This window comes from Triticum aestivum, chromosome 5D (assembly GCF_018294505.1).
Source record: "Triticum aestivum cultivar Chinese Spring chromosome 5D, IWGSC CS RefSeq v2.1, whole genome shotgun sequence".
Taxonomy (NCBI): domain Eukaryota; kingdom Viridiplantae; phylum Streptophyta; class Magnoliopsida; order Poales; family Poaceae; genus Triticum; species Triticum aestivum.
The window spans coordinates 422,984,869-423,056,957 of record NC_057808.1 but is presented as its reverse complement, the minus strand read 5'-3'; the positions used below and the strand labels follow the sequence as shown (position 1 = coordinate 423,056,957).

The following is a 72,089-nucleotide window of genomic DNA, read 5'->3' as shown; positions in this document are numbered from 1 at the left end:
TTCTTTTGTCTACCGGAGCCGGCTTGACCTCGTCAATGACTGTCTTCATGCACGTGCCCCGGAGGCGCAGTTGTCCTCATTTTGATCTAAAGCACTGGATTATAACATATAACACGAAAAAATGCCACATGACAAGAAACCATAACCTCAGTGCCCAAAGGAGACAACATGAATCCCGACGGACAAACTAGACGAGGATCAAAGCTCAAATTAAAGATAAACTTGTAGAAAAGGGGTCCATCGATAGATGCCCTAATTAACATAGCCGGCTTGACATAGATGGCAGCCGAGTAGTCTTCGTGCATGTGGCCCCCATGACCAGCGCCTTGGAGGAACTCAGTTGTCGCTGTTTAACCCTCGCAGTGATCCGAAGCACATGACACCTAATTTTACGAGATGACAAGAAACCTTTTTTTAGATTTCTCACCAGAACTACAGCCCTGTACAACACAGCCTGCACGATATGTAGACGATAGCCAATCCAGGCGTGTCTGCGGGAGTCTGGTCACATGCTTGGACGAGCTGATCTTCCGTGTCATGCAGGGATCGTCCAGGCACCAACGTCTATACAACACTTCTCTAGTACTATCGCTCGTCTCTCTCTTCTATTAACTCACCTGACTTGCGGGGCCGGGGAGTGTGCCTATGGTCGGTTCTCAATTGCGGTCCCGCATGTGTGTGCAAACGCAATATGACGCGCGTTCCTTCGGAGAGCGGTGTGCCAGACCGACCAACCGTCTGGGGTGCGACGCGAATGCGACGGGCGTGCTGTATACTATACTCCGTAAATGTGTACCGCCGTTTTCTTGAGGCTTTGCTCCATGGCGCAATCCATGGATACAAAATTAGTATACTGTACTATTTAAAAATTGAGGGCGGGGCTTTTCCCGCGCGGTAGTCGGGGCAGTTCCGCCTAGTCGGTTCGACAGAGACGCGAGAAGATGAGGGAGTAGGCTGCTGCAAACGTAGGGCTGTGTGATTTGACAGTGAGTTACTGCTGGACAGGTGGGCCCTGGTGATTTGACTTGCCATTATCATTTTAACTGCGGCGCTACGACCGGCGTGAGTCTCCCGATTCCTGACCACCTCCATACAGGTGCCTCTCCCGATGCTCCACCATGTAGAGGCAGGCTCTTGCTTGAGAGCCCACTCCTCCACTTTTTCCTTGCCTCTTTCCCCCACATATGCAAAAATGCCATGTAAAGCGGGCTTATAGCCCACTATTGTACTTGATCCTACAGGTGCTAAACCTGCCACATAGGCATAAAGTCCGATGTGGCAAGTTAATTAAGAAGAGAGAGACTAGTTTGGTGACCCCAGGAAGAAACGGTGCTAAGCGCGTGTACCTAGATGAAGCAAACTTAGCAATAAAAAACTAAGCACCTATGCATTGGGGACTTGAGTTGCTAAGCCATTTAATGCCCATAGCACCTCATCTAAGCACCATTTCATTGGAAGAGGTCACTCCTTGGCAAATGCAATAAATACTGCGAAGAAAGAGATAGAGAGAAGTAAACAAAAAATACTCTTATAGCCAACCTTATAGCTAACCTTGTTGTAGTATGAGTGACTAAGTGATGGCTATGTATGACATGCCAACATCAGATAGCCTAACGCACTATGTTAAATCTCCAAGGGCGCGACCGCGCGAGCGAGGCGACGGTCGTGGTAGGCGCGACCATGATACGGGCTGCTGGCAGCCCTTGGATCTGAGATCGAACGGTCGCATGCTAAGTTGCTGAAAATTTGCAGAATAACCCTTCAGGATAGGATATTCACCCATAGGTCTAGAATCACGCCATGCAACCATTCGATCTCAGATCCAAGGGCTCTCGGAAGCTTCGTATCACCTGTAATTTTCTCGACGCTTGACATGACATCGAAAGCCATCTAATTGGCTGTCAAGTAGACATGACATGTAATTGGGCCCCCATAGTAATGTGCATGAATCCGTTTATCCACCAGGCAAGCCACTACCCTGCCGTTCGCATGCGCCCCCCCCCACTCGGCATTTTTACAATCGATAAACCGCTCCTAGTCGTCCCATCCTTTCACATTACCGCAGTTCCACTAATCCTAACCCTCCTCCCAAATCCATGGCGTCCCAAATCTTCATGGTCGGCGGTGAGTACAAGGTTAGAACCATCACCGGGGATGAGTTCGACGTCATCTACACCCGTTCTTCCACGACGGTGAAAGGATGCCTTGATCGCTTCAGACGCATGTTCGAAAACTCAAATGATGAGTGGGTCGCTGGGCTAGATGTTTAGTACACCACAGTCCTGGGAAAAGAGAAGAATCTAAAGGAGGAAGAGAGGAAGAAGCCCGCCGTGATCCAGGTTTGCGTGCATGACTTATGCTTGGTCTACCACATATGCCATGCCAACGTTGAGTACGAGGAATTTAAGAAGTTCCTCACGTGCAGCCGAGTCAAATTCTTTACTGTAGACTTTACGAACGACATAAGAGTCCTGGAACGGATAGGCCTCATTGTAGGAAAACCCTATGACCTCCAGAATAATGGGCTGGTGTCCTCCCGTGATAAGCCTTCAATGCTGACCCTGGCAGGAGCCATGGTTCATCCTTCGTGCGGTAAACTGAAGAAACCTCCGCACATGTTTCATCGTGCATGGGAGTGGAATGTACTAGATATAGACCACATCCACTAAGCTGCAATGGATGGCTACCTTTGTTTCAATATCTACAAGGGTTGGATGAAGAGCAAGAGCCAAGTGTGCGGTTCAAGCAAAGAATTATCGGCCAAGAGGAAGAAGGAGAAGGTCGAAGTCGAGGACGTGGACGAGGACTCCGAGTAAGGTGGCAGTGCCGTTGCTCATGGTGGTTCTAATGCAGTGTCTACCGGATTAGTTGCTTAGTTTAATTTCTGGTGTGCTTAGTTTTATTTGAGGGGTGTGTTGTGCTGAGCCCCCAGTAGAACTATGTTATGTTTCTTCTTGTTACTTTAACTCCTCAGTACGTACATACTAGTATTTCTTACAGTTCATCTTTTAGTTGGTATAGTACTACGACTACCACTCGTTTCTTCACATTATATACCTACAATATATATGGTCAACATCATATAGCCAGCAGTTTAGTTGTCAAAGAATTTCAGGGGGCTTAGTTTTGTCAAAGAATTTCAGGGTGCTTAGTTTTATTTGAGGGGTGTGTTGTGATGGACACCATTATTGTGTCAAATCTCTTTTGCCATGTTATAACGACATAAATACCGATGGACCAACATGCCAGCTCTCCCTCTATCTCACTATAGTAAAATAAAGTGTGGGGCCTACTTGATCCCAACAGCGTTCTTATTTTCGTGTAAAATTGTTCGCTTGGTTACTCCTGACAAGCGGGGTCACACTTATCATTGTGAGAATCGTCTTATTTTTGTCATGTAACATGGTCAACGGTTTTGACGTGAAAATCACAATGTCTAATGGCATTTTTGAGCAAACATCTAACTTAACGATGACACTTTTGAGATATCTAATTGCATTTTTGAGCAGGCATCTCACGGATCGATGGCATTTTTGAGTAGTTGTAACTTCTAATGGCAAAACTAAGTAGTGATACACAAACTAGTGGCATAAATAATAAGAACCCAAGAATTAAATAGGTATGCTAATTTCTTTAATAGAATTTAGCACCCCATTTAAGCATGTACTAGCTTTTTTAATAGTACTATATGCATAATTTGGCGACGAGCACTCTCTATATGTACCACCTGTCGGGGATATACCCCGCGGTATAAACCGCCGGATGTATGACCCGGCTAGAGTTTGGCGACCCACTTGGACCTGGCGGTTTAAGATTCATTGGTAATCCGGCAGGCGGGTCAGAGGAGCGACAAGACCCGGTGGCCCAACGAGCGGTTTATGAAAGGCCGGATCACGCTATGGTGGGCCGGTTTATGAGGAAAGCACAAGGAATGTTTTTCTACAAAAGAAGCAAGACTAGGACTCCACTTGTAATAGAGTAATCTTAATCCTACTAGGACTAGTCATGTAACCCGCCCCTTCAACATATATAAGGAGGGGCAGGGCTCCCCAAAGAGGAGAAGCAAGAAACAATCTCTAGGGCTAGACACAACTAGAGGAGAGCCGGTTTACGGCGACTCCCTCGTGATGATAATGAGATCTAGCCTTTTTTCTTTAATTTCATCTTGTTAGTTTTGCTCCATGGCGCAATCCATCGATCCTACTACTGTACAAAAGTATACATTTTTTTTAAAGGCTAGAGGGCGGGGCAGTCTAGCTAGGTCGGTTTCAAGAGAGGCGAGGGCCTTTGTGATTTGACGGCTCATTACTGCTGGAAGGCGGGGCATTGTGATTTGACTGCTCGTATAAATGTGCCAACGACCTGAGGAGGAGCAAAAAACCGTGCGGTATACTCAAGTTTTCCACTGGAGTACGACGGAGGAGCACAAAACACGGTAGCCCAGTGCCATACACTACTAGGAAAAAGGCTACTAGCAGCGCGGGTAAAATGGCTACTAGCAGCGCGGGGACCCGCGCTACTAGTATCGCGCTACAGCTAATAGTTAGTAGTAGCGTGGGTTAAACCCGTGCTACTACTAACTTTGTTAGCAGTAGCGTGTGCCACCCACGCTACTGCTATTACATACACGCGCTACTACTAATGAAATAGTAGTAGCGTGGGTAAACAACCAACGCTACTAGTATCCTATATACTAGTAGCGCTCAGTTTCCTCCCCCACGCTACTACTAACAATTTAGGAATTAAAAAAATAAAAATTAGATGTAGTATTCATGAATAGTAATACGTCCAATGCAAAACAAACGAATGTCACTGAACCATCTCAATATTCCATTTAACATGTCACAGAACCATCTCAAGATTCCATTTAACATCAGACACACACAACCATCATCGTAAGGTGGGTACCATCCCTAGTGGTCTACCACCAACCTAAATAGACCACTTCTCTAGATGTATCTACCTAGGCTCGGAGTTCAGACGTCGATGGACTCGAATTCTCCCTCCCCCGGACGGTGGCGTCAAGGTCCCCACCTCGGCGACCTCCCGGTGTCGAAATCACCTAGACGATCATCTATGCGACGTGGCAACCAGGCTTCACGACGAAGTCCGTCTCCGAGTGGTTGAAGAGCACAGCGCCACCGGGCCGTGCTAGTCAGCGTCGATCACCTCTGCGCCCACGTCGGGAAAGTGAAAACTTGTTAGTACGCAAATTGCATCAGTTCAACCAAATAGTACTAGCAAACATGCACGAATAGGGAAAAGAAATTTTCTCGTTCACCTAGTTAGGTATCAACTATTTAAATAAAGAACTCAGCAACTTTTCCTTAAATAAAAGCGGTGCTTGGTAACTGCACTTGAAAAGCTTGATAGCATATGAGATTAAGATATATAAATTTGTGTGGTCACGTCCTTGCATGTTGGAAACAATCATTGGTTAAGATTACACTCTTTTGTAGACGAAAGAACTTTGGGACAATCAACAGCCTTTCACTTGATCTCCGCTAGCTACTTTGGATTCAATAAGAAAAGGAACATTTATTTGAACTGAAAAGAACAAGCAGGCAAGCATGCTATCAATCTTTTGGCTAGAATTTCACAAAATGCACCTGTCAAGTGTACTGTAACAATCGACGTGTCCCATCTCCTCATGATTAAGGACTTTAGCTGAGCCGACAACATGGAGCAAGATGTAGTCGTTTCCGAGCATGAACCCTTGGCTATCATCAATGAACCTACAACATCCATCATGCCCATTGTAAAATATGTTAGTTTCATATAAGAAAAGAACTGAACTCTGAACATATGATGTTATCTAAATCCTTACTTTATGGAGATGTCATCGGCAGCAAAGAAAGGAAATATATTTCACTAATTTTGGTGTTGCAACAACGTATATACTTTATCACATTATAAGTCCTCACACCATCAACTATGACAAAATCTGAGAGTATAAGTCTGGTTACATTCACCCAAGTCCAAACATAAAATTTTGTCCAACATAGTACAGCCCACTTTGATAATTTCATAGGATTTAATATACCGAACGAAACCTGACAAGTGATATGCGTTTAAGTATCTACAGAACAGCCTCTAAAATTTTCATGTTGTTACTTTATTTTAATACCACCTCTAACAGGGCCTAATCTCCCATATCAAAATACTGTACCCAGGAACATATATTTCAGGACAGCAAACTAAACTGATGGCTGCTCTCAAACCGTACATCCAAACGACACAAATAAATACTCTAAAGAAACCTTGGAACTTTATCTAAAACTTATGTAAAGAGGCCAACTCAAAATTCTGAGCCTAGCTAACTCATTTTTCAGATATAAGCTTGTTGTCCAGATTTGACAGTGCAGTTTTTAACTGAACCAAGTTCAGTTTACAGCCATGATGCAGAACTAGATGCTAAAACTGACACCTTGTAGGGAGAGGCGATGCACCATTTTTACCTCGAATCAAAGGCTTCGCATATGCTCTTTGGCCGGATAAATAGATGCTATCTCCCTTAACAGTATCCATGCCATGATGCAGAACTAGTATTTCCAAATTTCGCCAAATCACCACTCGAGCATTTCTAGAGGAAATTAATTGATTCTCTACATAGCATCTGCCCTACAATAGCTAATCCTTAAACAGAAAATTGGGCAAAGCGAGCACCACACATGTTCAATTGGGGTACATGTACATCCAACAGGGACACAAAACTAAGTAAAACCGAATGAAGCAACTAAAGAGTACCTCTTCCACGCTAGCCTTAGCCGCCGTCTCACTGCTCACGCACAGACACTCCGTCCGCCAGCTTGAATATCTGCAGAACCAGAAACATTACTCCTCCAAACCCATAGCAAAGAATTCGAGCCCGACTGCACTTGGGCCACTACCCCAAATCACAGAGACCACGGCGCGTACCTACGCGCCGGAGAGGTCGATCAGCTTGGCCCCCTCAGCATGCTCGTTCAAGCTCCGCCACTACTCCGCACATAAACATAACTAGGCTAAGTTGTTGATACACCCGTTCAACGTGGCAAGGTTGCTATGTGCAGTCACCCGTTTAGTTTAGCGTAGTGATCCAGATGTGCAAATTAAAGGGATGGTGGCATATTTGACACAATAGTTCAGTGTGCTGAATGACCTAGAGCGAAATCCGCAATTTAATTCAAGCCGAGGGGCTGACTCCTCTGGTGCCGCGATCCCTGCCCCTCCCCGTGCAATTCTTCCCACGGTGGCTCCCCAAATCTACAATCATCTTATAACTAGTATAGTAGTACTACAAAATGCCTATCGTTAGTACCGGCAAAACAGAGGAGAAGCGCATTGCCCTCTACTCCTGACCCGTTCCATTGCCCACCCATCCCATCCCATCCCCTACGGGCATAGCGACAGATCGGGGCGAAACAGGCCACAGACGACCCCGGTTCCCGCCATGGCGTTTCGTCGAGCGGGCGAGGTCCACCCTCGAACGCGTCCCGGCGAGGACAGCCGCCGCGCGCGGAGATCCTGAAGCAGCGCGGGCTCGCTGGGAGGGATGCGGGGATGGCCGGAGGGTGGCGGAACCGAGGAACGCACCTGGCGCGACGGCGGCGGGGCGGATGGGGCCGTGGCCTGTTGGGTCTCGCGGCGCGCGGTGGTGGGCGCGGCGGAGGCGGAGTCCAAGCCGAACACGGCCTTGCCAGCGGCCTCCTGCGACTGCGAGGCAGCGGCGTTGACGTCGGAGGAGGAGACGTTGGGGAACATGTCGGCCGACGCCATCGGGCCGGAGAGTCTCGCTCGGGATCGCGGCGCGGCCTGAGGCTGCCACGGCGGGGAGGGGCAGGCAGCGGTCGGAGGGGGTCAGAGGAGGGAGGGGGAGGCCGGCCGGCTGCAGTGGATTGGGAGAGGAGAGGAGGTGGAAGGAGGCCGGGGTGGAGGGATCTGGATCGGGGCTTGGATGGAATTTTTTTTAGATAAACGGGGCGGTTGGCCCGTGAGGTGGGACGGTTGGTGGGGTGGGAGTATACTAGTAGCGCGGCTGCCTCACCTGCACTACAGCTATCCACATAGTAGTAGCGCAGGTTTTAGAACCCGCGCTCCTACTATGGTCTGTTCGCGGGGCATGGTTGGAGATATTTACTAGTAGCGTGTTTTTTGGGTCACGCGTTACCAGTAAATATTACTAGTAGCGCGGGTCAATATAGCACGCTACTACTAAGTAGCAGTAGCGCGTGGCAATATAGAGCGCTACTAGTAAGCGTCTGTCTATAAGCTTTTCCCTAGTAGTGATATCCTCTACTCTCTATTCTTATTATATATTACTAGCAAGAGGCATTATTCTATTGGCGATAAAGAATGATCTAATTTGCTAGTCATCTCATTTTTAGCATTGTTCTATTCATGCCTCGCAGAGAAGGTGACACATGCGGCGAAACACCTGAAGCAAAAGAAGAAACATAGGAGCAAAAGAAGAAGAAGTTTATCACCCCCAAAAAAGAAGGAAGACGCACACACAAGTCTGGGGCGCTGCTCTCACTACATGAAGGGTTGCTGGCCGCAGAGTTGTAACTGCTTCTTCATCGCCTCCACGACCACCATCTCCTTGCGCGTCTCCTCCACCATCTTCTTCATTGTGTCCATGACACAGGATTTCTCGATGCGAGCCTTCATCATCTGTTCCACGGCCGCATTACGTACCTTGACAGCAGCCGGGTGCTCGATGCGAAGCTTCGCCAACTCCTCCTTCTGTTCCATGGCGAGGGCATGTAGCATCTTCATCGAGGAACTACTATTCTCATGCAGCTTCTTCCAGTCGGCGTTCTCCTCCTTCAGCAGGTCGAGCTCGTGGCAGAGCTTCGCCTTGTCCTCCTGAAGTTGCAGGATTTTGCCGGTCGCCTTCTTCTCCGAGGCAATGCTCTTCTTCAGCAGCATCACCGCTGGCGGTCAACTCCCCTTGCTCATTGAGCTCAGCGGGCATGTCGTCGAGGCTCTCCTTCAGCAGCTCCACCAAGCCATGGATGAACTCCTTCTGCTTATTGAGGTGCTTATTGAGCTGATCGGGCATGCCGTCGAGGGATAACGACTCCAGCGCCGCCAGCTCGGCATGTTTGCCTCCGCGGCTAGGGCGCTCCTGGGAGCCATCGCCTGCCCGTGAGAGATCTTTCGAGGTCTCTGCGTGGCGGCGAGCCCTCTTTTTTTTGCAGCCTTGGTTGTCGCTCCCTTGTTACGAGTAGTTCTCAACCTAGAGCTCTACACACCGGCCATGGCAAGGACGGACGAAGGAGGAGGACTTATGAGGAGGAAGGTAGAGTAATTTTCGGTTAGGTAATTCCCCTTTTTATAACCTAAGTACTAGCACTAGTACTAAAACCTGCATAGTGGGAACACGTTCAGGTTAGGTACGTACTGGTAGGTGTGAGCAGGCTTGCACTTAATTGTAGCACTAGTACTTTGGAATGTGATGGCAACAAGGTAAAGATTAATTGGTGGTTTTGGTTTCGAGGCCCGAAACGGCTCCCGATGAGTTTAGTGGAACATAAATTTCAAGTACTCCCGATGAGTTTAGTAGAACATAAATTGTTTAACATAAAAAATATATCATTAAAAAATAGAATATTTGAAGTTTGTAATGATATATTTTTCGTAATGTATGGCTCTTATTAAGTTGGTCAAATTAACGACCTAGGTACACGTGCAAGACTTGTAAACTGAGATAGAGGGAGTACTACACTGCTCAAATGCGGTCACACAAGTCAGTGATGTAACTGGTCGTACATGTCAGACCAAGCCGATGCGTGTCCCTTCGGTGAGACGCGGGTCCGAACGACCATCTGTTGGTGCGACTGTTGGTGTCAAAACCGGCGGATGGTAACAGGAGGCGGGGGACATGATGTTTACCCAGGTTCGGGCCCTCTCGATGGAGGTAATACCCTACTTCCTGCTTGATTGATCTTGATGATATGAATATTACAAGAGTTGATCTACCACGAGATCGTAGAGGCTAAACCCTAGAAGCTAGCCTATGGTATGATTGTTGTTATATATCCTCTATCGACTAGCCTGGCCTCGGTTTATATAATGCACCAGAGGCCTAGGATAACAAGAGTCCTAGCCGAATACGCCGGTGGGGAGGAGTCCTTGTCTTGATCGCCAAGTCTTGTGGAATCTTCCTTGTATGCGGCAGCTGTCCGAACTGGCCCATGAGTATACGGCCATGGGGGTCCTCGGCCCAATCTAACAGATCGGGAGATGGTGAGTACCCCCTAGTCCAGGACACCGTCAGTAGCCCCCTGAACCGGTCTTCAAGTTAGGGACGTTCCTCGATTCTTCCGAACTGTTCTTCATCTTCAGTCGTCGGTCTTGAAAACTGGTTCATCAAATCTTCTCATCTTCGATCTTGAGGATCTCCAAAGTGAATCCGAAGAGTTTACACGTCGGGTATCCGAGGAGCCCCCTTAAGCTTCCGGCCTTTATCAATGCCTTGTTATTTTTATGCCACACCTCGTGTTTGAAGTTGTTCCCGGGAGGCAGTGTCCTCTTGCGTCCAAGCTCTAACGCCGGACTACATTTGAGGTATCTTTTGCAGCCGAGCACCAATGCCGGACTGCTTTCGAGCTCCAACGCCGAAAAGTATCCGAGCTCCAACGCCGGACTGTGTCCAAGCTCCAACGCCGGACTATATCCAAGATGTCATAGATCATCTTGGTCCAAAAAATTTGAAGGAGTTTAGCCGAGCTTAATGCCGGAAATGCCCTCTATGGAGCTCGCCGCTAGCGCCCGAGCTTTATGCCGGACTGCTTCCAAGGTGGTGCACCACCCCGACCGCGGGCTGATTTTTTGTGAATATTTTTAACTGGTGCAGTTTATTCTCTACCGATGTATATCCAGTAGCCCTCAAGGTGTGTATCAGTCTAAAACCCGAGATGCACGTGAAGGCAAGCATAAAACCGCTGTTCCCAGTAGCCCCTGAGACTCGGGTCGATGCGCGAAATCGGCCTGAGGATCAACTCCTAGCTCGGCAGCATACATAGGAATAAAAACGTAGTGTAATATATTAGAGATAATAGTGATCGGCGAATGGGCCCTTGATAGAGGGTCGTGAGAAGTCGCCATGATATATTAGCTTGATGCCAGATAGGTCCAGATGGTACTTATTGTTGTCCGAAGACGCACTTTCCCATAGTTCGATCAAGCCGAACACTGAGCCCTTTGAATTTTCTGCATTGAATAGGCAATGTAGTTGCCCCCGAGACACTGGTCGGGTGGCAACACCAGATCAGGGGATCGATGTGCCCCTTTAATATTTGTAAATAATGAGCGCAAAGCCCAGTAGCCCCCGAACCTTAATGTGGGCACGGGTGGCCGAATTAAGGATCGATATCCAGAGTAAAATCACAGATTATGTGTAATGATTCTATGTATCCAAGTACTTTACATCATTATTTTGACTCCATTGCGACCGTTTATCAGTTGAAAGTGGCCCATCGTCGACCTCTACCCCTTGGTAGATACTACGCAGGGTGTTTCCGCAATAACAAAACAACCCTTAGCCGACGTCTCGGTGCCCTAAGGCGGTTGTGTTAGCGGAAACGAGGCAATCAGATATGCGGGGTTTATAACTTTCGCTTAGTCATAGGAGATTCAAACCGGGGAAGCTAGCTATGAGCCCCCGGTTAGTGTTCGGCGACATCCGAGGTCAAGCCGTGAACACTTCGGCCAATGTTATGAACGGCCCGTCATTTAACATAGTCATCGGATCGCTGACCAGTTTACGCCTATTGTGACAGTCAGTTTTCGGCTTTCTCCACTGAGGTGCTTAACCATGCGAGATGGAAGCACAATCGCAGTGGTTCTCCCTTTGCACACCTAGCCGAACAAAGCGGAACGTAGGAGGCAAGCACAGGGGCCAGGCAACCCAACTATTGACCGAAGACACAATTCGAAACCGATGCATATATGGCAATATCCGAAAGTGTTTTTGCCGAATCTCTAAAGGTGTCCGGCGTTGCACTATGAGACTAATGCTGGAAACACACAAATAGTTTAAAAGTGCCATAGGCTTGGAAAACCAAAAAACGTCAGTGAAAACCTGACGTCCGAATAAGATCAAGTGTTCGGTGCCAATCTGAAAATTGGACTTTAGAAAAAAAAGTGCTTCTGTCGTGCTTTAACATGACACATCCTATCTCAAGACTTCAAGCGGGTCAGCCTACGGCTTCAACCTCCTATCCCGAAGGCGGAGTACTTCTCGTTAGGCCAGTTTAGCAAACTAAACTCTAGCGGCTTTGAGAGAGAAATTAGGCTCCCCGGCTAGTGACCACACACTCGTGTCGAAAAAAGGAGTGATAAATAATAATAATAATAATAAACTTTGCAACGGCTAAGAAGAAGAACACTTATTATAAAATGGCTCATATAAATTTAAGAGCCCCCAAGTGACTTGGGTAAAAGAATTTTATGTATAATGATTCTATGTACCGAAGTACTTATATCATATCTGTGTTCACCCGAACTTTAAACGCGTCTTAACCGACCGCCGACTTCTCCCTCTTCGGTCAAGGGCCGAAAAGTGTTATGTACTCCACCTGTCGAGAATATCGACGGTGTTTCCGATAACCAGGCAATCAGGCCATAAGGCTGTAACAGACAAAGCGTGCTTAGGGAACTTATGCTATATTACTGACGAAGTGTAAGAAGCATCTTCGAAGAAAATAGTACCCCCACCGATACCTTTCTTCGGCTGCTCATTGCTACTATGAGACTTGTGCAATAGATTTTTTGTACTCATGAGTTCCGTTGTGTGCCGACCATAATTGAAAACAATAAGAGCGCTAGCTTTCGGCTTCACCCAGTCTAAGGTCTGGCTCGGATGACCCGATCATGACAATCACAGAGGTGCTCCCTTTACTCCCTAGCCGAACAATCGGGAACGTAGGGGTAAACACAGAAGCGAGGCAACCCAGCTTGCAAATCGATTAAGTCAACATGGTGCATATTGTGGCATAATACACGAACAAGGAACGAAGCCGTACAAGTGTAATCATTTGTAAGAGGAAAGGCTTCATAAAGGAAGCCCCCAAGTAAACGGGGTATTTGAATTTGTGTGTCATAAACAAAGTTTTGACAAAGGAAATTTTTTACAAGCAACTTTTTTCCAAAAAAGTATAATGCTTGGTCGAACCGAACACAAGTTAAAAATTTAAAACTTTGAGCATGAAGGCAACTTAGCTGGTTAATGTGTTTGGTATTGATGACGCGGTCCGAACTTGATGCGGGACAAGGTTCCATCCCCCAAGCCGGTCCCAAGGTGGCGGAGCAAAGAGCTCGGCACTCTGAAGTGGTGACATAGCACGGTCAATGCAGGGCGGCAGAGTGATGCCGAAGTCCCCGGCATGGGGTGATGAAGTGTTGACGAAGCCCCCCGTCCAGCCGAGGTGACGTGGTATGTCAGTACGCCGAGTTGACGATACTGCCCAACCCGGATCATTTTCCTGTGCACAAAAAATAGTGCAAACCGGAGATAATAGTAATAATAATAATTTAAAAAAATCGTTGCATAATAAATAATTTATGCAAAGTGAGTAATAAAAGAAATATGGCCTGGCGCCTAAGTCAATGTCGATGCAGGGCGTCGGCGTGATGCGGTAAAGGCGTGGCAAAGCCTGAATTCACAGGTCGGTCCGAGTTCCGGATGCGGCGTTCGCCGGACTATGTACGGAAACTGGCCGAACCACCATGCGACCGTCGTAATGCGGCCACCATTTGATAGACCTGTGTACATATGATGGACAAACTAGAGTAATAATTCCTTGGGAAAAATGAACCCAAACAAGCAAAAAATACTAGGATTAATAGCACCTGGTTTATTTGTTGTAGCAATCCAAAGAAAGGTGATTCCCAAAATTGGGACTCGATCCGCACACCCATTGCCTGATGGGCGATAAAGCGACGACATGGCGATCCTGGCAAAGGTTGGCTCGCCGAGGCAAAGCCCTCGGTCCAGCTAACGTGACGGGGCTGGTCGACTAGTGACGCCGAAGTCTCCGGAGTAGGTTGATAAAGAGATGGCGAAGCCCCCGGTCCAGCCGAGATGTCGAAGCCTCAATGTCAGCCGATGAGTCGAAGTAGGTCGGCGTGATGGACACCGGCTTGAAGAAGCAACAGTGCGGCCCTACCGATGCAGGTCGTGACGTGGTCAATGCCGGCTTGATGAAGTGACCGTGCGGTGATGCCGGTGTGCCCGCTCCGTGTAATCCGTGGGGCGGCGATGTTGGTGATGATTTATCCTTCGCGATGCCGAACTCTTGTTTGGCTTGCTGAGATGATGATCCGAAGAAGTTGAGCTTGGCTCAACAAAGCGACGATGTGTCTAGCGCAGGTCGACAGCCTTGGAGCAACATTGCTGGACTGGTTTGACACCAGCATGATGATGAAGATGACCTCAGGGGAGGCTTAAAATTTTACGGGCACGTGTTTAAAAATGATGCACAATACCCTAGAAGAGAATTCCTCTAAAAAGGTTGTCCAATACCACGTTCATAAAGAAACATGAATTCGGGTCGAATCCGTATTCGCGCAGAAAACAGATCCGAAAATTGGTCCACTCATCGGAAGGTTCCCGGAGTTTGAACCGTCGGATCGAGCTGAAATTTGGAGGGGTGGTAGATATGGGAATTCCGCAGTAGATGAACGGCTGGATCTTCCAAAGGACCTTCGAGCTGGGATCTGGAGACCACGCCCTAAACTCGTCCAGATTCCCGTCCAGATTTGACAGGGCTCCGGTATATCGTAGATTGTCAGAGATTCCTCCATCGGAACTCGATGAAATTTTGCATGGCTGTTGTAGACGTAATTCCGCACTATTCCACCGAAGCAATCGTCAAACTGACGCTCGAGGAGGCGGTGACAGCGGATACAAGTTCGCTGTCCAGAAAAACAGCACGGCCGCCCGAGGGCAATGTTGACGTTGAGCCCTCGAGCTCCATGGACGATTCCTCTATAGTCATGATAGAGATCGGAGTTGATGTTGATGAAGGTCCCCGTCCGAACATGACGATCGGAGATGGAGCGCGGTCCTCGATCGAGCCAAGGTGACCAGTCGAGCGACGACGAAGATGCTGGCGTCGCAGTTGACCTGCGGGCGAGCCATTGATCCTTTTGCCGATCACACAGCGGAACTCTCAATGAAAGCACCAATGTCGGTGCCAAAACCGGCGGATCTCGGGTAGGGGGTCCCGAACTGTGTGTCCAAGGAGGATGGTAAAGGAGGCGGGGGACACGATGTTTACCCAGGTTCGGGCCCTCTCGATGGAGGTAATACCCTCCTTCCTGCTTGATTGATCTTGATGATATGAATATTACAAGAGTTGATCTACCATGAGATCGTAGGGGCTAAACCCTAGAAGCTAGCCTATGGTATGATTGTTGTTATATATCCTCTATCGACTAGCCTGGCCTCGGTTTATATAATGCACCAGAGGCCTAGGATAACAAGAGTCCTAGCCGAATACGCCGGTGGGGAGGAGTCCTTGTCTTGATCGCCAAGTCTTGTGGAATCTTCCTTGTATGCGGCAGCTGTCCGAACTGGCCCATGAGTATACGGCCATTGGGGTCCTCGGCCCAATCTAACAGATCGGGAGATGACGTGGTGAGTACCCCCTAGTTCAGGACACTATCAGCGACAGACCGTAAAGTACTTACGCGATGGAGACTTCTGGTTGTGGCTTCGGTTGATTGTCACGACCAAGCATTATAAAACTAGTGATAAATCAATTACCATCTTTTTCCAAACGACCAAGTATTTTTTATAGGAAAACAATACATATAGATGGAGTGATTGTCTACTTCTTCTCCTTTTTTACCGACTTCTGGTTGGAGGCATGGAGGCGAGCGTAGGCGCTGGGAGAGCCCTACGAGGATAACATAAATATAGTACTCCCTCCGTCCGGAAATACTCGTCGGAGGAATGGATGTATCTAGATGTATTTTAGTTCTAGATACATTCATTTTTATGCATTTCTTCGACAAGTATTTCCGGACGGAGGGAGTACTACTCCACTCCGTCCATATTTAAACAGAAAGGCCACCAACAGTAGCCCCGGCCAAAATTGATCATGCTGCATGCGTCCTGGTTTATTGGCCCCCTTTTTTTGTGCCACTTTTTATGTCATGCATAAATATTATGTTACTTACAAATATGGTCAAAAGTTGGGACAAAATACAAAGGAGACCAATGGAAGTACTAGCACCCAATGATTTAACTACTCGCATGCGCGCAGTCGAGTAGTAATGTCTTTCTTCCGCCCTCACGTCCACTCAATTTGCATGCGCTGTATTAATTGACCATCAATGAAATGAAGGACTTTACACGTGTCAAATTATCACATGGGGTGGATCTTCATACAAAAATGCATCGCCCGGTGTACCCGCGTGTGCGTGCGTGTACATCTTCGCTTCGTGCATGTACCGTCAGTGTGGCTCAGAGAGGACGAGTACATTCTTCTGGAAGCAGCGCATGTCACTGTGATCAATGCACACATGGAGGTCGCGACAACGCCTCCACATGTGCCACATAGCTTCATGAACTGTAAGAGAGACACTGTGTAGCGTGCCATTGGAATTCTAATTTATGTGTTTGCACATACTCGAAGTACTAGTAAGGTACACGTGCATCAGATTTGGCAACCAAATTATGAATAAATACCACACTATAGCATGTAAGCTGTGAGTCATATATGCATGATGTAGACCTTCATTTAATTCTTATAGTTCATCGCATTCAAAATAAATTAGTTTTTATAAAAAAGCTAGGGCCTCTTTGATTCGTAGGATTTCCAAAACGCGTGAATAGGAAAAACATGGGATTAGAGTGGAATGTCGTCTTGAACCTACAGGATTGTACGAGTGTTTGATTGTGCATAGAAAAAACGCAGGATTCTTTCAAAGTGGTTTGAGTGGATGGGATGTTTCCTATGAAATCTAGTGCAAATGAATCCTATGGAAAAATTTCTATGGTTTACAATCCTACGAATCAAACAACCACGATAGGAAAAAATCCTAAGGATTAGAATCCTCCAAAATTTCTTTGAGAATCCTTTGAATCAAAGAAGTCCTTAATCTATTTTATGATTCATGGAATTGTGCGTTGTAAAGCATAAACTAAAAACAAATAATGGCAATTCAACTAGAAAAAAGTTTGGGCAGTTATGATACGGAAGATTCTAGAACAAAGGAGAAGCACTTGTGTTTTGAGGTTTGTGCATTATGCTTAAGTTCAACCATGGAGTCTGCTAGATTGTACATGTGGCAAAATCCGATGGGGGCTAGAAGATGGTGCGAGGGGCCAAGTGGAGGGAGACTATGAAGGAGTGCACAAGTGCGAGATCGATATTTGAAGAGAGGGGGCAAGAACGTGCGCTGTTGCGCGCTGTGGCGGAGCCATGAAAAATAAATGAGCTAGGGGGCCAAGCATTGCTAATCCTTTACGAGGAGGGCCAATTCATCAACTTAAACCATTTTACCAGCAATTGTCTAATGATCACATTCATATTAGCCTCGATATATAGTGATTTAGGGGGGGCAGGGCCCTTGCTGCCCCTGTCTTTGCCACTGTGCACGCGTCTGAGAGATGAAGCGGAGGAATGGATGATGAGAGGGGGACGTTGGATATATAATTAATGTGGGTGTATTAGCTATGTAATCCTATATAGAGAGGTATAGATTGATCGACGTGGACGTGGGAAAGAGGGTGAGACCTCACTAAATATATAGATTGATCGGTTTGTGTGGAAAACTGTGAAAGACCTAGCTATATACACACACACATAGAGGAACATCGATCGTTGCGCATGCACGTGAGATATAAAGAATGCCCGATATGATGGGGAGGGGGAGGTGTGTGTGTGCATGCATGGGAGACCGACCTGAAGAAAAAGATTGCATGTGTGCGATGGATAATGCCGAGTGGTACTGTGTGTGCATGCATGCACGAGAGAAAGTTAATGGTACAGTTATAAAGAGAAGATGACTATGTGGGTGTAAAAGACTAGGTGACGTCATAATCAATGTAAAGTAGAATTCAAATATTTGAATAAGAGATCATGATGTTTGAAACCCATGCATGCATGAATATAACTGAGATATGCGTGGTGTGGTTTGGAATTGTACTGTATACACATCAAACAAGGTCAGACTGATTTGCATTTGAGATATCGATGGCAGACATCGTTTGGCCACATTGAATCCGTGCATGGACACACTATTCTAATTGGAGATGATGGGTGGCTTTCGCATCACATATCTATATCTATACCCCTATATATATTATATTTTATATTATTTATATAGTGTGCGGATAACTTTGACTTTGAAAAATGTTCGTTGGATGAGGCCAATCCGATGGTGCAGAGATGGCAAATTTGAGCACAACTGGCCGTTGGATATCATCTAGATTCCACCAGATTTTGCCACATGTACAATCTAGAAGACTCTATGGTTGAACTTAAGCATAATGCACAAACCTCAAAACACAAGCACTTCTTCTTTGTTCTAGAATCTTCCGTATCAGAATTGCCCAAATGTTTTTCGACATGATTTGCCATTATTTGTTTTTACTTTATGCCTTACAACGCACAATTCCATGAATCTTAAAATAGATTAGATTTCTTATAAAAACTAGATGATTTTGAATGATTATGAATAAATACACATATAGCATGTAAGCTTTGAGTCACATATGCATGAACTAAGAATTAAACGAACATCTACATCATGCATATATGACTCAAAGCTTACATGCTATAATGTGGTATTTATTCATAATTTGGTTGCCAAATCTCATGCGTGCAATGCACGTGTACCTTACTAGTCTAAATGGTGTTTGTGTGTGTTGTGCTTGTTAAACACATTGTACATAGTATATCATATATGGTTTAGATTCCGAACATCTAGCTAGAGCATACATGTACTATGATTTGAATTCAACATAAAATCTATACATATATTTGAATTTGAGATCGTATGTACATGTAGTTCGTATTTATGTAGGAATTTACTTCTCCTATATTCATGTCATGTGTTGTGAAGATAATATTTAGATGGTTGTATAACTAACCTGAGTACAATCCCATTCAAACAGGGAAAATGTACTCAAATTTAGTCCATATGCTAGACAACACACATTTTTTTATTGTTGAGGAAGTGCAAATTGTTTTGGTACTGTATACGTTATGTTTGTTGTCCTGATTTTTTTTAGTTTTTTGTTGTATTTGAATGCATTTCTAGTAATATAGTAAAACGGGACATAGTTCTCTCTAGTGATGAGGTGCGAATTGTCTTTTTTTGGGTACACGTTAAGCTTGTTCTCCCGAAATCTCAAGCCGCGCCTTGTTATGCCGAAATTACAAGCTAGCGTCTCTGTCTATCATGCTGCGAAACTCCCGCCTCTTCAACCCGCGCCTTGTTACCCCGAAATATTTAAGATATATCTTTGTCTCGTTGTCTTCGACAACTCCCTCCATCTCAACCCGCGCCTTGCTATTCCAAAATTACAACGCGCGCAAAAACTCCCACCTCTTGTGAAATCCTGACACGCGAAATGCCCGTGATACCCCTGAACCGAAAGAACTGCCTAGGTCAAACCGGTGGGGGTACTTTCGTAACTTACCCCACATTTCGGACAAGCGCGTCCCTAAGCCATGGTTCCCCGCTCCCATCACATCCGCCCACCCATTCTTACACCGAGGCCGCGAAAACCCACGAAGCCCAACACCCTCCTCCGTCCGCCACCCAGCCAGAGCCTCTTCCCCGATGACGTCGTCCACAGCAACACCTCGACGTCCCTCATCCACAGTACCGGATGATGATCCGTCGTCGATCTCGTTGTCCCGCTGGTTCAGCCACCCCGTCCTTCACCTCCAAGGAGCTGCCCGACGTTCCCCTCGTCTTTCGCGCCACCTCCATTCCCACACGGCCGTCTTCACCTGCACCACCGGAAGAGCATCATCATCACTGTTTCCTCGGACGAAGCTGAGGCCTAATGGGAGCCACCAAAGAGGTTGTACACTAATCGCCGCATTTTCTTCTTGATTCGATCTCACGGTGCTGCCGGCGCTCGGTCATGAGCCGACACGGCGCGGCTCCATCCACGGCGGCGTCGCCGGCCACTTCCACCACGACGTCACTCCCTCGGCGGCGACATCCACATCAGTAGGAGATGCTGCTGCTTTAGCTCTCGCTCGCGCTGCTGCTCTGCTCTTGCTCTCGGTCCCCTGCTTGGTCTGCTCTTGCTATTGCTCTTGCTTGCGCTGCTGCTCTCGCTCTTGCTCTTGCTTGCGATGCTGCTCCGATTTAGCTACACTTCAGTCGACTGAATCGACTTTTGGGTCAGTCGATTTTCAGGGGGGTGGGGGGGGGCTCGCCGGAGTTAAGGAAGAACCAGCTGCAGCGGGGAGGGGGGGCTCGCCGGAGAGGTACCCCACTATCTATCTTAGGGTTCAGGGTGGGGGCGGTGATCGCCGGCGGTGGTGGGGTGGTGGCATGGGGATCGCCGGAGAAAAAGCTCGGCACAGGGGGGGCTAGAGGGATGGCCGGGGCGGCGGCGGACCGGCGGTGGGGAGTGGTTTCGGGGCGGGCGGGGCGGCGGGGGGCGGCTGTTTGGCCGGTGGTGGCTGGCGGCTCAGGGTAGCCTCACCTGATGTTGCTACACGACCAACTGCTACGGCTACCGCACGCGCTGCTGCTGCTGCTACTGCTTTTCTGCTACTAGTGCGTTCAGTTTCGACAGTTAAGTTCAGTTTCGACAGTTAAATTCAGTTTCGACAGTTAAGTTCAGAGATGAGTGGCTGATGTATTTTACATCTAGCACTTTCTGGTTATGTATTTTACGTCATCTATTGGAGATGCTATTAGAATTCCACTCAGGTTAACGTTGTCTCTCTTGTCCTGCTTCAGCCTCGGCTTCGTACAACTCACCGGAGGTGCTCCAACGACGAAACCCTCCATCACAGCGGAGCAGTACCCCGGGCAACATCTCCAGACGCCTATGATCTTCTTCCCCTCCTGCGACAGCCAAGTCAGCCGGATCATCCTCACTGACCAACCCAATCACGCTGAGATCGACATGGCTTTGTCAAAGAGGTTGTACACTTGTTGCATCTCTTTTTTACTCTACATGTTATATATATTGTCCACTGAGCACACGCAGTAACGTGAAATACGATTAGTTTCTCCTACTATATGACAAGCAGTGAGGTACCAGGCAACTTAGCTATCCGTGATGGACTCTCTTGAATGCCATCATTATTAATCTCTGCGTGTTTGAGCTGTGCATTTGTCAATGGGCATGGGAGTTGAGTTAGTAGGGCAGTGGCCTGGGTCCAAAGTAATAGAAGTAGCACAAAAACATTTTTTGAGTGTAGGCTTTTCCTTGCTCAAGCCTGCCTACTAGAATCGCCAGTGCTTGAAAGGAAAAGTGAAGGAAAAACATAGGAATTGGAAAGTTTCCTATGGTACTACTATTCATGAATTTGGTTCAAAGGAATGGAGCAAGGGAAAACTGTAGGATTTGTTCCTTTAGTGTCTCCTTGAAAGAAAAATCGTAGGAATTTAATTTCCACTTGTCCTACTTTTCAAATTCCTATTCATGAAGCACAAGACTAAGAGATAGTAGCATAATAGCATTATAACCGTACATTTTCTTGTGGTTTGACTTAATCTCACCTTGCTTCTTTGCATCCCGTGATCTTCCAATTCTTGTGAATCAAACACCCAGATTGGCATGAATCCTGTGTTTTTAAATTCTCTGTTTTGCAGGCGCATTCCTATCCTATTCCTGTATATTTCCTATCCCTGCATTGTTAGAATCCTCAAATTCAAACAAGCCCTTACACAATTATTTCTATTACAGATATGTGTCAAAGAAAACCTTGTGTGGTTTTCCTGCTCCTGCTCCTGCTGCGCTGTGTTCCACCCCAGCTCAGCTGCTCCAACGACGGAAGGGTTCACCACAGCAGGGATCCGCTCTCCAGACTGTCTTTCGCCGCCTCAGATCTTCTTCCCCGCCGCCGGCAGCCACGACAACTGCATTACCACCATCAACTGAGCAGATGACCTTGAGGATTACACGGGTCCGCAAGAGAGGTCGCACTCTTCCGTGTATGCTTACGTTATGCATCGCTTAATATGATGACATGCTACTTTATCATCGTGTTCACCTATTAGACTCCGAGTCAGGTCCAAACTAATGCTGAAACTTGAGTTTTTAAATGGTTGTGGGGTACATATTGGGGCAGCAATCAGTACTATCTGTCTACTATCTAGTTAATCTCGGGTGTCTACTATGAGTTTCATGTTGGGTGCAAACAAACATTAAAGGAGTCATTATCTGTATTTTTTAAGTAAAGCTATTATCTGCCTGCTATCATTGGTTTTGGGCCTATCCACAGTTTGCTACCATCACTCTGGATTTGTGCATGCACTCCTTACATAATCTCACTATGTTTTATTCCTATGCATGTCAGTTATTGTACACAATGGAACTGAACATGTAGAGCATAAGAGACGAGCCTTGCGTGGCAATAAAATTTCATGCAGACGTCGCTCCATGGTGGGCGCAAAGGCAGCCCCCCTCCACCCATTTCAGATTGTAATCAAGAGGAAGATAACTGTTCTGAGGGGGATTCAGAAGGAGAAGACCACTCTTATTTACCCCCTGAGGTCTTCACTCTAACTTGGCATGCTGATGTTGGTAATATCATGCATATGGTGCCTTGCATTGCTTACTGGATACATCAAATATGTCATCTGCTTAGTTTAGACATGCTTTGTGTCAATGCCATCTGTTTAGTTTCTTTATCGTATATGTGAATCATGCAATGTCATCTTGTTTATCCAGGCATCATATATGTGAATTTTGCAATGCCACCCTGGTTAGCCAGTCATCTTATATGTGAATTATATCACGCCATCATTTTTTTATTACGTGTTAAATTTGTCAACAATTTTAGTACATTCAATTACTCTTCCTGTGCATCAGCCATTCGGCACGGGCATGGAAAAATCTAAAGTGGAAACAAGGACTTCAGAGCAGACAATGCTATCTGAAGAAGCGCATGTCTTGCTGGTTACGGATAGCTCCTCAAAGGAGGATTCAGAGACAGATGACCAGTCCTATTCCCCCCTGATACGTCTCCAACGTATCTATAATTTTTTATTACTCCATGCTACTTTATCTACTGTTTTGGACCATATTGGGCTTTATTTTCAACTTTTATATTACTTTTGGGACTAACCTATTAACCGGAGGCCCAGCCCAGAATTGCTGTTTTTGCCTATTTTAGTGTTTCGAAGAAAAGGAATATCAAACGAAACCAAAACGGAACGAAATCAACTGGAGAAGTTATTTTTGGAAGGAAAGCTACCGGATGGACTTGGACCCCATGTCAGGAGAGAAGGGAGGTGCCCACGAGGGTGGGGGCGCGCCCCCTGCCTCGTGGGGCCCCCGAAGCTCCACCGACGTACTTCCTGCACCCATCTATACCTACGTATCCTAAAACTTCCAGAATGGAGAATAGATCGGGAGTTCCGCCGCCGCAAGCCTCTGTAGCCACCAAAAACCAATCGGGACCCTGTTCCGGCACCCTGCCGGAGGGGGGGAACCCTCACCGGTGGCCATCTTCATCATCCCGGCGCTCTCCATGACGAGGAGGGAGTAGTTCACCCTCGGGGCTGAGGGTATGTACCAGTAGCTATGTGTTTGATCTCTCTCTCTCTCTCTCTCGTGTTCTTGATTTGGCACGATCTTGATGTATCACGAGCTTTGCTATTATAGTTGGATCTTATGTTTCTCCTCCCCCTCTTCTCTCTTGTAATGGATTGAGTTTTCCCTTTGGAGTTATCTTATTGGATTGAGTCTTTAAAGATTTGAGAACACTTGATGTATGTCTTGTCGTGCGTATCTGTGGTGACAATGGGATATCACGTGCCACTTGATGTATGTTTTGGTGATCAACTTGCGGGTTCCGCCCATGAACCTATGCATAGGGGTTGGCACATGTTTTCGTCGTGATTCTCCGGTAGAGACTTTGGGGCACTCTTTGAGGTCCTATGTGTTGGTTGAATAGATGAATCTGAGATTGTGTGATGCATATCGTATAATCATACCCATGGATACTTGAGGTGACATTGGAGTATCTAGGTGACATTAGGGTTTTGGTTGATTTGTGTCTTAAGGTGTTATTCTAGTACGAACTCTAGGGCTGTTTGTGGCACTTATAGGAATAGCCCAACGGATTGATTGGAAAGAATAACTTTGAGGTGGTTTCGTACCCTACCATAATCTCTTCGTTTGTTCTCCGCTATTAGTGACTTTGGAGTGACTCTTTGTTGCATGTTGAGGGATAGTTATGTGATCCAATTATGTTATTATTGTTGAGAGAACTTGCACTAGTGAAAGTATGAACCCTAGGCCTTGTTTCCTAGCATTGCAATACCGTTTACGCTCACTTTTACCACTTGTTACCTTGCTGTTTTTATATTTTCAGATTACAAAAACCTATATCTACCATCCATATTGCACTTGTATCACCATCTCTTCGCCGAACTAGTGCACCTATACAATTTACCATTGTATTGGGTGTGTTGGGGACACAAGAGACTCTTTGCTATTTGGTTGCAGGGTTGTTTGAGAGAGACCATCTTCATCCTACGCCTCCTACGGATTGATAAACCTTAGGTCATCCACTTGAGGGAAATTTGCTACTGTCCTACAAACCTGTGCACTTGCGGGCCCAACAACGTCTACAAGGAGAAGGTTGCGTAGTAGACATCAAGCTCTTTTCTGGCGCCGTTGCCGGGGAGGTTAGTGCTTGAAGGTATATCTTTAGATCTTGCAATCGAATCTTTTTGTTTCTTGTTTTAGCACTAGTTTAGTTTATAAAAGAAAACTAAAAAAATGGAATTGAGTTTGTCTCATACGCTTCACCTTTTTAATATCTTTCGTGAGTATGATGGAAAGGATAATTGTGCTCAAGTGCTAGAAGAAGAAACCTATAAAATGTTTGGCACTAAATATTTGAATGATGAGCATGATTGCAATGTTGTTAGTATGAATTCTTTGAATATCCATGATGCTAATGATATGCAAAGCCACAAGCTTGGGGAAGCTATGTTTCATGAAGATGATATTTTTTGTCCCCCAAGCTTTGATGAGAAAATTTACTATGATGAAAGCATGCCTCCTATCTATGATGATTATTGTGATGACACGTATGCTTTAAAGAATAATTATAACCATGAAACTTGTCATCTTGATCTTAATTTTCAATCACATGATAGTTACTTTGTTGAGTTTGCTCCCACTATTATTGATGAGAATAAATTTGCTTATGTGGAGAGTAGTAAATTTTCTATGCTTGTAGATCATGAAAAGAATGCTTTATGTGATGGTTATATTGTTGAATTCATTCATGATGCTACTTAAAGTTATTATGAGGGAGGAATATATGCTTGTAGGAATTGCAATTATATCAAGTTTCCTCTCTATGTGCTTAAAGTTTTGAAGTTATGCTTGTTTTACCTTCCTATTCAAGTTGATTCTTGTTCCCATAAGTTGTTTGTTCACAAAATCCCTAGGCATAGGAAGTGGGTTAGACTTAAATGTGCTAGTCATATTCTTCATGATGCTCCCTTTTTGTTTCAATGCTTATCTCTTATGTGAGCATCATTGAAATCATCATGCCTAGCTAGGGGCGTTAAACGTTAGCGCTTGTTGGGAGGCAACCCAACTTTATTTTAGTTTCTTGCTTTTTGGTTCTGTTTAGTAATAAATAAATCATCTAGCCTCTGGTTAGATGTGGTTTTACGTTTTAATTAGTGTTTGTGCCAAGTAAGACCTATAGGATCTTCTTGGATGATAGTTATTTGATCTTGCTGAAAATTCCAGAAACTTTCTGTTCATGAAAACAATTGTTAAAAATCACCAGAACGTGATAAAATACTGATTCCAATTGCAGAAGATCAATAAACAAATTATCTAGGTCTTCATATTTTGGTAGAATTGTTTGAGTTCCAGAAGTTTGCGCTAGTTACAGATTACTACAGACTGTTCTGTTTTTGGCTGATTCTGTTTTTCGTGTGTTGTTTGCTTATTTTGATGAATCTATGGCTAGTAAAATATTTTATAAACCATATAGAAGTTGGAATACAGTAGGTTTAACACCAATATAAATAAAGAATGAGTTAATTACAGTACCTTTAAGTGGTGGTTTGTTTTCTTTCGCTAACGGAGCTCACGAGATTTTCTGTTAAGTTTTGTGTTGTGAAGTTTTCAAGTTTTGGGTAAAGATTCGATGAACTATGGAATAAGGAGTGGCAAGAGCCTAAGCTTGGGGATGCCCAAGGCACCCCAAGGTAATATTCAAGGACAACCAAGAGCCTAAGCTTGGGGATGCCCCGGAAGGCATCCCCTCTTTCGTCTTCGTTCGTCGGTAACTTTACTTGGAGCTATATTTTTATTCACCACATGATATGTGTTTTACTTGGAGCGTCATTTCCTTTTGTTAGTATTTGCTCGCTGTTATTTAGATTAATGTTTTGCATCTTTATTTTCAATAAAAATGACAAGGATAGCGTTTACTATGCTTATTTTGCAAGTATACATGTTGCTGTTTGAAAACAGAAAGTTTACCGCTGTTGCAAAAATTCCCTAGAAAAGTCAGAATGTGATAAAATGTTGAAACCTTTTGCATAAGAAGCTCTGATAAATTTACTACAGTGGGAATTTTCTTTCATAATTTTTGGAGTTAGGGAAGTATGATGAATCTAGCATTCTTTACAGACTGTACTGTTTTGGCAGATTGCTGTTATGTTTGCATTGTTTGCATATGTTTGCTTGTTTAATGACTCTATTTGAGGATAGGACTATTAAATATGCAGGGACATTTAGTATGCAATGTTGAATGATAATTTTAGTGATTTTTTACAGTAGAAGATAATAAGGTTATGCATTGGTTTATACTAACTCATCTCACGAGTCTTTGTTGAGTTTTGTGTGGATGAAGCTTTTGAGATTTAGGAAACCGTGATATGAAAGGAATTAAGGAGACACGAAAGCTCAAGGTTGGGGATGCCCAAGGCACCCCAAGATATTATTTCAAGAAGTCTCAAGCATCTAAGCTTGGGGATGCCCGGTAGGCATCCCACCTTTCTTCTTCAACAATTATCGGTTAGTATCGGTTGAACCTAAGTTTTTGCTTCTTCACAAGAGTTGTGTTATCCTTGCAATGTCATTTTATTTTGTTTTGATTGCTGTTTGAATACAATTCCAAGATCTGAAATTCTTTAATGAGATAGAGTCTTCGCATAGTTGCATAATTATTTAGATACTCATAGTGCTTCACTTATATCTTTTTGAGCTTTATAGTTTTGCTCTAGTACTTCACTTATATCTTTTAGAGCACGGTGGTGGATTTGTTTTATAGAAAATATTGATCTCTCATGCTTCACTTAGATTATTTTGAGAGTCTTAAATAGCATGGTAATTTGCTTAATAATAATAATATGCTTGGTATTCAAGATTTGTAAAACTTTCATTTGAGTGCGTTGAATACCAAAGAAAAGTTTGATGCTTGATAATTGTTTTGAGATATGAAGATGGTGATATTAGAGTCATGCTAGTTGAGTAGTTGTGAATTTGAGAAATACTTGTGTTAAAGTTTGTGATTCCCGTAGCATGCACGTATGGTGAACCGTTATGTGATGAAGTCGGAGCATAATTTATTTATTGATTGTCTTCCTTATGAGTGGCGGTCGGGGACGAGCGATGGTCTTTTCCTACCAATCTATCCCCCTAGGAGCATGCGCGTAATACTTTGCTTTGATAACTTCTAGATTTTTGCAATAAGTATATGAGTTCTTTATGACTAATGTTGACTCCATGGATTATACGCACTTTTCCCATCCTTCCACCATTGCTAGCCTCTCTAATACCGCGCACTTTTCGCCGGTATCATACACCCACCACATACCTTCCTCAAAACAGCCACCATACCTACCTATCATGGCATTTCCATAGCCATTCCGAGATATATTGCCATGCAACTTTCCACCGTTCCGTTTATTATGACACGCTCCATCATTGTCATATTGCTAGCATGATCATGTAGTTGACATCGTATTTGTGGCAAAGCCACCGTTCATAATTCTTTCATACATGTCACTCTTGATTCATTGCATATCCCGGTACACCGCCGGAGGCATTCATATAGAGTCATATTTGTTCTAAGTATCGAGTTGTAATTGTTGAGTTGTAAGTAAATAAAAGTGTGATGATCATCATTTTTAGAGCATTGTCCCAAGTGAGGAAAGGATGATGGAGACTATGATTCCCCCACAAGTCGGGATGAGACTCCGGACGAAAAAAGAGGCCATAAAAAAAAGGCCCAAATAAAAAAAATGAGAGAAAAAGAGAGAAGGGACAATATTACTATCCTTTTACCACACTTGTGCTTCAAAGTAGCACCACGATCTTCATGATAGAGAGTCTCTCATTTTGTCACTTTCATATACTAGTGGGAATTTTTCATTATAGAACTTGGCTTGTATATTCCAATGATGGGCTTCCTCAAAATGCCCTAGGTCTTCATGAGCAAGCGAGTTGGATGCACACCCACTTAGTTTCTTTTGTTGAGCTTTCATATACTTATAGCTCTAGTGCATCCGTTGCATGGCAATCCCTACTCACTCACATTGATATCTATTGATGGGCATCTCCATAGCCCGTTGATACGCCTAGTTCATGTGAGACTATCTTCCCTTTTTTTGTCTTCTCCACAACCACCATTCTATTCCACATATAGTGCTATATCCATGGCTCACGCTCATGTATTGCGTGAAGATTGAAAAAGTTTTGAGAATGTCATAAGTATGAAACAATTGCTTGGCTTGTCATCGGGGTTGTGCATGATTTAAATATTTTGTGTGGGGAAGATGGAGCATAGCCAGACTATATGATTTTGTAGGGATAACTTTCTTTGGCCATGTTATTTTGAGAAGACATGATTGCTTAGTTAGTATGCTTGAAGTATTATTATTTTTATGTCAATATGAATTTTTGTCTTGAATCTTTCGAATCTGAATATTCATACCACAATTAAGAAGAATTACATTGAAATTATGCCAAGTAGCACTCCGCATCAAAAATTCTCTTTTTATCATTTACCTACTCGACGACGAGCAGGAATTAAGCTTGGGGATGCCTGATACGTCTCCAACGTATCTATAATTTTTGATTACTCCATGCTACTTTATCTACTGTTTTGGACCATATTGGGCTTTATTTTCCACTTTTATATTACTTTTGGGACTAACCTATTAACCGGAGGCCCAGCCCAGAATTGCTGTTTTTTTGCCTATTTCAGTGTTTCGAAGAAAAGGAATATCAAACGAAGTCGAAACGGAACGAAATCAACTGGAGAAGTTATTTTTGGAAGGAAAGCTACCGGATGGACTTGGACCCCACGTCAGGAGAGAAGGGAGGTGCCCATGAGGGTGGGGGGCGCGCCCACCCCCCTAGGGCGCACCCCCTGCCTCGTGGGGACCCCGAAGCTCCACCGACGTACTTCCTGCACCCATATATACCTACGTATCCTAAAACTTCCAGAACGGAGAATAGATCAGGAGTTCCGCCGCCGCAAGCCTCTGTAGCCACCAAAAACCAATCGGGACCCTGTTCCGGCACCCTGCCGGAGGGGAGAACCCTCACCGGTGGCCATCTTCATCATCCCGGCGCTCTCCATGACGAGGAGGGAGTAGTTCATCCTCGGGGCTGAGGGTATGTACCAGTAGCTATGTGTTTGATCTCTCTCTCTCTCTCTCTCGTGTTCTTGATTTGGCACGATCTTGATGTATCGCGAGCTTTGCTATTATAGTTGGATCTTATGTTTCTCCTCCCCCTCTTCTCTCTTGTAATGGATTGATTTTTCCCTTTGGAGTTATCTTATTGGATTGAGTATTTAAAGATTTGAGAACACTTGATGTATGTCTTGCCGTGCGTATCTGTGGTGACAATGGGATATCACGTGCCACTTGATGTATGTTTTGGTGATCAACTTGCGGGTTCCGCCCATGAACCTATGCATAGGGGTTGGCACACGTTTTCGTCGTGATTCTCCGGTAGAGACTTTGGGGCACTCTTTGAGGTCCTATGTGTTGGTTGAATAGATGAATCTGAGATTGTGTGATGCATATCGTATAATCATACCCACGGATACTTGAGGTGACATTGGAATATCTAGGTGACATTAGGGTTTGGTTGATTTGTGTCTTAAGGTGTTATTCTAGTACAAACTCTAGGGTTGTTTGTGGCACTTATAGGAATAGCCCAACGGATTGATTGGAAAGAATAACTTTGAGGTGGTTTCGTACCCTACCATAATCTCTTCGTTTGTTCTCCGCTATTAGTGACTTTGGAGTGACTCTTTGTTGCATGTTGAGGGATAGTTATGTGATCCAATTATGTTATTATTGTTGAGAGAACTTGCACTAGTGAAAGTATGAACCCTAGGCCTTGTTTCCTAGCATTGCAATACCGTTTACGCTCACTTTTACCACTTGTTACCTTGCTGTTTTTATATTTTCAGATTACAAAAACCTATATCTACCATCCATATTGCACTTGTATCACCATCGCTTCGCCGAACTAGTGCACCTATACAATTTACCATTGTATTGGGTGTGTTGGGGACACAAGAGACTCTTTGCTATTTGGTTGCAGGGTTGTTTGAGAGAGACCATCTTCATCCTACGCCTCCTACGGATTGATAAACCTTAGGTCATCCACTTGAGGGAAATTTGCTACTGTCCTACAAACCTGTGCACTTGCAGGCCCAACAACGTCTACAAGGAGAAGGTTGCGTAGTAGACATCACCCCCCCGAGGTGCATGCTCTAACTTGGCAGGATTATATTGCTCATATCGTGTGTATGGTATCTTGCATTGCTATGTCATTTGCTTAGTTTAGACATGCTTTGTGTGAATGCCACCTATTTAGTGTCTAATTACCATATATGTGAATTATGTGATGCCATCTTGTTGCAAGACATTATATATGTGAATTATGCAATGCTATCTTGTTGCAAGGCATTATATATGTGAATTATGCAATGCAATGCTGTTTAGCCAAGCGTCATATATGTGAATTATATCATGTCGTCCTTTTTTTGTATTTCTCGTTGCATTTGTTGACAATGTTTGTATATTCAACTGCTCTTCCTGTGCATCAGCCATTTGAATTGGTGATGGAGAAATCTGGAGTGAAAACAAGGTCTTCAGAGCAGACAATGCTACCTGATGAAGCAGATATCTTGCTGGTTACAGATAGCTCTTCATAGGAGGATTCAGAGGCAGATGACCAGTCCTATTATCCCCCTGAGGTGTATGCTCAAACTTGGCAGGGTTATATTACTCATATCATGCATATGTTGTATTGCAATGCTTAGATTTTACATCATATGCACAATATTAAATGCCATCTCCTTAGTTTACACATCATATATGCGATTGCCCTCTGCTCACTTGCTTAGTATATAAATCATATACTTGAATTATACCATGCCAAGATGTTTACACAGACAGCATGTATCTGAATTATGGCATGCCAACCCATTTTCTAAAGACATAATATAGTTATATCATCTCATCCTGTTTAATAGTCATCATATTTTGAATTATGTCATTCTATCATGTTTAGTTAACCATCATAAATGTGAAATTGTGTCATGCTATCCTGTTTAATTAGCCATCATATATGTAAAATTATGTCCTGCTATTCTGTTTGGTTAGACAACATAAATGTGAATTATTTCATGCCCTGTTTTCTTCCCTACTATCCATTGCACCTGTCTATCTTAAAATGTCTGTACATTCAATTACTTTTCTTGTTTATCAGCCATTCAATTGGAGGGGGTGATGGCAGTATCTGTGGGAGTAAAAACACGGTCTTCAGAAAAGATTGTGCTACCTGTCGATGCAGATAGAAACACGGTTGTACTTGCCCAAGAACCAGCCCCACCACACATAACTCAGACTCACGCAGATTGTACCCCTACCCAGTTGGACAGAGAACCAGCTACACCCCTTCTAACCCCAACCCCAGCAGATAGTAACCCAGTTCCAGTTGACACAGCACCGTCTCCACCACAGAGCACCCAAACACGAGCAGTTAGTAAGGCAACTGCAGTGCCCAAAGCACGAGGACCACCACTCCGAACCCCAAGTCAACGCTTAAAGCAGAAGAAGAATTGTTCTCAGGTCAGGTTCCGTAGCTATGGTTCATACTACTTTGCTCTTGCATCACTATATTTACTCATACCAACTAATTTCAAATTGAAGGATGCAATTGAAACACCAATGGCGCAACAGGTATATTTTAAACCTGTTTCTTTAACGTGTTTGTTGTTGTAACTTGCTCTATGTTGATTTCAGTTTCAATTGAATAAACAGTTATGTTCTCATGCCATGCACATTACAAGTGTTGTTATTGTTGTGTAGTTTCCCACACTTATATTCTGTCTATGCTGTTTTGTCTTAAATAGATATGATTCAAACTGTATCTATCTTGATTTGGCAACATAAACTAGAATGATATAGACCATACAGTGACCACACTACATAGATATATGTTTGTTTCATGCTGTTATCCTATCCACCTTACTACTGAACTGGTTTACCAAAATGAGTTTCATATGCTACATTGTAAACATGTGATGTATTTGTTTGTTTCTCTATTAGAACATGGATAAAATATTGGAGAAGAGTACCCTGTTATGCAATGGTAAAGGAAGTAATGTAGATAAGGTTCAAGATAGTGAGACATCCCTGTTGGTCTCCAAGAAAGCTGATAAAAACTATATTGAAGACATTGAGACAACCCCAAACTCCTGTCTTGATGTAGTGTTCGAGTTACTGGCTACTACTGCTGGCACCAACTCTTCGAACTCGCTGCCTGAATCAGTTCGGCTTCTTGAGTCTCAACTTCAAGTTGAAAGACATCGATCAGATGTTATGCGACAGGAAGCCGAAGGACTGAGGAAGTCCCTGCAGAATTTAGATGCATACTTTCTGGTGCAACAGCAAGTGCTGGAGGATTTAAGCGCCAAACAAGAGAAAGTTAATAAGCTTCCTAAGCATCTTGCCAGCATTATGGACCCAGGATATTGTTTCTTGAGCTCTTCTGAAGTGGTTTCAGTTTTGGACTTGTTTTGCTGCGGCATTTATTTGCACTGGTCGCCAACTTTGACAACCAGTGTATATGATATGCTGCTTTGTTCCCTATATTTGCACTGGTGGCGAACTTTGATGCCCAGTGGATGTAATATGTGTAATAGCCGTGATAGCCTAGCGTAAGTTGCTTGCTTATTTATTTCCTTGTTGTCTTGTTTATTTGTTTGCTTGTAGTCAGTGCAGTTCTTTTTCCGCGGTTTGCTAGTGGCCGCAATAACCTATTGTTTAAAACTAGGCCACAATAACCATGGGCTACATATTTACTGTAGTTACCATGGGCCTCCTACGGGCCGTAGAAACAATGGGCCTTCTTAGGGCTGTAGAAAGAATGGACCTTCTACGGGACGTAGCATCAATGGGCCTTCTACGTGCCATATGATCGATAGGCCAAACATGGGCCAATAACAGACCACATTATGGGCTGTAAACGGGCTAGATTTGGAATCGTCCGTTCATGGGCCGACAATAACAGGTCGTCGTTAATCGGACGTATTTGATGACGTTATGAAAACGGCCCAACGGAGTAACGGGCCGCAAACGGGCCGATTGTAACCGCGGGCTGAATTTGGCCCACAGGAAGAAAAGGCCAATGACGGGCCTTAAGTAACTGAATGATGGAAATGAGACCAAGAATAAATGGGCCCTGAGAAGGCCGAAAGATAACACGGGTTGGAAACGGCCAAATGGAATAATGGGCCGTTAATGGGTATAAATGGGTACACTGTTCATTGCAGGCCAGATTCACCACGGGTCATTAATGGGCCAAGAGTTACAAATGGTGTCGTATGGGCCGAAAGACATCATGGGCCATACATGGGCCGGAAGTTACAACGGGGTGGAATCATATTGGAAGGCCCAGATGAAGCTACTGGGCTTAATTCGGATAGGCCGTAACGGGTCGTGAGTTAGCGGGCCGTAAATGGGCTATGTACGAACATGCCGTTAACAGGCTTTTCGTGGGCCGGCCCGTTACCTTTTGACCAAGTCAAACGGGCCAGCCTTTTCACTAGAATGGGCCTCTGTTGGGCCGTGCCACGTGTCGACGTATCATAGGCGCCTCCTGTCCAATGAATGGATGACATCTGTCCCAACGATGAGCCAACACGTGTTTCCTCCGGCCAATGAGAATTTTACACGTGGAAAATCCTCATTGGTCCGGGCTGTTAGCGGGTTATCGGATCCAAAACCGGACCCGATAGCTTAACGGCGTCCCGTTACGGTGGATGCCATGTGTCGGTCACCCTTGACGAAAGCACTTCCATGACGCGCGATTTATCATCATGGAAGTGGACACTTCCGTGATGATAATTTTGGTAATGTCATGGAACACTTCTACGACAGCACAAGTATGACTATCTTGATTTTGTCATAAATTTGTCATGGATGTACATGCATGACAGAAAACATGACCTACTGTGACAAACACGTATCATCACGGAAGTGTATTTTTTTTGTAGTGTGGATACCTGATGACTTATGCAGGGGGAGCAGTGTCATGGCAATCAAGATTGCAGAAATATATTTCTACATCAACTACAGAAGTTGAGTACATTGCAGCAGTTGATGCTGGCAAGGAAGTTTTGTGGATTAAGAACTTCTTGCAAGAGCTTGGCATGAAGCAAAAAAAGTATGTTCAGTTTTGTGACAGTCAGAGTGCTATTCATCTTGCCAAGAATTCAAGCTATCACTCTCGAACCAAGCACATTGATGTGAGGTATCATTGGATTCGAGATGTTGTGAGTTCCAAGTTGCTGAAACTTGAGAAGATCCATACCGACGACAATGGTTCGAATATGATAACCCAAGATATTGCCAAATGAGAAGCTACAAGCATGTTGCAAGGTAGCGGGCATGGCGGTGCCCCCCTCATGAGTCAGAGGGGGAGATTTGTTGGGATATCCTCCTCATGTGGACTGTGAGGAGATGACCATTTGAGGCCTTTTAGGCAGCCCAAAGAGGTGCAGAAGCCCACTACCCATTAGGGTTATGACCTAGGGTCATTTTAGACTTTGCACATGAGAGGATGGGGATGCTTTACCCTCCATCCAGCAGCCACCACCAAGAGTGATGAAAATCAGTTCATCCTCCAAGAGAGAAGAAGAGAGAAAACCAAGAGAGCAAGGGAAGAAGAGAAAGATTGAAGGAAGAAGAAAAGGGAGCTCCTCCCCAAGGTTGTGATGGTCCAGATCCACTACCTTGTCTCCTTCAAGCTTCGGTTCCACCATCTTTGGTGAGATTGTTCCAATCCCTAGTTCTTGAGCCCCAAATCTTGTTGTGTTCATCCAAGATTCAGAAATCTTGATGTATGAGATTCTCTAGTGCTGTCTAGAGAAGAACTTGTTGTATCCCACATTTGATAATAGTGGAAGAGGATTTGGGTGGCTTCGGCCCGTGGTTTTTCCCCTCAAGTTGAGGGGTTTTCCACGTAAAAATCTGGTGTCTCTTTGTTGATGCTTGCTGCTATCCAGAAACTTACTCCTACCACAAGACACTTGGCTGAGGAGTGTCTTGCCTGCTGAGTAACATTTTCCGCCTCCATATATGCTGTTGCATATGTTTCCTTCCGTGCTAAGCAACGATCCTTGAGTTAGTACATGATGTGGTGCTGAGATTACTTGTTTCCGCTGCAGTTATCAGTTAACCACAAGTGCATTTGTGTGCTAATTCCCAACAGTTAAGTGGTGCATCAGGGTAACATTAGCTCCAGCTTCGCCCCTGGCCACAGACCAACAGTAGTCTTTCGTGCACACTTTGTGCTCACTCGTGCACACCCGAGATCAACTTCTCATTCAGACACACCGACTAGTTTCTAAAAAGGTAAAAGGGCTGGAGAAGCAAAAGTGAAAAGAGGAAAACCGTAAAGAAACTAGCAGGTGTATATCATGACCCTCTATGAGAGATCGTTCAGCCATTTACTAGGCTCGCGCTATCGGCGGCTGGTGTTCCAGACAAAGTGAAGATCAATATGCATGGACAGATTTGAAAAATGGCCTAGCTGTTGGGGCGGAACTCGAGCAAATTAAACCCATTAAGCGTCGAGAGAATGGCGGCCAACCAGCTATGCCACATGGCGCAAAATGGTTGGCCGTGGTGAGAAAGCTTTTGAAATATTATTTTTTTAGATGAAGGTGAGGACCCCACATATTTTTTTAAATGGAGGGTTGTGCAAAGTGGCGCTCGCTGGTAGGTTGTGGTGGTAATTTTTTTTCTTTTTTTCTACTTCTTTTTTTAGATGGAGGTGAGGGGTAGCCGCGGCGCCACACGGAATCGTTGCCACCACTAGTGAACATTAAGAAAGGGATGGTCTACATGGCGTGTGGCAGGAGGAATCATTTCACATATAGGTTTTGGCGATGCCCACATGCACCTAGGTTTTGAAAGCTGATTCAGGATATGTGCACTTGTGTAACTGGCTGGTAGAGTGGCTAGGTAAGGCCGGAGACGTGGAGAAATCATGATGCTTCAAGCTATCTATAAATGTGGCTTGCTAGAAATGAGCTGATGTACGGCGGCCGATAAGCGACCCGGCAGCTATAACTATGGATGTACGATTCTTCATCAAGGAGTGGCAATCAGCAAAGGAACCAAGTGAGGCACGTTGTCCCCAGGTGGCGGAGCGCTGGCTCCCGCCAGAGAGGGATGGATTAAAACTAATGCGGACGGTGCGATGTCGAAGACCCCGTATAAAGGAGGAGGGGTTGGTCTGTAGAGACCACCATGGCAGGGTCCTTGGCGGGACTTGCTAGTTTCTCCCTTCTCCTTCGGACCCTGGGTTGGTGGACTTGTTGGTATGTCGGAGGGTGGTAGGCTTGCAATAGAGATGGAGTGCAACAGTTGGTGCTAGAATCTGACTCTCAAGTGGTGGTGAACAAACTCAAGCGGATCTCTCCCTATATGAACCACTTGTGAAGGAGGTGAAAGGCTTGCTCCTTACAAGTGACAGAGCTAGACTTGCATAGTATATTTTCTTCACTGTTTTGCCTAAGGCTGGGGGCACACTCAGACTTGTACTTGAGTATAGGGTTTCATGGGTAAGACGCTCAGTTAACGGCGTTTGCTCACTTATTAGCTAAGGAAGGTTGTTGGAATGAACTATGTTGCTCACTTTTTAGCTAAGGAAGGTTGCGGTAACGAACTATGCAAAACATGGCTTCATATCCCTCCAGTTTCTATTAGGAATGCTTTGAACTCGGAGTTTGCCGAGGATTCTGAATAAATGCAACATTTCCAACTAAAAAAACTAGATAATGATAAATATCCCTAAAAAACTACTCCCTCCATTCCTAAATATTTGTTTTTTTAGAGATTTCAAATGGACTACCACATACGGATGTATATAGACATATTTTAGAGTGTAGATTCACTCATTTTGCTCCGTATGTAGTCACTTGTTGAAATCTCTAGAAAGATAAATATTTAGGAACGGAGGGAGTAGATAATGATAACTAGATAAATCGCCCTTGATGAAAGTAGAACAAGTTAAATACTCCTATATCTATATGGCAATGGAATGCTAATTTTAGCACCGAAGCACCCGTAAAAGAAAAGGTGCCCTAAAGAAGGGACATGACATAAGGAACATATATCACCAAAACAGACAACACTCGCACCAAAGGGGTAAACAGAGAGAAATACATCGCCTTTAAACAAACGCGTATACCATGAGTTCATGACAGATTCCATTTTTGCAAACACCCATGATGGACACATTATCTGAGAGAGTCTTACACGCGAAATACTGTCAGAACATGAATACAGTGCCTGACAACAACAGTCTTACAAACAACAGCACACCAAATTAACTGATGCAGCAGGACCGAATGAATGATAAAGTAGTTCCTGACAGCCTTACAAATAAGGATTACAACAAACAAATGGACAATTTTGAAAGCAACATACAAGCATGGCATGAAAGTAACATACCAGCATGACCAAATGAACACATTACGTGATACATAGTTTTTTGGAAGTACCATAAGACAGGCATGGCATGACCAATCGAATGCACTGGACAGTCATGAATGACCTGACAGTGACACCATCTTCACGGACGGATAGATTGCGGGAGCGGCAGGAGTGATAGCACCATTGTAGAACAAACACCCATTTCCAAGTTGTGGCCCGCCGTCGATCTTCACCTACGGATACCAGTGAGAATGCGCCGAGGCAGTGCTGTGCAGCAAGTATGAAATGTGTGAGAAAACTGGCATAGTAAAACTAAAAGTAGTACTGTGATTAGTGAGCAGGCTTATGGACTTTACCTGGTCATGGTCATACAGTTGGGCGGCGTCAACAATTTCAATCTCGCTTGTACTTGCGGTCGCCCCCTCTTCAGCCTCCGGAGCATCCTCGGCTTGATCTTGAATGTCATCGATGACGGCTACACCGTCTCTAGCCTCCTGGACAGCCTCCTCTGGCTGGTCTTGCATGCCGTCGATGAAGAAGTCGCAGTGCCCGGCAACTTGTTTCCGCACCGCCTCTTCTGTCATCTTCACGCTGGGGCTGTTGGTGTACCGTACGTTGTAACGAATGGCCACCTCTGACAGGGACAGCAGGTTAATGATACCTGAAGGAACGCTTTTTTTAGAGGAAAAGGGCTCTCGGCCCTGGCTCCACTTGTATTACCAAATGAAACCCCAGATATCCATCATCCTGTTACAAGCACGCGGGGAGATATTCAGCACACACGCTGCCCCAGCAAATAGAGTTGTCCAAGCCACAAAAGGCAGGAACGCCAATTACTTAACTGCTAAAGGAGATAAAAGCTAGTCTCAAAGATACCGCCAACCGGCAAAGAAAGAGAAACAGGAGCCGCGACTAAAAGAAAGTGAGACTCAATGGACCACCCAGCTCTCAGTCAGTGTCACGGTTTGTGCAGCACCTCCGAGCACTGCAGAAGTCCTAGCCAGGGTCTGGCCACATCAGGAGGGGGGCTCGCGCTTCCTGCTCCAGCTTTCTCACCAAGTGCATCACCCTTTCTTTGACAGGGCCAGAGCATCGAACCATCCAACTGCCTAGCGTAGTAGCAGTTTTCCTCCACAGCACTTGCATCCCAAGCCAGGGGACATGATTGAAACAAATGTCGTTACGATATTTCCATAGAGTCCAAAGGACATCAGAATGTAGCAGACAGTTTGCCGAGTGATTTTTGTTATTAAACCACCAGGCCAGCATGTCATCAACGGACATTTCAGTGTGCTTATTAGATATATCAAAAATCACTCTCCATAGTTCTATCGCAACAACACAGCCAAAAAATAGATGTTCAATAGATTCAGATTCACCACAGAAAAGACAAGTAGTATCTTCTACATGTTGTCTTTTTTGCACATTATCTCTCGTTAATAATTTGTTTTTGGCCATGAGCCAGAGAAAGATCTGAATCCTCAGGGGGACATTGATATTCCAAATAACTGGTAGGTTACCCGGCCTAATCCCCCTAAAATTAACAATGTTGTAAAAAGATTTTACAGTGTAGACACCCTTCGCTTCATAATTCCAGCGAATGGCATCTTCCCTGTCCTCCAGATTAACATTACTAATGCGGCTGAACAGATCATTCCAATCAGCTAACATTTTTTGGGTGAAACACCTCCTAAAAGTAATTTTAAGGTTAGTGCCATCCCAAACTTCACTGATAGAAATATTATGGTCATTAGCAACAGTGTATAAGTCCCAGTATTGGGTAGCTAGGGTGGTATGCCCAATCCACTGGTCTTCCCAGAATCTAACACTATTGCCATTTCCAACTGTCCAGGAATATCCCATACTAGTGGCTTTAGCAGCCGAAAGGATCTATTTCCAAAAGGGGGAAGCACCATTGCTAGGGCAAGTAAAAATGTTAGGGCTATGAGTTTTATATTTGGCATCAATGATTTGCTTCCAAATCTTGCCTTCATCCAGGAAATATCTCTTAATCTAGGAAGCTAATAGGCATAGATTCATTTCAGCAATATTGGGGATACCTAGGCCCCCATGTTGCTTTTGTAGGGTCACATTCCCCCAGGCAGAAAGGTGATATTTATGATGCCCCTCATAATCATCCCAAAAATAGTGAGCTAGTTGAGAATTAATTAGCTTTATGGCCCATTTTGGGAATTTAATAATCCCCATAAGGTATCCAGGAATAGTGGCCAGACAGGTCTTCACTAATGTGAGTCTCTTGCCAGAAGACAGTAATCTCCCTCTCCACCCAGCTCCTCTTTTGATAATTTTATCAACAGTAGGCTGGAGCTCACTTTTTTTTAGTTTTCTGTGATGGAGAGGAGCACCTAAATACTTAATAGGGAACTCACTAAGCTTGCAACCAAGGATTTGAGAAAATATATTGGCATCATCCTCATTTATATTAATGGGCACCAGGTCACATTTGTGAAAATCAATTCTCATACCAGATAATTGTTCAAAACAGGAAAGTAACCATTTAAGGTTTCTGGCATGAGATGTGTTATTACTAAGGAAAAGTAAAGTGTCATCAGCATATTGCATACTTATGATGCCAGCTGGATTGGAGCTAGGGAAAAGTCCTTCAAGGATATTGTTCCTGGAGGCTTTAACAAGGATTCTAGTAGAAACATCAGCTACTAAGTTGAAAAGCAAAGGGGAATATGGGTCCCCTTGTCTTACCCCTTTACCAGCAACAAAGAAATCACTGTTGCTGTTATTAATATTGACTCCAATAGAGCCTTTGTATAAAAGGGATTCAACTTTTTTCATCCATTTAGTACTAAATCCTCTCTTATGCATCATGTCCATCAGGAACTCTCTGTTGATCATGTCATAAGCTTTTTCATAATCCAACTTAAACACAAAACCAGATTGCTTACTGGAGTGTACAAAATGAATAACTTCATGAGCTGCAATAATGCTCTCAGCAATAAATCAACCTTTTATAAAGGTTGTCTGGTTCAAAGAAATTAAGTCTTTGCAAATAGGGCCAAACTTATTAGTGGCACATTTAGCAAAGATCTTAAAACTGCAATTAATCATAGCAAGAGGCCTAAACTTCTCCATTCTAGTGGCATCAGCCTCTTTAGGAACTAAAGTAAGTAGGGAGAAGTTGAGTCTAAATAAGTCTAGATCACCTTTCTCCCAATCCTGAAACAAAGCAAACAGGTCACCTTTAATAAGGTCCCAAAATTGCTGATAAAATAGAAAAGGAAATCCATCTGGCCCAGGAGCTCCTTCAGCATATGAGCCAAACACAACATCCTTGATTTCCTTTTCAGAGAAGGGGGTGTCTAAGATGCAATTATGTGCATCAGTAACCTTCTCTCCATCTTCCCAAAAGTCATCTTTTAGGTTAATGTTAATTTTATCTTGGAAACAAAATAATTTTTTGTAGTAATTCACAGCAATATTCATGATACCTTCAGGGTCAGTTACAGTACCTTCATTACCTTCGAGCGCCATGATCTGCTTGTTTCTCCTCTTTTGATTAGCTACAGCTTTAAAGTAGCCAGCATTTAAGCTCCTTCTAGTATGTCTCTCTCTCTGGATCTCTGTCTGGCCTTGATTTCTTCTTTCCTCCAGATTTCTTCCAGGTCCCCTGCAATTTTTTTGATCCTTCTATTAGTGTTAGGAGAAGGAGGATTGGATTCAGAAAAAATATCCAGACAGTTATACTCAGCCACCAAGGCTTATTTGTTCCTGTTCTGCTCTGCCTCATAGTTGGCCATCCACCCTTTAATGGATTTTCTGGAATTTCTAATCTTGAACTACATCTATTGCCTTTTTAAAAGGGCATTTAGCAGTCCAAGCTTTAATCACAACATCTCTAAACCCATCTACTTCGAAGCACCACTTTTCAAATCTGAAATGCTTGTCTTTGGGAATGGAGAAAGCACAGGTATTAATCACCAAAGGAGTGTGATCACTCCCTAATCTAGGGAGGGATTTAAGGTGCACACCAGGGGAAGTAGAGGCCCAATCAGTGGTCATGAAAACTCTATCTATGGTAGCCATCACTAATTTGTCCTGGTTATTGCCCCAAGTGTACTTCCCCCCATTAATCTTGAGCTATAATAGCCCATATCTATTAATCCAGTCATTAAAGAGGTCAGCCCAGTGTTGATTAATAACACCAGTGTTTTTATCACTAGCCTCTCTAATAAGATTGAAATCACCACCCACCAGGGTGGGCCCTGTCCAGTCAGTCAGTAGGTTGTGGAGTTCATTAATGAAATCCATTTTAAACTGGTCATAGGCAGAACCATAGACAGAAACAAGCCTCCAAACAGAGAGATCCTGTTTGTTTTTAAGCAAGCAAGAAATACTGAAATTGTGCAAATCACATTGTACTAAGTCAAATAGATCCACTTTACATCCAATCAAAATCCCTCCCGCGGTGTTAATTGCAGGGAGCCATTTCCATTGGAAATCAGATCTGGGATCAAAAGCTTCAAGATGAAGAAGAGTAAATTCTTCTTTCTTGGTCTCAGAAATACAAATAAAATCAGGACTATTGGCTCTAATGAGCTCTTTCAATTTGTCAACTTTAATGGGGCCATTCAGCCCTCTAATGTTCCAAAAAATACCTATCATTTAATAATAAAGTCAATTTTCCTTCTCCCTCTACAGGAGTTAGTTTTCCTATTGACCTCAATCCAGGGGGAGTCTGATTTAGGGCTCACATTCATATGTGTCCCCTCCTCTGGCTCAACATTAATCCCAGGATTGACAGTAGAATCATTAAATTCCTCACCAGTAATATCAATACTAGTAGGTAAAAATACAGCAGGATTCTCAGAATTAAATTTAGCAAGCATATCTAACTCAATCTGCTTAATAATGCAAATGTTATCTCTGGTATTATCCCTGCTATCACCCAAGTTAATACCTGAGCACTCTGCAGTTTTAATTAGGAGAGAATCACCTAAGCAAGCAAAAGAGTTATGTGTACCTTTTCTTATCGTAGTTTTTTTCAGGTTTTTAATTTGCTTTAACTCCTGAGCTTTTTGAAGAGCTGGTCTGTTATCTCTATTGTTTCTGGTGCTAACCCTGAAGGCCACCACAGGGCCCCACTTCTGCTGAGTACTAGTGTACTTCTGAGAAATAGGCTTGTCAGCAGCAGCTTCAAATTGCTCAAGGAGAGGGGTGACCATTGTATCATAGTGTCTCTTCTTCACTGCCTCTAGGTAGCTTTTGGTCATAGGTGCACCCAGGAGCTTGGAGGAGACAAGATTCTCTTCATTGGCCCTGGGAGCAGGTGTAGAGCACTTTTGCATAGTCCTGGCTCCATTGGATCCAGTAGTTTGATGCTTGTCTTTGGTATTAGTGTTGCTATTTCCAGTATCCATATCTTCTCCTAGTAAGTCATCACCACTGGAATCAAATTCTTCCTCAGTATGCTTGTTCTGAGAGGGATTGTTGTCATCAGGGCCTGGAGGATTATCTGACTCATGACCACTAACAGCCTCAGACTCCACAGTAAACTTCAGCAAATACAGCTCATGGTGTATCTCCACTATCGTGTCCCTGGGAATCTTAGTAGAGTCTCTCACAGCTACCTGGATCCTCACCTTCTCATAGAAGCTCCTGAAGATAGTGTGCCAATCAACATTAACAAGGTCCCCAAGCATAGTAGATATTTGAGAGATAATGTTCCAGGATATCCACTTGGGAGGCAGTCCTTCAATCACAATCCAAGTTTCCTCCAGAGTAACATAGGCTGGCATTTCTCCATTCCAGTCACTAAAAGATATAGTCACTCCTTCTTTCTTCAGGTTAATGGATGGGTATTCTACCAGATCTTTGATCTTCTTGTTACGGGGAAACCTGACAATGAACTTTTTCTCATCATATCTTCTGATCTGCCAGGGCCAGTTAGTTTTCCACATATCAGAGAAACAAAGCCCCAGCTCTTTCTTAGTGATCTCTCCTTTTTCAATTAGGACTAGGCCAACATTCCCAAAGTTTAGCCACTCGCAGTCTTCCTTGCCACCGGTTTCAATATGAAAAAATCCTAGACCATTACTGGCACTCCCCCAATACATAGCAGCAGGGTAGGGTTTGTACCAAGTGGGACATGTATCCATGTGGTGGCCAGGGGTCTAGCGGATGAAACACACTTTTGGGGTGGGGCACATGCCCACAAAGTGACCTGGGAGACAACAGTTGTTGCAAATCGCCCCAATGAACTTAGGATCAACATTAAAGGAGGAGGATTCATCACTAGCAGTAGTAGCAGTTGCCTGCTTGACCTTTTGATTCTTCTTTTTCTTATTTTTGCTAGATTCCGGCTGGTTGTTCTGCACACTTCCTCCAGTAGATGATCCACCGGCTCCAAACTGAACCTGCTGCATCTAAGGACTGAATTGTTGAGGAAAAACCTGAGTAGGAGGCAAATACTGGAAGGGGAACTGCTGCTGATTCACCCATTGTGGCATCTGCTGCATCTGAGGATTCCAGCCCCCTTGATAGCCATACATCTGCCCCCTGCCTGCATGATAGCTTGAGCAGAACCAACTGGAAACAGAGAGGGCTTGGCGTAGATCGACATATGCGGCGGAGCAGCTTGAGGCGCCTGAGGAACCAGCGGCGGCGGAGCGGTCCCATCCTGCCCCGACGGAGTGGGAGCAGGAGGACGACCATTGCGGCCCCTCCCCGAGCCATATCTTCCTCCACGGTTGCTAGCATCTCTTCCTCCTCCCGCCATCTTGACAATGGAAGCAAAAGGAATCTTGCCGGATTTCCTTGCCCAGTAATCTTGAGAGAAGGAGAAAGATTTTGGAGCTGACAGACGATCTGATTTACCGACTGGGTGGCAATCCGCTTCAATGAACTCTCCAGAAGTGAATTTATCCTTTCGAACCCACACCAGATTGGATATGAAGAAACTGCTAGGGGTAGGACGAACCCTAGCTTCCCCCCGACCCGGGCCCTCCTGGTGCGGATCCGGAAGGGGAGGCGCCTTTTGAAGAGGCGCAACCACTCCACCCGCTGGTTTTGGGACGGGACAAGCGGGGTCCGCCGACAGCTGCACACTGACCTGGAGGGCCCTCCTGGCAGTGGCTCTTCGACCCACAACTCTCTTCACCGGCGAACATAACAGCATCGGCGGCGGCGAAGCACGCCTACTCTTGGCATCACTGCCTCTTCTGCACGCCACAGGTGAGCCAGGGGGCGTGGATACTTGAACACCAGCCGAGCTCAATCTCGAATCGACGGCGGCGGCCAGGACGAGATGTTTTGCAGCGGCGCACCTGATGGAATCACTCCCAGCATGCCCTCCCATCTCAGCGCCCTGTGAGGATCCTCTGATTTTGCCTCCGTCCTCGCCCACTTCACGAACTCGGCCGACGGGGAGTGCGGGTAGGCAGGCATCCTCAGCCTCTCCGCCACCGTAGCCTCGTCGTAGATCCGCTTCGCCAGGATCCTCTGTTCTCCCTCTGCTCTCAAACGACAAGTCTCTGCATATCTGCTCGCCGCGGCTCGCGTATCTGGATCTCTCGCCGCCGCCACCGCCTGATCCGCCGCCTTCCATTCCTGAACCCGCCGAATCCACGCCGCAGTAGCGTCGCGAATCCTTGTCACCCGTTCCACCCACCTCCGATCCCCCGTCGCCATGAGAATCGCATGCGGGAGCGGTGAAATCAGTCTCACCAACTCCGCGAAGGCTTCCTGGACTTGGGGAGGGAATCGAGTGGGGGAAGGGGGAGGGGGAGGGGGAGCGGCCTCGGCCGCCGGATCCGGTCTTCGCCGCCGTGGAGGCATGCCGCGAGGACGGCGCGGCGAGATCTGCGGTGGGGGCAATGGCGAGCGGGAGGCGTGGAGTCACATGGTTGGGGAGCGTGGGGAGCGCCTTCTTGAGACGATTCTAGCAGATCACATAATACTAGAGCGCGGGGAGCGCCTTCTTGAGCGTGGGGAGCGCCTTCGTTTCTCTAAAAGATCTTATAGTATTTAGATATCCCGGCTTCGGGTAGTAATATTTCCTTCCCTGCCATGCTTCCTAATTATAATACATGTGCTTCTTTGGTCTAGATAACTTGCTCCATTTATGTTGTACATAGATCAAACTGTCTCTTATTTCTCATATGTGCTTCCGTTGTACAGATGTATTGCGCACGCGATGCGAACCATGCATCATTAGTTTCCTGACCGATGCGACCACCCGAAGGCATCGCATGTGCTTAACTCCACCACCAGCTCACCGACGAGCTTGTAGCCGCTCCACCAGGATCGTGCCCTGCTCTAACTGCAGTTTTGGCCTGTAACCTTGCCGGAGGGCCGTCAGGGTTTGGGAATGAGGCCAGCAGGGATAGGCTCTCACGCCATGGAGGCTGACTTACTAGGCGATGTTGTATCTCAACATCACCTACGATGAGGGTGAAGCACATGTGAGTCCCGATTGATGCACTAGTTTGAAATTGATTGCACGTATTGTTTATTCATCATTAATGAATGCAATGCAAGAACCATAGTTTGTATTGTTCTTTTTTCATTGGTACATCTCCATTATTTAAGCATGATGGAGTTCTTCTCCATAGCTCTTGGATTTGTTCATCGATTTTTGTTAAATTTGTCTCATGATTATGTTTCGGATTGCAGGAAGCATAGAAAAATGTAGTAAGATGTAGCACGTCTTTCCACAAGGTCATGGTGTGAGAGATAAGGTCTTCACACTTTCGGTTGGAGTTCATATCACTGACGTAGATGGTGCAGTGCTTCGCGATCACCATGAAAGCAAATTCTCCATTTAACTGGGACAAATGTTTCGCCATTGTGGAAACATATCCCCATGTGTATAGTTTAAATGCATATATTTCCCTTTTGACCGAAAGAAATATATGATTGTATCATAATTCTCTAATATATGAAAATAGTATGATAATGATTTAGAGCAACTCTAACAGACCCCGCATCCGGCGCAAACCCGCATAATTCCGGCGATTATACGGCCTCGGCCCATTTTTCTGGCCAGACTAGAGCCCGCATCGGTGTCCGGCCCGTAAAATTTTTTGCCGCAGCCCGCAAACGCAACCCCCCGAGCCACTATAACTGCGGGTTTGCGGGGCAGATGCGGGCCGAAACCCTATCCTCCCGCAGCCGCGTTCCCCTCTAATTCCCCACCGCGCCGCTCGATTTCTCGCCGCCGGCGAGCCTTGAACCACCATGGCCGCCGCGCCAGATCTGACGCCGCACGCAAGCGGGGGGGGGGGGGGGGGGGGGCGTCGGTGGCTCAACCACGGTGCCCGGCCGCCGCCGGCATTCAACAAGCGCGAGCTCGACGAGTTCGAGCTCGAGCGCGCCCGTTGCCGCCGTGCCTCCTCCGGCAACTGGTCCGCGGGGAGCTCATCCGGCTACGGGTCCGCGGGGTGCTCATCCGCGGGCGCATCGAGCTCGCGGCTCGTTCCAGTGAAGAGGGAGCCGGAGGAGGCTGTGCCCGATGCGCCCCCGCGCCGAGGCGTCATCGGACCCGAGGACTACCTCCCACCGAGGCAGGAGGAGCTCCTCGAGCGCGTCGTTCTCGAGCGGTCGGCGAGGGATCAGGAGGAGATGGAAGAGCGCATCCGGAGCGAGCTCGAGTACGAGCGGCTCTTCCTCGAGACGAGCCTCACGTCATCGCAGGCGCACGCATCGAAGGAGGCCAACCTGCGCGTGATGAAGGCGGAGCAGGCGAAGCTCTACATCGACCTCGACTCCGACTCCTCCGACTCCGACTGATTGCCGCCGGTGGGCAGCTACCGCAGGAGCTCCGGTGAGCTCAATTTTGTTGTAGTGGTGTGGTAGCGTAGGCCCTGTGAGCATATCTAACCTTTATGTATGTATGTGGCGTGTACGAACTTATTATGCAAAGAAGAACCATGTATGCGAGCGAGCTCTGGCGAGCTGCTGCTTAAATTTCTCGTGCGAAATAACTTTTTTTTAAATTTAGGGGTTTGTTTGCGGTTACTAGTCTGTCGCCGCAAAATTCGGCCTGCATAACCACCCCCGTGCGACCTGCAAACATATTTTACAGGTCGGCAAAATGCGGGGTCTGCTAGAGTTGTTCTTAGAAGCAAAATGTATATCTTTGGGGGTGGGTTCTCCATTGTGGCCAGGCGATGCAAAACCTGAGCATATGCGAGTAGGGCGTTTTTGGTGCCCAGGCTCATCTGCACCCGGTTAGAAAAAAATCGTAAAAATTCAAAACAAATTCAAAAAATTTCAAATAAAATTTGTGTGGTAGACAATTTGATGCGTGATGCCCGCTCCAAATTTCGAGTCATTTGGACATATGAGCAGCTCTCAGCAAAAAGACAAATCGGGCCAAAACAGTATATGAACAGTAAACATTTTTACAAACCCCCAACTTGTATTTTTTGCTGAGAGCTACTCATATGTCCAAATGACTTAAAATTTGGAGCGGGCCTCACGCATCAAATTTTCTACCACACAAATTTTATTTGGAATTTTTTAAATTTCTAGTATTTGTTTTGATTTTTTTCGTCGGGGCGGGTGCAGATGAGCTCGGGTGCAGAAATGGATTTTTGAGCATATGCGTCTTTTTGTTGTATGGAAGCAAATCCTCTTTTTTTTCTAAAGATGCAGGTTCAAAATTCTTTGGAAGCAAGTTTCCAATTTCTTTGGACCTAAAAACATAATTCTTTGGAAGCAAAGTCCCAACTTATGACCTGTTGTAACTATCATATTCTAAATCGAATCAATCTTTGGTTACAACGGAAGCAATATTCATGGGCCGCCGATTGCCATGTAAGCACTTTGCGTGATCGATCAATGCACAAATATCAACTAGATGGAAGTAATTGCCCCAGAAGAAAATTCTAATCTTTTTAAAGCATTGCTTTCAAAAACAAATTTTAAACATGCTAAGTGCTCTTTTATGGCACAATCAAAATAATTTTCTAGTCGCTTGAAGCATGTTTTTGTTTGCGTAGTAGACACAAATACGATCAACTTGATAGAAGCGGTCATCAGTTACCATGGACGCAATTTGTTTGGCTGATTGAAGCAAACAAGTTTCGAAACACTAACGCCCACACGTATGGGCGTTACCCAACTCGCCCACACGCCTCGATCATCATTCAGTGCCTTTTGCACGAATCTTGGCATGAAAAGGTTAATTTTGTGCGTCACGTAGGACGGGGCTGATGTGTGGGTGTTGAAGAGTTTGCCCACATGCTAGCACCACGCTGTTTGCCAGCTGCGCTGTGTGGACGAACTAGTTTCTGCCCACACAGCCAGTCACCTAGTTCATGCGCGTGTGGGCGAACTACTTTTCGCCCACACGACACTCCTACGTTGTGGATGGCAACTGCAATTAGACGAACGTGGCAACTAGGTAAACACACATGGCAACTGTGATTTTTTGCTAGACGGCAACTGCAGTTGCGCATACGTGGCAACCAGATAAACACACATGGCAACTATAGTTGGACCACACATGGCAACTAGGTAAACACACATGACAACTACTGTTTGACCATATGTGGCAAGTAGTTAATCACACACGGCAACTATGGTTGGACCACACGTGGCAACTAGGTAAACACACATGGCAACTACTGTTTGACCATGTGGCAAGTAGTTAATCACACACGGCAACTACGGTTTGATTACACGCGGCAACTACCATAAATTAGACATGGCAACTATAGTTAACCAAAACAGATAGAGTTGCCATGCTTTTACAACTACATTTGCCATCCCGGATAACTACATCTGCCAACCAGGATGGAAACTAAATCATCATCCTGTGGTGTACCTAATGTAGTAGCGCCAAGACGTGTGGGCATTTTTGCTTTGTGCCACACGCACGGGATGAAGATGAGTAGTACTTGTTGACGTGTGGCACGAAGCAGCCGCGCCCACACGTGTGGGCAATTCTATATCCGCCCACACACAGCCCGTGTGGGCTACCTCCTGTTCACATCATACACGGTGTGTGGACGCATGTCGAATACACCACGTGTGGCAATTATCGGCGTCCAACAAGTTCTAACATTACGGAAGGAATCTCCATTACCAAACAAATTCTAACTAGATGGAAGCCAAAAAAAATAGATGAAAGCAAAGTGCATTCCCCATGGAAAGACTTCATAGGCTCACGTGTACAATGCAGACCCGAAATAGTGACTGAAAACAAATGGTATGGAAGAAAGTCACAAGCAAAACACACAGCATTGCGCCCAATCAATTTGATATGCCCTGATTATTAGTAGTTGGTAGGAAACAAATTGATTGCATTTAGTGCAACGCATGCAAACTAACTAATGGGTCACACTTTTTAAGGAAGCAATCCCGCTTGAGGCTGTACTGCCGAATCTGATGGTCTGATCCTACAGGCAGACATCTCTAACACCAACAAGACGTGGCTTAGGCAACGGCCATCTGTCATGAGCAAAAAAGTTCAAGTCAATGAAGAAATCTATTTTAAACAATGTATAGATACATAATATTAACGTGTGTCAGGAAGAATACCTGTTTCCATCAGTATTTCTGTGTGTCCCGCCAGGCAACAACCATCTGTTGTTTATCAAACATTTCAAAAAGCATACGAGTTACTGAATAAATTTATTTGAAACAATATATTCATAGTTTCAAGGTGTGTAAGAAAGATTACCTGTTTTTGTCACCCTCCATAATAGTATCATCTGCACTAGCCCTGCAAGCACACCCAAAGAAAATTACCCCAAGAAACCGAGTAACTTTAAACCAATGACATATCAGCTTAATGCATTTAAAAAAACAGAGAAAGTAGGAGAAGGCAATAGCCATGAGGGCAAGGACAAGTACAGTATAAAGTATATGATAATAAGAGATAACACCAGAACACAACTATGAATTGATTTATCCAAATCATGCACCATTACATCACCACATCAGAGAATAGTAATACACTTTGGCACACTAAGTGCATACTGCATAGTACATACACATTGTTATATCAGCCCAAACCCAATAATGTTTAAGTGAAAATGATTGAACAATGTTCACAGGATAAATTTCCTAAAACGTATAAACTTCTTACTTAAGAAAAGGCATACCATCCTTTATTTATGTTCAACAAGAGGCGGCAAATAAGATCCCTCGGCAGGAACGGAGTTTCTTCCTCATCATAAAAGTCCATTCCAACAAAATTCCCATCTGTGTCAATAAGAGGGCCCCCGATCCCAGCCTAGCAAAACAACAATAACATCATACAATGATTAGACACATATCGTTTGATAGATGTAGTGATTTCTTATGTTAGTATTCCAATGCTAATAATTGTTTGCCGTGTTAAAAGTTGCTCCGTCCGTAAAGAAATATAAGGTGTTGATAGATGTAGTGAACTCTTATAATTCTTTACAGTGGGAGTACAGGGAAAGTCCACAAGAAATACCTTGGTGATTTTACAGGTGGACACACAAAGTTCTGTACAATCGAACTTGCTTTGTTTGCCAATCAACACCTTACCCTCGACAGCCATTAGTTTGCGATACGCAAAAAGACAACCTACAGCTATTACGTCCATAGATGAGGTAACTGGACGCCCACTGATTTGTATTGCATGAGGATCCCAGCATCCAGTAATGTCAACAAGAGCAACGTTATAATGTAAATTGTAACCCTTCAATATCCCTACAACTCGAAATTTATTTGGAAGGCAAACTTCAATCTGCAATGATAAGGTTATGTTAAACAGTATCCAAAATGAGGAGGCAAACATAATAATAACAATAATAATAGCAATTAGCAGTAACAACCCTCAAGGTATCATCAATCATGTGTGCATCACCCGGAACTCTAACCAAACTTGCCGAAGTCAGAATTGTTGTAGAACATGCATTGCACTCTATAAATACACCTGTGCAAGCAAAAAATTTTGCAAATCCTACAGAGATAGTTATTTCAGTTATCAATCAATGATCAATTAAAACATGAAACTGTAAAGACTATGTAACAGAGTCATCACCATTGAATGAAGCAAGTGAGACAACACTTCGATTCATTTCTGAAGCAAGACTTTTGCTTGATTCTGAAGCAAGTTGGAAAGCAGTTTTCTTCAGAAGAGAGCCATCACTTCCCTTCATTTCTAAAACAACACCTTTCCATGGATTATGCAAGATATCCTCGTCGAATGTATCTTCGAGACGATTAATGATATGGTTTTCTAGCATGATACACAAGTTAAAAATACTCGGTAAATAAACAGGGTTTTTCAAGTGTGCATGTGCAACATAAGGAACTACTCAGCAAAACGGGTGCAATGTACATTGGCTGCCAAGGGGTAACGGGTACACTTGTAGTTTCAATCTGTAATCCTAGACATATTAGACTAGATGGTGACGGTCCATCTTCCTTCCACGACACCTGCCCTCCACTAAAAAGTAACTTCCTGACTAGTGGGGTCATCAATCCACCATTTCCACATCTTGTTTTATTGTTTGCTAATTATGTCATATGAGTATTCCTCACAGTTTTGATGCTACTACGTTGTCTTGTTTTGCTAACTCCAAGTCAATTTTGTGGCAGCGGATTTGCAGAGACTGAAACTGATGTGCCACATGCATGATTACATTTATTTTTATGAGTTCCATACCAACAAGTGGGCATTCACCTAGTTTATCCAAAAAAAAATTGCTGCCTAATGCAAGGTGAGGACATAAGTGAACCATATGTTAGTACTAAACTACTAATTAGTCAGTATGTTTTTGCTATGTACAAACAGCTAGGTCGTTTATATCTCATAAAATTGGATGATGTCGTTCAGCTTGGCCATGTAGCCAATTAGAGCTGAGACCTTCGATTGGTCTTTTGCTTGGATTGTTAGACCTCCACACAAGGAGGAACCACTATTGAGACTTTGGGGTTCGACGTCTGTCTCAAAGGCACAGCCACGCCTCTTTGGTCCAGGGCTGCACCATGCTAGCCTTACAGCCAACATCCTATGAGATAATTTCGCTCACCTCCTCGAATATTGTAACATGGTGCTCCGCCATTGTTTTGAGGAATGCTCTTGTAGCATCATCAACCACGTCCTTAACACTGCAGCACAATGTGGAAAACTCACTGTGATAAATCGACCATACACAAAATGAGCTATAACAAGGCAAATATAGAACAAGAAGGGAGCAAAATAGTTGCAGATATTTCACAGCAGAGAAATTTAAGAAAATCTTAAACAATTTCTCCATTGGTCATCTTAAATCTAGGTTTACAGTGTAGCAGAAATATGTATTAGCGCCAGGATTGAAATAACAACCTTTAATCTAGTACAGTGCAACTGCAGCTTGTTGGGCTACAGGAAGAGATTGTCACAGATGCAGGGCAACAAGAGATGCCAAAAAACACATAAGTACAGAATAGCTAATGGGACACTTCTTAGGATTAAATTCATAAACCACGGAAGCTGCTGTTTGGCTTTGAGAATGATACACCTTACACAATGTCAAATAGAAATAGGGGAGGGAGATGCAGTATATGATGCAGTAAGAGAGAAGCATTGACAAGCCAAACATAGTGTGTGCTTCATCAATACTGAGAGTGCGCATACCTGACCATCCCGTTAACCCCCAAGAATCGAAGAATTGCAGCCCTTCGTACATAGGGGGTCTTTCTTTCTTTGGTACAGGAGCAGTTCATCCCAACGAAGTTGCCATCAAAATCAACAAGGGGGCCTCCAATCCCCACCTAGCACAAAATTGAGGATGAAGTTAAGCATGAAAAATGCAATTTATAATGCCTGATACTAAGAATATGCATCATCACAACAATGATAGAATGCAGATTAAGCAATACATGCACTATACAAACTAAAGCGCTAGCTCACCTTGTCGATCTGGCATGTGCTGAACATTGTCTGATCAGGTAGAGCACTTGGAGAGGCAAGATCTACTCCGCTTGTGTCCATTAATAGTCCTGAATTGAAATTGCGACATACAGCTGCTACCTTCCTATAAGGCTCAAACTGTATGTCACGGTCAAGACTGACATGTGTGGCATTAACACCAGCGACGTTGACAATGAAAAAATCAACATATATCTCAGGATCCGCTATCCACCCAGTGACAGTCTCATCATTCAGAAGGCGTACTTTAATCTGAAATGAGCACAAGTCAATGGCTGTACTGAATTAATGGTCATAATAGTCCAGGAAAGGAGTAGAGAAAAAGTTACCTTCAAATTTTTAGTGATCTTGCTTGCACGCCAAGTAAGTGGAATCAAATTTATTGATGTGAGGAAACTTGTAACACCAGGACATGAGCTTTCAATGCATATGCCAGTGCATTCGCGTAACTTGGTATCACCTGCAGAGGGAGAGTATACGTGCAAACTGAATAGCTGATCATCAGAAACAAGGTAACATGAGGAATTATTATCAGTATAATCACCAACCATGGAATGAGGCCAGCGCTGCAACACTCTTACTTAATCTGGCAAGTACCTGCTCACTCAAGGCACCTTTTCTGGATTCACTCAATCTCGCTATGGAGGTAGCGTCCAAACCTAGTTAATTGAGATAAAATCATGTGTGATATAGTTAGTAGAACGGTTCAAGTATGAATACTCAGGAAAAGGGAAGCAAAAATGGACTCACTTGGCCTAATTGCTTTCATCTCACTGTTGATTCTTGCTTGTGTAGCATCATCAACCCCTTCCTTAACACTGCAGCTCAACGTAGAAAACTCACCGTGATAAATCCACAAAGGCAAGATATTGCAGACCACATACACAAGATGAGCTATTAAACAAGAGCCAAATACTCCATTCCTAAATATGTCATTTTAGAGATTCCAATATACACTACATACAGAGCAAAATGAGTGAATCTACACTCTAAAATATGTCTATATACATCCATATGTAGTTTGTATTGAAATCTCTAAAAGGACTTGTATGAGAAACGGAGGAAGTAGGTGCAGGTATTTCACAGCAGAGAAATTTAAGAAAATCTTTATAAAAAATCCCCATGAGTCTTCTTAATTGTAAGTTCGAGCGTAGATAGCACAGGCATGGAAATAACAACCTTAATCTAGTAAAGTGCAGATCTAAACAATTTAAGAAACTAAAAATATGGGTACAAAAATAGCTAATGGGACAGTTTTTGGGATAAACTCGTAAACCTCAGACTGCTGTTTGGCTTTGAGAACGATACACCTTGCACACAAACTCAAATAAAGATAGGAGGGATATGTAGAATAGGATGCAGTAAGAGAGACGCATATAGTAAGCCAAAGAGAGAAGGGCAATTCATCAATACTGAAAGTGTACATACCTGACCATCCTGTGAAACACCAAGAATCGAAGAATTTGCTTCCTTCGCACGTAGGCAGTCTTCTCCATTTTGGTACGGGAGGAGTTCATCCCAACAAAGTTCCCATCAAAGTCAACAAGGGGACCTCCAATTCCCGCCTAGCACAAAAATGACAATGAAGTTACACAGAGAAAATGCAATTCATAATTGCCCGAAACTATAAATGCGTCAGTGCATACATACAATGACACATAGACACCATCATACAGTTGGTTATTTGAACTGTACAAAAGCAGCTAACCTTGTGGATCCAGCACGTGCTTACGATTGTCTCACTGGTTGGGGAAGCAAGATTTAGTCCGCTTGTGACTGTTAAAAATCCAGAACTGAAACAGCGGCATACAGCTGCTGCCTTCGTATGAGGCTCAAACTGTATGTCACGGTCAAGACTTGTGGCATCAACTCTAGACACCTCCTTGATGTTGACAATGAAAAAATCAACATATATCCCAGGATCCTCAATCCACCCAGTGACAATCTGATCATTTGGAAGGCGTACTTTAATCTGAAATGGGTGCAAGGTGAATTAATGATTTTACAAGTGCAGCATGTATATATTGGCATATATTAATAATGCAGCAAAGGAGCAGAGAAAATAGTTAATTACCGTCAAACTTGCAGGCCAAGTAGGTGGAACCAACCGTCTCGATGTCAGGATTGTAGCTTCGGAATCTGAACACGAGGTTTCAATGCATATGCCTGTGCATTCGCGTAACTTGGTGTCACCTACGTACAGAGAGAGAGTCGCACGGGTAGACTGAATAGCTGGTCACTAGGAAAAAGGCAATATGAGCAAGTATTAACGGTAAGTATAATCACCAACCATCAAATGAAGCGAGCGACACAACACTCCTCCGCAATCTTGAAACCACTTGCTCACTGAGTTCACTCAAGGCTCCTGCTAATGAGAGACCATTCAAAGCTAGTTAATTGAAATAAAATCATATGTGGTAGAGCTAACATAACCGCAGTTTTTATTATTATGAATGTGTGGCTGCAGGAAAAGGGAAACAGCATGTTCTCACTTGGTCTAGTTGCTCTTTTGTAAGGGCGTTGTTGCTCTTCATCGCCTCTCATCAGCCGTCGCTTGTTTTTCGTCATTGATCTTTCCAAGCCAGCCTGAACAGCAAGGAACAAAATTCAACTAACACTGATTGATCTGCTCAAAGAAATAGTGGATCGATATGGTTGCTAAATAAACGGAGGGCTATCCATATACAATAGATCGACACAAAAAAAAAACCTAGAAACGGGGCCGGAATCGCTCTAGGAAACTGGGCGGGTTGAAGAATCCAAATACAACCAAGGAAGAAAGATATTGAATTAGATCTCGGACAATCCAATCAACCAAAAATTCCACCGGAGGTGGAGAAGGTATACCTTCGAAACAAGCTGACCGGCCGCCGCTGGATTCGTCGACGGAAGGACCTCTGCAGAATCCAGCAGAATCCCGGAGAATCCAGCAGAAGGACCTCTGCGGCCCGATAGATCAGTTTTTGCTTTCGTTGGGCCGCGTGGGCCGCTAGCGCGTGGGCCACATTTATTTTCATTGGGTCGCGTGAGCTGAGTTGTAACAGCCCAAGACCAAGACCTCCACTATTTTGTGATATGTTTAGGAATATCCTACTCGTATTTGAAAGTATTCTGGGTCGAACTGTCGAGGCGCCGCACACCCCTCGACCCGATTTGGGCCGGCTTTTTTATTACCTCTCATTGCCCCCCTTCCTCCCTCGTGCGACTCTTTCGTCGCTCCACAGAGAAGCTTTCCTCCCTCATGTCGGAATCCCCCTTCCTCCCTCGTGCAACACTGATGTCTGCAAGTCAAACAGGGTGGTGTAGCACTTCCGCAGAAGTATCCTAATGAGTAATCATCCCAACAAAGACCGGAGGAGAGTATTTATAGGTAACTTTTCTGTTACACACAACGTGTCACAGTTCTTATGTGAAGTAACTGTTGGAGCTTCTGCAAATATCATTACTATCCTAAATCACGAATAAACCAGTTTGACAAATATAAAGAGAATTGTAATAACAACTAAGAGAGCTAATAAAAGTAAATAGCATGAATAAAAGCTACGTTTGTGTTTCCTGCAATGAAGAGATTAGGTGCGGAGATATTTCAGCTCATGGTAAGAGTTTATAAAGTGTGCTAGTGCGACGGTAATACCATTTACCTCGTATTGTACTCATAGCATTTGATATAAGGGTTCTGTAGACAGTTCTCCCTAAGATAACGAAACTCCTCCTCTAGGGATTATATCTCATTCTCTAGTCTTGCTTCTTGGTTGCCACAGAGTGGTCATGTCCACAATTAATGTCCTTAGACCGGAACCAGATATTAAGTTCAATGGATCACCATTATCTCATATTGTCTTCGGTCCTCCTAGATATCTCCACCTATCACGTCAGAGGTCACAGATTTTCTAAACAATATGTGTTACCCTGTGTAGGTCTTGAAATCATGTTGCCTCGGCCCTTAAATTAAACAACACGCATAGAGTTCACCACAACATAACAATGTACTAAGTAGATCATACTACTATGAATGCAAATGACGACATATAGATTAGGCACAAATTAATCTTACCACTCACCTACTTCTCCCACACCTAGGAGGAATTACTCATGCATCATAAGAGGGGAATCAATCACCAAAAAGATAGATCCAATGAAAACCATATCGATAATACCATGAAGGTCCATAATAAGATGAAATGGATAATTCAAATAGTCTTGATCTCCAAACGAGATTGAGTAATATTACAATTGTTCTCCATATTGGAATTCCTCTTACAATAATGAAAGGGGTGATCATGGTGATGGAGATGAAAGAACCAAAGACTAAGAAGATCTTCGAAAGTTCTTCAGATCCTCCCTCCTTTTGTTCTGGTGGTGTGGCGGGGCTAGGGTTCTCCTCTTCCCTCGGGCCCTTTCCGAAAGTTGCTTGTATAGACGTGGTGAAGCTTATGGCAGTCCATAGGACCGCCCATGCGAGCGCTTGCGGTCATATGGAACACCGTCTTTTACTCTGGTTCGTCAGATGACTTCAGTTTCTTCACGAAAGTTGCTCCATTTGGCTTGATTTGCAGCAATCTTCCTTTTTTCCTTCCATAGATGATATTTCCTGCCAAACATTGATGAAGTGGATTTTCTTCTCTTTTGAGGGATTAGTCTTAGGAATATCCGAAGAGTAATAAGAATTCAAGTGAAACCGAGCAAAAATCACTACTAAAACATCACAAATTCTCAAGCCATCAACTCTCCCAAGCTTAGAAAGTGCTCATCCTCAAACAAAAAAGAAATCAAGAGAGTGAACGGGAGCTTGATTGAATAGAAAGAAGTTTTATCGGCTCGAGAGGATACATCATATCCATCTTCTCTTATCATGCAATATCATTCAAGAGAGTATTGGCAATTGAATAACTGCACTTAAGCTCGTTGCCTATCCATGTGTAGTCTCTTATCACTAGTTATAATTTCTCAAACCAATTTTTCTTGCTAACCAAGTGTTTAGGCAAGCGAGAGCATTTATCTTTAGATGGACATTTCAATTCAAACTCATTATTCAAAAGCATCAGGGAGTTTAGAATGTAAAGACAACAGAGAACTCAAAATTTTCATTGACCACCACTAATACCTCCTAGTCATGGCTTCCAAACACTTCTCTTTATCGCTACTCCTTGGAACTTCAATTCTTTGGAACTCCTTGGAACAAACAAGAAGCAGTTGGTTCCGTTGTGGCTTAATTTTGTGCACTATGGATCAGAATGGGTTTTCTCTTTCGAGCTCAGTGATCAGTGCTCTTATTTACCACATACACACTCTCTTTGATAAGGTCGATCATCTACCACTCAATCTCCAAGTTCGTGACGATGTCGCAGTTACGCGAATTATCTCAACATATTGTTGGGGAACGTAGTAATTTCAAAAAAAATTCCTACGCACACGCAAGATCATGGTGATGCATAACAACGAGAGGGGAGAGTGTTGTCTACGTACCCTCGTAGACCGTAAGCGGAAGCGTTATGACAACGCGGTTGATGTAGTCGTATGTCTTCACGGCCCGACCGATCCTAGTACCGAACGTACGACACCTCCGCGATCTGCACACATTCAGCTCAGCGATGTCCCACGAACTCACGATCTAGTAGAGTGTCGAGGGAGAGTTCCATCAGCACGACGGCATGATAACGGTCATGATGAAGTTACCGGCGCAGGGCTTCGCCTAAGCACTACGACGATATGACCGAGGTGGATTATGGTGGAGGGGGGCACCGCACACGGCTAAGAGATCAATGATCAATTGTTGTGTCTCCATGGGGTGCCCCCCTTCCCGTATATAAAGGAGTGGAGGAGGGGGAGAGGGTCGGCCTCCTAGGCGCGCCCCAAGGGGAGTCCTACTCCTACCGGGAGTAGGATTCCCCCCTTCCCTAGTTGGACTAGGAGAGAAGGAAGGGGGAGAGAGGGAGGAAGGAAAGGGGGGCGCCGCCCCCTCCTAGTCCAATTCAGACCAGAGGGAGAGGGGGCGCGCAGCCTGCCCTGGTCTCCTCTCTCTCTCTCCACTATGGCCCATTAAGGCCCATACACTTACCGGGGGGTTCCAGTAACCTCCCGGTACTCCGGTAAATTCCCGAATTCACCCAGAACCTTTCCGATGTCCAAATATAGGCTTCCAATATATCGATCTTTATGTCTCGACCATTTCGAGACTCCTCGTCATGTCCGTGATCATATCCGGGACTCCGAACTACCTTCGGTACATCAAAACACATAAACTCATAATACCGATCGTCACCGAACATTAAGCGTGCAGACCCTATGGGTTCGAGAACTATGTAGACATGACCGAGACACATCTCCGGTCAATAACCAATAACGGAAATTGGATGCTCATATTGGCTCCTACATATTCTACGAAGATCTTTATCGGTCAAACCGCATAACAACATACGTTGTTCCCTTTGTCATCGGTATGTTACTTGCCCGAGATTCGATCGTCGGTATCACCATACCTAGTTCAATCTCGTTACCGGCAAGTCTCTTTACTCGTTCTGTAATGCATCATCCCGTAACTAACTCATTAGTCACATTGCTTGCAAGGCTTATAGTGATGTGCATTACCGAGAGGGCCCCGAGATACCTCTCCGTCAATCAAAGTGACAAATCCTAATTTCGATCTATGCCAACTCAACAAACACCATTGGAGACACCCGTAGAGCACCTTTATAATCACCCAGTTACGTTGTGACGTTTGGTAGCACACAAAGTGTTCCTCCTGTATTCGGGAGTTGCATAATCTCATAGTCATAGGAACATGTATAAGTCATGAAGAAAGTAATAGCAACATACTAAACGATCAAGTGCTAAGCTAACGGAATGGGTCAAGTCAATCACATCATTCTCTAATGATGTGATCCCGTTAATCAAATGACAACTCATGTCTATGGCTAGGAAACTTAACCATCTTTGATTCAACGAGCTAGTTAAGTAGAGGCATACTAGTGACACTCTGTTTGTCTATGTATTCACACATGTACTAAGTTTCCGGTTAATACATTCTAGCATGAATAATAAACATTTATCATGATATAAGGAAATATAAATAACAACTTTATTATTGCCTCTAGGGCATATTTCCTTCAGTCTCCCATTTGCACTAGAGTCAATAATCTAGTTCACATCGCTATGTGATTTAACACCAATAGTTCACATCATCATGTGACCAATACCCAAAGGGTTTACTAGAGTCAATAATCTAGTTCACATCGCCATGTGATTTAACACTAATAGTTCACATCATCATGTGACCAATACCCAAAGGGTTTACTAGAGTCAATAATCTAGCTCACATCGCCATGTGATTAACACCCAAAGAGTACTAAGGTGTGATCATGTTTTGCTTGTGAGAGATGTTTAGTCAATGGGTCTGCCACATTTAGATCCGTATGTATTTTGCAAATTTCTATGTCTACAATGCTCTGCACGGAGCTACTCTAGCTAATTGCTCCCACTTTTAATATGTATCCGGATTGTGACTTAGAGTCATCCGGATCGGTGTCAAAGCTTGCATCGACGTAACTCTTTACGACGAACTCTTTATCACCTGCATAATCGAGAAATATTTCCTTATTCCACTAAGGATAATTTTGACCGCTGTCTAGTGATCTACTCCTAGACCACTATTGTACTCCTTTGCCAAACTCAGGGTAGGGTATACAATAAGTCTGGTACACAGCATGGCATACTTTATAGAACCTATGGCTGAGGCATAGGGAATGACTTTCATTATCTCTCTATCTTCTGCCATGGATAGGCTTTGAGTCTTACTCAACTTCACACCTTTCAACACATGCAAGAACTCCTTCTTTGACTGTTCCATTTTGAACTACTTCAAAATCTTGTCAAGGTATGTACTTATTGAAAAATCTTATCAAGCATCTTGATTTATCTCTACAGATCTTGATGCTCAATATGTAAGCAGCTTCATTGAGGTCTTTCTTTGAAAAACTCCTTTCAAACACTCCTTTATGCTTTCTAGAAAATTCTACATCATTTCCGATCAACAATATGTCATTCACATATACTTATCAGAAAGGTTGTAGTGCTCCCACTCACTTTCTTGTAAATACAGGCTTCACCGCAAGTCTGTATAAAACCATATGCTTTGATCAACTTATCAAAGCGTATATTCCAACTCCGAGATACTTGCACCAGTCCATAGATGGATCGCTGGAGCTTGCACACTCTGTTAGCATCTTTAGGATCGACAAAACCTTCTGGTTGCATCATATACAACTCTTCTTTAATAAATCCATTAAGGAATGTAGTTTTGACATCCATTTGCCAGATTTCATAAAATGCGGCAATTGCTAACATGATTCGGACAGACTTTTAAGCATCGATACAAGTGAGAAAATCTCATTGTAGTCAACACCTTGAACTTGTCGAAAACATTTTTGCGACAATTCGAGCTTTGTAGATAGTAACACTACTATCAGCGTCCGTCTTCCTCTCGAAGATCCATTTATTTTCTATGGCTTGCCGATCATTGGGCAAGTCCACCAAAGTCCACACTTTGTTCTCATGCATGGATCCCATCTCAGATTTCATGGCCTCAAGCCATTTCGCGGAATCTGGGCTCATCATCGCTTCCTCATAGTTCGTAGGTTCGTCATGGTCAAGTAACATGACCTCCAGAACAGGATTACCGTACTACTCTGGTGCGGATCTTACTCTGGTTGACCTACGAGGTTCCGTAGTAACTTGGTCTGAAGTTTCATGATCATTATCATTAGCTTCCTCACTAATTGGTGTAGGAATCACTGGAACTGATTTCTATGATGTACTACTTTTCAATAAGGGAGCATGTACAGTTACCTCATCAAGTTCTACTTTCCTCCCACTCACTTCTTTCGAGAGAAACTCCTTCTCTAGAAAGGATCCATTCTTAGCAACAAATGTCTTGCCTTCGGATCTGTGATAGAAGGTGTACCCAACAGTTTCTTTTGGGTATTCTATGAAGACGCATTTCTTCAATTTGGGTTCGTGCTTATCAGGTTGAAACTTTTTCACATAAGCATCGCAACCCTAAACTTCAAGAAACGACAACTTAGGTTTCTTACTAAACCACAGTTCATACGGTGTCGTCTCAACAGATTTAGATGGTGCCCTATTTAACGTGAATGCAGCTGTCTCTAATGCATAACCCCAAAACGATAGTGATAAACCGGTAAGAGACATCATAGATCGCACCATATTTAATAAAGTACGACCAGGTGGCATGAGTTTGTGAAACTATTCCACATTGTTTTAATTGAAGGCCAAAATCGTAACTCAAATATTCACCTCTGCGATCAGATCGTAGAAACTTTATTTTCTTGTTACAATGATTCTCTACTTCACTCTGAAAATCTTTAAACTTTTCAAGTGTTTCAGACTTGTGTTTCATCAAGTAGATATACACATATCTGCTCAAATCATCTGTGAAGGTCAGAAAACAATGATACCCGCCGTGAGCCTCAACACTCATTGGACTGCATACATCGGTATGTATTATTTCCAATAAGTCAGTGGCTCGCTCCATTGTTCCGGAGAACAGAGTCTTAGTCATCTTGCCCATGAGGCATGGTTCGCAAGCATCAAGTGATTCATAATCAAGTGACTCCAAAAGTCCATCCACATGGAGTTTCTTCATGCGCTTTACACCAATATGACCTGAACGGCAGTGCCACAAGTATGTTGCACTATCATTATCAACTTTGCATCTTTTGGCATCAATATTATGAATATGTGTATCACTACGATCGAGATTCAATAAACCATTTATATTAAGTGTATGACCATAGAAGGTTTTATTCATGTAAACAGAACAACAATTATTCTTTGACTTAAATGAATAACCGTATTGCAATAAACATGATCCAATCATATTCATGCTTAACACAAACACCAAATAACATTTATTTTAGGTTCAACACTAATCTCGAAGGTAAAGGGAGTGTGCGATGGTGATCTTATCAACCTTGGAATCACTTCCAACACTCATCGTCACCTCGCCCTTAACTAGTTTCTGTTTATTTTGCAACTCCCGTTTCGAGTTACTACTCTTAGCAACTGAATTAGTATCAAATACCGAGGGGTTGCTATAAACACTAGTAAAGTACACATCAATAACATGTATATCAAATATACCTTTGTTCACTTTGCCATCCTTCTTACCCGCCAAGTATCTAGGGGCAGTTCCACTTCCAGTGATCATTTCCTTTGCAGTAGAAGCACTCAGTTTCAGGCTTGGGTCTAGCTTTGGGCTTCTTCATGGGAGTGACAACTTGTTTGTCGTTCTTCTTGAAGTTCCCTTTCTATTCCTTTGCCCTTTTCTTGAAACTAGTGGTCTTGTTAACCATCAACACTTGATGCTCTTTTCTTGATTTCTACCTTTGCCGATTTCAGCATCGCGAAGAGCTCGGGAATTACTTTCGTCATCCCTTGCATATTATAGTTCATCACGAAGTTCTAGTAACTTGGTGATAGTGACTAGAGAACTTTGTCAATCACTATCTTATCTGGAAGATTAACTCCCACTTGATTCAAGCAATTGTAGTACCTAGACAATCTGAGCACATGCTCACTGGTTGAGCTATTCTCCTCCATCTTGTAGGCAAAGTACTGTCAAAGGTCTCACACCTCTCGACATGGGCATGAGTGTGAAATACCAATTTCAAGTCTTGGAACATCTTATATGCTCCGTGGCGTTCAAAACATTTTTGAAGTCCCGGTTCTAAGCCATAAAGCATGGTGCACTAAACTATCAAGTAGTCATCATACCGAGCTTTGTCAAACGTTCATAACGTCTGAATCTGCTCCTGCAATAGGTCTGTCACCTAGTGGTGCATCAAGGACATAATTCTTCTGTGCGGCAATGAGGATAATCCTCAGATCATGGACCAAGTCCGCGTCATTGCTACTATCATCTTTCAACTTAGTTTTCTCTAGGAACATATCAAAAAATAAACGGGGAGCTACATCGCGAGCAATTGATCTACACCATAGATATGCAAATACTATCAGGACTAAGTTCATGATAAATTTAAGTTCAATTAATCATATTACTTAAGAACTCCCACTTAGATAGACATCCCTCGAGTCATCTAAATGATCACGTGATCCATATCAACTAAACCATGTCCGATCATCACGTGAGATGGAGTAGTTTTCAATGGTGAACATCACTATGTTGATCATATCTACTATATGATTCACGTTCGATATTTCGGTCTCTAGTGTTCCGAGGCCATACCTGCATATGCTAGGCTCGTCAAGTTTAACCCGAGTATTCTGCACGTGCAAAACTGGCTTGCACCCGTTGTATGTGAACGTATAGCTTATCACACCCGATCATCATGTGGTGTCTCAACACGAAGAACTGTCGCAATGGTGCATACTCAGGGAGAACACTTATACCTTGAAATTTTAGTAAGGGATCATCTTATAAAGCTACCGTCGAACTAAGCAAAATAAGATGTATAAAAGATAAACATCACATGCAATCAAAATATGTGATATGATATGGCCATCATCATCTTGTGCTTTTGATCTCCATCTCCAAAGTACTGTCATGATCTCCATTGTTACCGGCATGACACCATGATCTCCATCATCTTGATCTTTTATCAACGTGTCGTCACATGGTCGTCTCACCAGCTATTGCTTTTGCAACTATTGCTATCGCATAGTGATAAAGTAAAGCAATTACATGGCACTTGCATCTTATGCAATAAAGAGACAACCATAAGGCTCTTGCTAGTTGCCGATAACTTTAACAAAAACATGATCATCTTATACAACAATTTATATCTCATCACGTCTTGACCATATCACATGACAACATGCCCTGCGAAAACAAGTTAGACATCCTCTACTTTGTTGTTGCAAGTTTTACGTGGCTGCTACGGGCTGAGCAAGAACCGTTCTTACCTACGCATCAAAACCACAACGATTTTTCATCAAGTATGTGTTGTTTTAACCTTCAACAAGGACCGGGCGTAGCCACACTCGATTCAACTAAAGTTGGAGAAACTGACACCCGCCAGCCACCTGTGTGCGAAGCACGTCGGTAGAACCAGTCTCGCGTAAGCATACGCGTAATGTTGGTCCGAGCCGCTTCATCCAACAATACCGCCAAATCAAAGTATGACATGCTGGTAAGCAGTATGACTATTATCGCCCACAACTCACTTGTGTTCTACTCGTGCAAATAACATCTACACATAAACCTGGCTTGGATGCCACTGTTGGGGAACGTAGTAATTTCAAAAAAATTCGTACGCACACGCAAGATCATGGTGATGCATAGCAACGAGAGGGGAGAGTGTTGTCTATGTACCCTCGTAGACCGTAAGCGAAAGCGTTATGACAATGCGGTTGATGTAGTCGTACGTCTTCACAGCCCGCCCGATCCTAGTACCGAACATATGGCACCTCCGCGATCTGCACACGTTCAGCTCGGCGACGTCCCACGAACTCACGATCTAGTAGAGTGTCGAGGGAGAGTTCTGAAGGAAATATGCCCTAGAGGCAATAATAAAGTTATTATTTATTTCCTCATATCACGATAAAATGTTTATTATTCATGCTAGAATTGTATTAACCGGAAACATGATACATGTGTGAATACATAGACAAACTTAATGTCACTAGTATGCCTCTACTGACTAGCTCATTAATCAAAGATGGTTATGTTTCCTAACCATAGACATGTGTTGTCGTTTGATTAACGAGATCACTTCATTAGGAGAATGATGTGATTGACTTGACCCATTCCATTAGCTTAGCACTTGATCGTTTAGTATGTTGCTATTGCTTTCTTCATGACTTATACATGTTCCTATGACTATGAGATTATGCAACTCCCGTTTACCGGAGGAACACTTTGTGTGCTACCAAACGTCACAGCATAACTGGGTGATTGTAAAGGAGCTCTACAGGTGTCTCCGAAGGTACTTGTTGAGTTGGCGTATTTCGAGATTAGGATTTGTCACTCCGATTGTCGGAGAGGTATCTCTGGGCCCTCTCGGTAATGCACATCACTATAAGCCTTGCAAGCAATGTAGCTAATGAGTTAGTTACGGAATGATGCATTACATAACGAGTAAAGAGACTTGCCGATAACGAGATTGAACTAGGTATTGGGATACCGACGATCGAATCTCGGGCAAGTAACATACCGATGACAAAGGGAACAACGTATGTTGTTATGCGGTTTGACCGACAAAGATCTTCGTAGAATATGTGGGAGCCAATATGAGCATCCAGGTTCCGCTATTGGTTATTGACCAGAAACGTGTTTCGGTCATATCTACATAGTTCTCGAACCCGTAGGGTCCGCACGCTTAAGGTTTCGATGACAGTTTTATTATGAGTTTATGAGTTTTGATGTACCGAAGGAGTTCGGAGTCCCGGATGAGATCGGGGACATGACGAGGAGTCTCAAAATGGTCGAGACGTAAAGATCGATATATTAGATGACTATATTCGGACATCGTGAAGACCATGAAATCTGAGATGGGATCCATATATGAGAACAAAGTATGGACTTTGGTTGACTTGCGCGATGATCGGCAAGCCATCGAGAATAAATGGATCTTCAAGAAGAAGACTGACGCTGATGGTAATGTAACTGTCTACAAAGCTCGACTTGTTGCGAAAGGTTTTCGACAAGTTCAAGGGGTTGACTACGATGAGACTTTCTCACCCGTAGCGATGCTTAAGTCTGTCCGAATCATGTTAGAAATTGCCGCATTTTATGATTATGAAATATGGCAAATGGATGTCAAAACTGCATTCCTGAATGGATTTCTGGAAGAAGAGTTGTATATAATGCAACCGGAAGGTTTTGTCGATCCAAAAGGTGCTAACAAAGTGTGCAAGCTCCAGCGATCCATTTATGGACTGGTGCAAGCCTCTCGGAGTTGGAATAAACGCTTTGATAGTGTGATCAAAGCATATGGTTTTATACCGACTTTTGGAGAAGCCTGTAGTTACAAGAAAGTGAGTGGGAGCTCTGTAGCATTTCTGATATTATATGTAGATGCCATATTATTAATTGGATCGTGAAGACGTACGACTACATCAACCGCGTTGTTCTAACGCTTCCGCTTTCGGTCTACGAGGGTACGTGGAGAACACTCTCCTCTCTCGTTGCTATGCATCACCATGATCTTGCGCGTGCGTAGGAAATTTTTGAAATTACTACGTTCCCCAACAGTGGCATCAGAGCCAGGTTTTATGGGTAGATGTTATATGCACGAGTAGAACACAAGTGAGTTGTGGGCGATACAAGTCATACTGCTTACCAGCATGTCATACTTTGGTTCGGCGGTATTGTTGGATGAAGCAGCCCGGACCGACATTACGCGTACGCTTACGCGAGACCGGTTCTCCCGACGTGCTTTGCACAGAGGTGGCTAGCGGGTGTCAGTTTCTCCAACTTTAGTTGAACCGAGTGTGGCTACGCCCGGTCCTTTCGAAGGTTAAAACAACACTAACTTGACGAACTATCGTTGTGGTTTTGATGCGTAGGTAAGAACGGTTCTTGCTCAGCCCGTAGTAGCCACGTAAAACTTGCAACAACAAAGTAGAGGACGTCTAACTTGTTTTTGCAGGGCATGTTGTGATGTGATATGGTCAAGACGTGATGCTATATTTTATTGTATGAGATGATCATGTTTTGTAACCGAGTTATCGGCAACTGGTAGGAGCCATATGGTTGTCGCTTTATTGTATGAAATGCAAGCGCCCTGTAATTGCTTTACTTTATCACTAAGCGGTAGCGATAGTCGTAGAAGCAATAGGTGGCGAGACGACAACGATTCTACGATGGAGATCAAGGTGTCGCGCCGGTGACGATGGTGATCACGACGGTGCTTCGGAGATGGAGATCACAAGCACAAGATGATGATGGCCATATCATATCACTTATATTGATTGCATGTGATGTTTATCCTTTATGCATCTTATTTTGCTTTGATTGACGGTAGCATTATAAGATGATCTCTCACTAATTATCAAGAAGTGTTCTCCCTGAGTATGTACCCTTGCGAAAGTTCTTCGTGCTGAGACACCATGTGATGATCGGGTGTGATAGGCTCTACGTTCAAATACGACGGGTGCAAAACAGTTGCACACGCGGAAGACTCAGGTTAAACTTGACGAGCCTAGCATATACAGATATGGCCTCAGAACACGGAGACCGAAAGGTCGAGCGTGAATCATATAGTAGATATGATCAACATAGTGATGTTCACCATTGAAAACCACTCCATCTCACGTGATGATCGGACATGGTTTAGTTGATTTGGATCACGTGATCACTTAGATGACTAGAGAGATGTCTGTCTAAGTGGGAGTTCTTAAGTAATATGATTAATTGAACTTAAATTTATCACGAACTTAGTCCATGTAGTATTTTGCAAATTATGTTGTAGATCAATAGCTCGCGTTGTTGCTTTCATATGTTTATTTTGATATGTTCCTAGAGAAAATTAAGTTGAAAGATGATGGTAGCAATTACACGGACTGGGTCCGTAACTTGAGGATTATCCTCATTGCTGCACAGAAGAATTACGTCCTGGAAGCACCGCTGGGTGCCAGGCCTGCTGCAGATGCAACTGACGACGTTAAGAACGTCTGGCAGAGCAAAGCTGATGACTACTCGATAGTTCAGTGTGCCATGCTTTACGGCTTAGAACCGGGTCTTCAACGACGTTTTGAACGTCATGGAGCATATGAGATGTTCCAGGAGTTGAAGTTAATATTTCAAGCAAATGCCCGGATTGAGAGATATGAAGTCTCCAATAAGTTCTATAGCTGTAAGATGGAGGAGAATAGTTCTGTCAGTGAACATATACTCAAAATGTCTGGGTATAATAATCACTTGATTCAGCTGGGAGTTAATCTTCCTGATGATAGTGTCATTGACATAATTCTTCAATCACTGCCACCAAGCTACAAGAGCTTCGTGATGAACTATAATATGCAAGGGATGGACAAGACTATTCCCGAGCTCTTCGCAATGCTAAAGGCTGCGGAGGTAGAAATCAAGAAGGAACATCAAGTGTTGATGGTCAATAAGACCACCAGTTTCAAGAAAAAGGGTAAAGGGAAGAAGAAGGGGAACTTCAAGAAGAACAGCAAGCAAGTTGCTGCTCAAGAGAAGAAACCCAAATCTGGACCTAAGCCTGAGACTGAGTGCTTCTACTGCAAGCAGACTGGACAATGGAAGCGGAACTTCCCCAAGTATTTGGCGGATAAGAAGGATGGCAAGGTGAACAAAGGTATATGTGATATACATGTTATTGATGTGTACCTTAGTAATGCTCGCAGTAGCACCTGGGTATTTGATACTGGTTCTGTTGCTAATATTTGCAACTTGAAACAGGGACTACGGATTAAGCGAAGATTGGCTAAGGACGAGGTGACGATGCGCGTGGGAAATGGTTCCAAAGTCGATGTGATCGCGGTCGGCACGCTACCTCTACATCTACCATCGGGATTAGTTTTAGACCTGAATAATTGTTATTTGGTGCCAGCGTTGAGCATGAACATTATATCTGGATCTTGTTTGATGCGAGACGGCTATTCATTTAAATCAGAGAATAATGGTTGTTCTATTTATATGAGTAATATCTTTTATGGTCATGCACCCTTGAAGAGTGGTCTATTTTTATTAAATCTCGATAGTAGTGATACACACATTCATAATGTTGAATCCAAAAGATGCAGAGTTGATAACGATAGTGCAACTTATTTGTGGCACTGCCGTTTGGGTCATATTGGTGTAAAGCGCATGAAGAAACTCCATACTGATGGACTTCTGGAATCACTTGATTATGAATCACTTGGTACTTGCGAACCATGCCTCATGGGCAAGATGACTAAAACACCGTTCTCCGGGACTATGGAGAGAGCAATAGATTTGTTAGAAATCATACATACAGATGTATGTGGTCCGATGAATGTTGAGGCTCGTGGCGGATATCGTTATTTTCTCACCTTCACAGATGATTTAAGCAGATATGGGTATATCTACTTGATGAAAAAGTCTGAAACTTTTGAAAAGTTCAAAGAATTTCAGAGTGAAGTTGAAAATCATCGTAACAAGAAAATAAAGTTTCTACGATCTGATCATGGAGGAGAATATTTGAGTTACGAGTTTGGTCTACATTTGAAACAACGCGGAATAGTTTCGCAACTCACGCCACCCGGAACACCACAACGTAATGGTGTGTCCGAACGTCGTAATCGTACTTTACTAGATATGGTGCGATCTATGATGTCTCTTACTGATTTACCGCTATCATTTTGGGGTTATGCTTTAGAGACGGCCGCATTCACATTAAATAGGGCACCATCAAAATCCGTTGAGATGACGCCTTATGAACTGTGGTTTGGCAAGAAACCAAAGTTGTCGCTTCTTAAAGTTTGGGGCTGCGATGCTTATGTGAAGAAACTTCAACCAGATAAGCTCGAACCCAAATCGGAGAAATGTGTCTTCATAGGATACCCAAAAGAGACCATTGGGTACACCTTCTATCACAGATCTGAGGGCAAGATTTTTGTTGCTAAATTCGGATCCTTTCTAGAGAAGGAGTTTCTCTCGAAAGAAGTGAGTGGGAGGAAAGTAGAACTTGATGAGGTAACTATACCTACTCCCTTATTGGAAAATAATTCATCACAAGAACCGGTTCCTGTGACGACTACACCAATCAGTGAGGAAGCTAATGATAATGATCATGAAACTTCAGATCAAGTTACTACCAAACTTCGTAGATCAACCAGAGTGAGATCCGCACCAGAGTGGTACGGTAATCCTATTCTGGAAGTCATGTTACTTGACCATGGCGAACCTATGAACTATGAGGAAGCGATGATGAGCCCAGATTCCGCAAAATGGCTTGAGGCCATGAAATCTGAGATGGGATCCATATATGAGAACAAAGTATGGACTTTGGTTGACTTGCGCGATGATCGGCAAGCCATCGAGAATAAATGGATCTTCAAGAAGAAGACTGACGCTGATGGTAATGTAACTGTC

General features: G+C 44.0%; 1 protein-coding gene across 2 annotated transcripts; it reads right to left on the bottom strand.

The window, feature by feature from the left end:
* Positions 1–50,285: 50,285 nt before the first annotated feature.
* Positions 50,286–56,961, bottom strand: LOC123122307 (uncharacterized). Of its 2 annotated transcripts, none has more exons than XM_044542491.1 (17): positions 56,879–56,961; positions 56,524–56,617; positions 56,322–56,399; positions 56,106–56,224; positions 55,740–56,003; positions 55,460–55,596; positions 54,782–54,849; positions 54,580–54,690; positions 54,361–54,491; positions 54,014–54,283; positions 53,738–53,874; positions 53,151–53,229; positions 51,584–51,859; positions 51,246–51,376; positions 50,822–50,863; positions 50,680–50,724; positions 50,286–50,589 (listed from the first exon to the last, which is right to left on the bottom strand). In XM_044542491.1, exons 2-17 carry the CDS (start codon positions 56,597–56,599, stop codon positions 50,538–50,540), a joined length of 2,016 nt encoding a protein of 671 aa, XP_044398426.1. In that variant the 5' UTR covers positions 56,600–56,617; positions 56,879–56,961; the 3' UTR covers positions 50,286–50,537. The 2 variants fall into 2 exon arrangements, with proteins under 2 accessions (XP_044398426.1, XP_044398427.1); XM_044542492.1 differs by having other exon boundaries at positions 56,322–56,396.
* Positions 56,962–72,089: the final 15,128 nt, after the last annotated feature.

Coding starts and splice junctions, on each gene's coding strand:
- LOC123122307 (XM_044542491.1), bottom strand. CDS start 56,599: ATGACGAAAAACAAGCGACGGCTGATGAGAGGCGATGAAGAGCAACAA. Junction 56,225..56,321: donor GTCGCTCGCTTCATTTGATG/GTTGGTGATTAT, acceptor CTCTGTACGTAG/GTGACACCAAGTTACGCGAA. Junction 56,004..56,105: donor CTTGGCCTGCAAGTTTGACG/GTAATTAACTAT, acceptor CACCCATTTCAG/ATTAAAGTACGCCTTCCAAA.